Here is a 72,089-nt window from a genome sequence, read left to right as displayed (position 1 = left end):
CCAAAAGTGGGAAGAAATGTGACGTTAGAGAAGATATATACTAACCATTAAACAATGACGGAAAAGCGACGTAAATGTGTGATAAATACATAAATTTGCCATATATATATATATATATATATATATATATATTAACTGAAGAAAACTGTCGTTTACTGGTCCTGAAATTCAGCCCACCAATCTCTTCCGGGAAGGAGAGTTTTTGTTTTAACAAGAAACATAAACAATTAATTTGCAACTCGAATATATTTGACTGAAATAATATCGAAAACGTAGAAAAAGAACGGACAACAAAGAGCCTCATCTCTAAGGACACTGGACACAGCTATCCCCAGAACACAGAAAAAAGACCGACGTGTTATTTCTTCTCCATTTCTCATCGGCTTTCGTTAGCAACCGCGAAGTATATAAATATATTAATAAAACACTTATTAGCATTTATATGTGGATTTTATACAGCAAACTATAATCATCTCTTAATGTCTCTTAATTTTTGTCCCTCCCTCCTTAGGCAAGTCATTGTTCATAGCATCAGTAGTAGCTACATTAAAATCTTCAATTTGCAATTGCATTTAGAATGAAAGACTGACGATATAATATATTGTATATTTTATAATTTAATTTCATTATTTAATAATTGACACATATTTAATGACATTATATATTCGTGTGTGTATGGGTGTGTGTGTATGTGTGTGTGTGTGTGTGTGTGTGTGTGTGTGGGTGTGTGTGTGTGTGTGTGTGTGTGTGTGTGAGTGACTGTCTGCTGCTTCCCCCACCAATCTGCAGTGATTTCGACCCTGTCTAAACGTATTGTTATTTTAAAAATTGCGAAGAAAATATGACGAAAGTAATAGAAAAGACATTTTTGTAACAATAATTTCTTACCAGTCAGAACTTATGTATTGGCAATGAACAAGGCTGTTCACGTGTTCAGCCATTAACTGTTACCCTACCAGTATTGCTTTCTCAGCCTAATGAAAAACCCTGTACCGAGTGGCTGAATTATAGTAAATACTGCTATACTGTTAAGGTATAATTCATATCCAAGAAATGGAGCACACATTACTTTTGCACTGGAAGTTGTAACAAGATACTTGTTTTACGCAGTAAAGAAATGACTGTCGCTTGCACGGCCCATGCTAGTTTACGGGACGAGCAGAAGCCCTACCTGCACGCATTTTTAAAGGATGACCTCAGGCATGTCTAGTCTGTGCAGAGGACGTTTTCAAATCTGTGACGTAGGAGGTGAATTTCAGCACTGTTTGAAGGCGTGTATCTCGAGAACCAAAACAAATATCGCCGAGATATTTTGCACATTTCAGTTTGGTATCATTATCAATAAAATGAATAGATTTAAAACGTTTTTCATGTCATAGTGGAAATGTCCATTAATGAAATGACACATATAGATTTAACACAAATGCTAGTAATGTGCTTTCAATGTCGCCTTTCCGCCTGATGGATTTAGGGAAAACCTATGATATGGCATGTCACTTTCACGTGCAGGAATTTATTTCAAAAAACAAGGGAGTTTTCAGACTGAAGGGACAAGCGATATCGAGATTTCGCAGAGAAGCATTCGATCTAAAGCAAACCATTCACCAGTCACGCTTGCGCAAATAACAGGCCCGGTGCAACACAATGCACGGCATTGATAAGACGGCTCATTCCGAGCGGCACCTGCAATTTGTCGTGTCTCTTTAATTCGGAAGGCGTTGTTCATTTTTGAATGTTGGTTTGAAAGAGAGACGTATCGCTGCAGCCTGAAAGCTTCCTTTCGAACCAATTCACCACGAGAAAATGCACGTGTCGCTTGGGCTGGACTGTTGTTTTCTCAGTACCATGCATCGTGTCGCCTCGGTCTGTTGTACTCGTATGCAAGGTGAATTGTTTCCTTTAGAGTAAAGGGACTGTTGCTTGTCGCTGCGATGTGTAATCTCCGTGCCACTTAACCCATTAATGCATAAAGTTTATAAACCCCTTTCATGAAATTTTTTTCATGGTTTTGGTATCAGTACAATTCAAATAAGACACTATATACGATACATTTTTATTTTTACAATGTGTGTAAGAGATACAGTGCGTCCGATAAATCGGACACTGTGCACTACGATCACTTCCGTGTGTCCAATAAATCGCACACTGTGCACAATGATCACTTTCATGTTTTATCTATAAATAGCTGTCCCAAGGAAAAAGTATTGCTGTGGAAAATATGTAACCAAAAGAAAATAAAACCCTTAAGATCAGTCATGTGCAGTGGCGGATATTGGGTTCAAAAACGTGGGGGGAGGGTGGCAAGGTGCCAATGCCAAATGTAGGGGGGAAATGACAGTATATTTCCCTTTGTAGAAAAGGTCTATCATAGTGCGGGTGCAAAAGTGACGAAAAATGGGGAGGCAACTGCTCCCCTAATCGCCGCCTCTGGTCATGTGTATGTTTACATAATTACATACATAAATACATACACATATTTCAAAGAAACAATACAAAAGGAAACATTTGGAATAAAAATCGACAAATATACATAAAATTATTATTATTACAGTACAGAACAGTCCGATATCACTTTTTATCTGTGAACAACTGGAAATCTATCATGTAACCACTACCAGAGCTTTTTTGCCCAGTTCTTGAACCCAAAACGGATCAGCTTTCCTCTAATGAACTGTTTTGCGTAGTGCCTCCTGTAGTAAGGAATCGTACTCTTGTCGATGGAAAGCATTTCGTCCACACCCCCATGCTGTTTGAAAGATGAGGAAAGTTTCTCCAAATATGGCCGTATCCTGTACAGACTATCGGACTCATCTATTTGTATATTGTCATTCAAATGAATATTATGCAGACCACAACGAATGCTTTCAGAAAGTATCGAAGTAGTATCTTTTTCTTTTGACCAAAACATGCGTTTGTTTGAATATTTTGCATAACCTGACAACAAGAGACCACCAAGAACAACAAGAAGTTCTTCTTTCGTCAAATCAAGATTTTTTGCGAAGCATACAATTTGGATTCATTTGGTATAACATTTAGCATGTCCTCATCAAAAAATAAATTATAAAAGTCTAATTGCGATTCACAGTTTCGTGCTTCTTCAGATGGTTCAATACTGCAGCACTCAATTTGTAATTAGAATGAAGGTAGACTTTTCTTCCACAAAGGTCTTGATTTTGTCTGAAGACGTATTCTTTTTTTGAAGCACCAGTGTCATGTGTAGTGGTAGATGTAGACTCTACATTACTGGATGAACCTTCACAATCAACACAACTTCATATCTTAGTTTGCACCTCACAAACGCTCATTAGCGAATTTTGCCAAAAATTGTTTAGATTGGCCGCTTGCTCATCATCAGATTTATCACTGTCTTCGTCTGTATCCTTGCCATCCACTGGTGGTGTAACATAAATGAGTTGTTCCTCCTCCTCCTCCACATCTTCATTCTCCAAAGTAGTGAAAATTTGATCACACACACATACACGCACGCACAGATACACACACATATGCACACATACACACACTAACGCATAAACACGAACACATTCACACACTAATGCATAAACACGCACACATTCACACACTAATGCATAAACACTCACACACTATTGCATAAAGACGCACACACACACGCATATATGCATACACACGCACACATGCATACACTAATGCACACACACATACAAACATATATGCACACATACATACACATATATACATTGACAATGTCTAAAAATCAAAGGTATCGAAAATTTTACAGGAAATGGGAAATCTGCATAAAGTGCTCAATATGCATAGTGTCCGATATATCGGACACTATATTTTCTCTCGCAATAGCAGCTCAGGGATGAAACTAATGCAAAAATTATTGTTACATATTTGATTACTAATGTTTCTTACGCATATTTGTCAAAATACATCTCGGATAAATGTCAACTACTATATATGAATTGAAATTAGCTTTCCCGTTACGCAGAAACACAGTGCAGCTCTCTCTCCATGTTTCACTCCCTTACAATTTGGCGGGAAATTTACAATGTTGCCAAGCCTGTGGGGTGACATATGCATCACAGAGGTACCAAAGAACTATATTTGATAAATATAACCAATTAAAGTAAAACAGTGTTACAGAAAATGCAAATATGTGAACGTCCGATTAATCGGACACCATGCATTAATGGGTTAAAAGTGAATCCTCAGTGATCAATGAAATTTTTCGAACCGAAGCGACACGACAAGCTGCACGTGTCACTCAGATTTCCAATTGCGTGTATTGTGCCGCCTGAGACTTGATTTCCCATAAGTGGTAAATGCTTATTTATAGACTAAATGGGCCTGTGTCGCTTGTCACTTCGGTACGAAGCACTGCTGTCGCGTGTCGCTTCGGTTTGAAACTTCACTAAGAGGCGTGCTTTTCACTTCAACACAATACGCAGATATATGATCAACATGTTTGTAACAAAATACAAGTCGTACAAATCCTTTCCGGGTACCAATCCTTTCTTCGTTCTGCTTATATCAATAGGTTTCGTCTCTCTACGACCTTCGGAAACCTACGAAGTGATACTTGACTCAATAAATTTGTTCCCGATCGAACTGTACAAACATATGCTACACAGCTGACACACTATTTCCTTGTAAAATAATCTCCACTTTGCCCTTTATTATTAACGCCCATAGCACCGTAAGCGTAACCGGATGTTCGAAGGGGGCCACACGAGTGCGCATGAGTAGTGTGATTTGTGATATTATAAACCCAGGAAAGGATGAGCCCCTCTCAGGCAGATTTGGCTACACTTAAAACAGGCTCAACATGCCCATATGAGCTTTTTGCTCAAGTGTGGAACCCTGCCTAATCAAAGATTTTTGTAAAAATGCCCTCGGGAAGTTCCCGTGAAATGATGAGCCCCCTCAGATTGATTTGCCTACACTTATAAAAGGCACTTCTGTGAGATTGTTGTCCATAATCCTGTCAAAAAATATGCCCCTCTTCATATTTTTTTTGACCACACCTAAAACTACGCCAAACGTATTAACACACACACACACACACACACACACACATTGACTTTGACCTTGACCCTGACCTTGACCATGACCTTGACCGTGACCTTGACCGTGACCTTGACCTTGACCACACACACACACCCACACCCACCCACCCACACCCACCTACACACACACACACACACACACCCACACCCACACACACACACCCACACCCACACACACCCACACCCACCCACACCCACCCACACACACACACACATATTTACTTCCGGTCCACTTGTGGCCTATTTCTGCTTTATTTCTGTTGCATTATGTTTTGCAACAAATTATTACCCAATATTATGCATTAGACACGTGTTGTTTTCTGATTGGTTGCTTATAACATAATGTGATGACGTGTTAAATTCTGATTGGCTTATTGTTTCAGATGTTTTCAATGCGGTCCGTGCTTAGGGTATATAAAGAGATTTTGCATTGCATATCAGCCAGTATTGAAAAAGTTGTTGAAGAGTACAGATGTGTTGTTGCAGTGCTGCTCATATTTTTTAAACACAAAAATATTGCAGATTTGTATAAATTGAATTACAAATCTATTTGATTTAATATATAGAATTTTTAACAACCTGTCATAGGTTTATTAAGTATAAAGTTTTGATTTGGACCCCAAGAAATTTTATATAAATACCAAAGCCAAAAATATTCACACACACACACACACACACACACACACACACACACACACAAAATATACAAATCACACTGCTGAACCCAACTGATATTTTTTATTAAGCATAGAATTTTGATTTGGACCCCAGGAAATTGTATATAATAAACAACAACAAAAATGCCGAATCAAAAATATTGTAATCAATGCAAAAAGAATATATCCAGCCCCAATTGGGCCAGGCATCAAAGGAATTGTAATCCAGACAAATGCAGAACTCCCACAAAAATATGCCCTAAATGCCATAGAGAATATAGCATGCAATACTTCACATATACACATAAAGGTACTTGCTCTGCACAGTTATCAACATTGCCCCCTCAACCATCTACATCTGGTCTGAAAAGGAAGCATGAAACACCTGTTAATGCTTCACCGGCAAAGCAGCCACGCTATGAACCCATCCATAGCAGTTTTGCTGGCCAATTAAGGGATTATCGGTTTGTATCAGAGCCAAGATGTGGAATTAAGAATTTTTTGAACAGTGTAAATCCTGATGTGCAGGCAATTCTAAATGCACAAAATGGCTCTTATAAGCTGTCCCTCAAATTGTTTGCACAATATAAGAAACCAAATGGCACAAAATTTACACAGCCCCACATAACAGAAACTGTACCTGTATATTCAAATGCAAATTCAGACAAAATAATAAGCAGTTTGATAGATCAATTGAATATTAAACACTCTGAATTTGCAGCAAAAGAGTCTGGATGGAGCCTATGCGGATCTCCACACAAGTTATATGTTAATATTTCTGAATTCAACCCATTACAAGGATCTACATATCTGCCATTACCTGCCAATATTAAAAACAAAAGAGCCGTGGTTAATATTGAAAATAATGATGAGAAATGCTTTTTGTGGTGTATTTTAGCTGCTTTGTATCCAGTTTCAAGGCATCCTGAGCGAATAAGTTATTATAAACAACATGAAAATGATTTTGATGAGGCAATGGAGGGTTTAGAATATCCAATGTCTGTCCAGAATATTGATAAATTTGAAAAAAAGGCCAGGCACATCAATGGCAAACAATTATCTATTAATGTATTTACTTGTTCTAGTGGCCGTGACAATTGCTTGATAGATCCTCTCAGAATCAGTACACTTGATGATGAATCTGCTGTTCCGATTGATCTGCTCTTATTTGAAAAGGATGGCACAAATCATTACACTCTGATACATAATCTTGAAGCTTTAGTCAGAACACAACTAGACAAATTTAATAGAATATTTAAGTTGTGCAGAAGATGTTTAACTGTTTTTGATGGTAGAAAAATGGTGAATGGGGTTCGGGAAGAAAATGCAGAAATTGCTAAAAACAAGTTAATTGAGCATCTGAAATACTGTGGGAATCATAAACCTGTTCATATGCTTATGCCTAAGCCAAGTGAAAAAGCAAAATTCAAAAAGTTTGAAGCCTTGTTGGAACACCCAGCATATATTGTCTGTGATTTTGAATCAAACCTCAAACCTCTTGCATTCTGCAATCCAGATCCTGAAGAATCTTCAATTACACCATACCAGTTACATGAACCTTCCAGTTTTTATTATGTGGTTGTACAGGATGGTGTTGTTAGTAAAGAAAATTTATACATGGGAGCAGATGCCATCAAAGAATTTGCACTTAGAATAGAAAATGAGTGCCATGACATAGCATCTAATATTTTATTAAAATCAAAACCCATGTTGCCTTTAACAGAGAAACAGATTGAAGATTTCAACAATGCAGAAAAATGCCCGGTATGTGATTCTGAATTTTCAGATATAAATATCAAGGTGAAACACCATTCTCATACAGATGGTAAATTCTTAATGGCCCTGTGTAATAGCTGTAATATTAAGATCAAGAGACCAAAATTTATCCCTATATTTTGCCATGGAGCATCCAATTATGATTTCCATCATCTGATCAGGTACGAGGGGTTTGAGAAGCATAATTTAAATATTTTAGCTGAAAATGATGAAAAATATATTGCCATTAACAAAATAATTAAAGTTAATGGTGTTCCTATTCACATAAGATTTCTTGATTCTTACAGAATTTTATCGGCTAGCCTGGCTACACTGGCCACTCAATTATCTGATGATCAATTCAAAATCACATGTGCTTTGTTTCCAAATCAAGACCTGAAATTAATTAGGCGGAAGGGTGTATATCCATATGATTATGTTACAGATTTTTCTAAATTTGATGAGTGTTCTCTGCCACCACAACAAGAGTTTTACAGCAAAATCAGAGCATCTGGAATCACTGATGATGATTATCACCATGCCCAATTGATGTGGAACAATTTAAAATGCAAGACATTTGGTGATTATCACAAGGCATATTTAAAACTTGATGTGACCCTCTTAGCTGATATACTGCAAGCATTCAGAAAATCTTCCATGCAAAATTATGAACTAGATCCAATATATTTTTACAGTGCCCCGGGCCTAGGATGGTCTGCAATGTTTTTAAACACTAAAATGCAATTGGATCTGATCCAAGATCAAGATATGTATCTGTTTATGGAACAATGTATAAGAGGAGGCATGGTGCAATGTTCTCAGAGATATGCCAGAGCAAATAACAAATATATTCCTGATTATGATCCAGTACTGCCATCAAATTATATACTGTATGTAGATGCAAACAGCCTGTATGGTTATGCCATGATGGATAAACTGCCATATGCAGGGCTTGAGTGGGTCGAAAATTTCAATATTGAAGATCTTAAGGATTTTGATGACAGTGACTATGGCCTCTTCTTAGAGGTTGATCTGACAATTCCAGATAATTTACACAACAAATTTTCTGATCTGCCCCCAATTCTCGAGGTTCAGTGCTCACCTGGCTCTAAACAGAAGAAGCTCATGATGACACTGGAGCCAAAACAGGGTTATATTATATATTACAAAAACCTCCAGTTCCTGATGCATCATGGTGTTCAAGTGACCAAAGTTGGAAAAGTTTTGAGGTTCAGGCACTTAAAATGGTTGAAGCCATATATTAATACAAACACAGAGCTTCGAACATCTGCATTGAGCCAATTTGATAAATCTTTGTTTAAATTGATGGTCAATTCTGTTTATGGCAAAACTATTGAAAATGTCAGAAAACATACCGATGTTAAAATAATTACTGACCCCAGCCTGAGCAAAAAATTGGTTGCAAAGCCTAATTTCAATTATAGAAGAATTTATGATGAAAATATGGCACTTTTCAACATGAAAAAAACAAAAATTAAGTTTGATAAACCTATTTATGTAGGGGCTGTAATATTGGAATTGGCCAAATTACACATGTTAAAATTGTATTATGATGTGTTGAAACCTTTTTATGGTGATTGTGTAAAATTGATGTACATGGATACGGATAGTTTTGTTCTTGATATTCAAACAGAAGATGTTTATAAAGATATGGCACAGCCTGCATTGCTTGAATATTTTGATACCAGTGAACATACAGAGATTCAACACCACAACAAAAAGGTGCCTGGCAAGTTAAAAGATGAGACACTTGGTGATGTTATTGTGGCATTTGCTGGGTTAAGAGCCAAGATGTACAGTTTTGAAACATGTAGTGGTGCTGTTGCCAAAAAAGCCAAGGGCATTGGCAGAGTAACTGTTGAAAAAGAGCTCCAATTTGAAGATTATAAAAATTGTCTCAAATCATGTAGCACAATCAAAACATCAGAATCCAGAATTCAGAGTGTGGATCACTTATTGACTAGCAATATTGTAAGAAAAGTGGCTCTGGACCCACATGATGATAAGAGATGCATTTTATCATGTGGCATACATACTCTACCATGGGGGCATTGTGATTTGAAAAATGGCAATCAATGCCCAAACACAGAGCATGATTTGAAATAAATAAACATGCCTATGAACTTATTTGGGTTTAAAAAACAAGGTATTATGGACCTGCCAACACCACAACCCTCTTCTGATATGATATCTAAACTGAGTGGTTTCTTAATTATTCATCTGAACAGCATACTTACAGATGTTGATGATGAAACAGGCAAAACATTGTACATATTTAACAATAATTTAAATCATTACCAATTACCTGTAGGTGGTCAATTGCAATTTATTACAACCCCTGAGGGTAATGTCAAGATTTCAGTAGGGAGAAATATTTATAGAATTAAGCACTCAAACATGATTTCAGGCACTGTATATACTGTTTCTGCTGGTGACTGCTTATATATTGAGGTCCCGGGATCATATGACAAGCTTATACCCTTTTTTATAGAATTAAGAATCAGATACTCTATAATAAATAACCACTAAAACAAAAATGCCTAATGATATATTTGGCCATACAAGGCATGAAGATCACAGTGATGAGATTCTGATGCTTGATGTCAGAGTCAAGAAATTAAGAAGTGATTTACAAGCTTTACAAACCACACTCAATGCCAGTCTTCAATTAGAAATTACAAATTTACAATCACAATGCATGGACCCTCTTCTTAAAATTGATTCTGAACTCAAATTGTTGCTTCAAAAATATACTGATCTGGCAACATTAGATAATTTTCAAAGTTTAGAAGAAGCTGTAGCAGCTCTTCAAGCCAAATTTAAGACCCAGGCCACCAATTCTGACCAATTGAAACAACAATTGGAAGAGCAAATAAATAATGTCCAGACACAGCTCCAAACAATTGTCAAAAGCATAAAATCACAAGAAGATTTTGATCTAGTGATTTCCACTCTAAAAGAACAGATTCAATCACTCCAAATACCTAATCTGGATCCTCTGCACAATGCCATAGCCGAGGTTAAAGAAAAAATTGAGACACTTGAAAATTTTATGAACAATTTGCCATCTTCTGATGCTTTGAGTGCAATAACTCGGAGTGTTGCCAACATTAAGCTGCAACTTGAAACATATGAAGATTTTGGAAAAATTCAAAGTACCGTAACCCATCTTGAAGGTACAATAGCAGCAGTGCAAAGTGATTTGGCAAATGTACAAGAAACTCTAGAATCTCGCCTGCCCGGTATTGTAGATACTCTTGTTAGTGTCCAGCACCAAATCACAAAGCTTGAAAACCTCAACACTGAATCTGAGCTATCTCATTTTCATCATTTGATTGATGATATTCAAACAAAACTTGAAATTTTACAACAATCCACACCCACTCAGGCAGATATAGCCCTGCTCCAAAATGCTATGCAAAATGTGGCTGATGCTTCTGAATTAAACAATGTAAAATTGGCACTTGAATCTTTGCAAAATACAGTATCAAATCTGCCTACATCACAGGAACTTAAAAATATTAAGAGGGCAGTGAATAGGATATTGAAATCAGAAGATATCAAGTATATCCGAGCAGAGATCAAACATCTCACTCAGACAGTGGCCACTCTACCAACCAATCAACATATTAATGAACTGCATGCCCTGTTTGAGGATATCAGAAGACAGGTCCATGATCTTACTGCTCAAAATTCAAAATTGGCAGTTGTTGAAAATTTGCAACAAATTGTAGCTAATATCAAGCAACAGCTAGGAACCATGGAATCCAATCAAGCAAATGCTCTGTCTGTTTTTGCCACCCAGCTTCAAGAGATTGTGCAACAATACAAGAAACTTGTTGTGGACATAAAAATCAAGCCAGGCCATGATGATGTTGTTAGGACCATCAATGAGCACCTTGAATCTGTAACAAGCAGATTGCTTACAGCAGAAAAGGAAATAACAGGCATAATTGAGAATCCAAAACATACAGTAATTCTTGAATTGTACAGCATCCCCAACAAAGAATATGATTCACCATTTACACCAGGTGGCAAAATATATATGCTGTCCCCTGCACAATTTTATTACCAGTTTTTTGTTGGGGGCACATTGAGACCAATCAAGATCAAATATTGGCTTCAACCACAGGCACACCACTACCCCACCTTATCAATAACAAATGCTGATAACAAAGCAAAAATCACCAGTGTAGAATTGGAGGATTTTACAGATCCCAATACATTAGAAACATCTTTTGCTGAAGATGATGGCTCTCTGTAATTTAAAATACAAATAGGGGACAAATTATATTTAGAAAATCATGCAGTATCAGCTGCTGAACACCCCATAGTTGCAATATTCTTGTTTTCATATTATGTCTAGACAAATTATTGTTGATGAATTACACAGACAAGCCAGACATAATTTTAAGAGACTGCCAGTAGTCACAAAAGGCATAGATGATTTATGGCAAGGGGACTTGATTGAAATGGCAAGTGGACAGTTGAAAAACTTAGACAAAATCAACAAGGGCTACAAGTATCTACTCACTGTAATAGATACATTTTCAAAATTTGCCTGGGCTGTGCCACTCAAATCCAAGACTGGAACATGTGTTACAGAAGCCATCAGAACAATCATCAATCAGAGTGGAAGATCACCGCGCTATTTGCAAACAGATAATGGCAAAGAATTTTATAATTCAGTGTTTCAACAATTTATTAAAAGCCAGGCAATACAACATTATTCGAGTTACAGTGATCTCAAGGCCTCAATTGTAGAGAGATTCAACAGAACCCTAAAAAATCTTATGTATAAACAATTTACCCTCCAAGGTAATTATAAATGGATTAATATTCTTCCAGAACTTCTACATAAATATAACAACTCGGTCCATTCCACAATCAACATGAAACCCTCTGAAGTAACTTCATCTGATGAGCAAAAATTGATCAGCACGGTTTATTATCCTAAATACCAGCCAACAACAAGAAAGGCCAAATACAGGGTGGGTGATCAAGTAGGAATCAGCAAATATAAGCACTTATTCAAAAGAGGCTTTACAAGAAACTGGAGCACTGAATTATTTACAGTGGTTCAAATTAAACCTGGGACCCTTAACACATATATAATAAAAGACCACCGAGGAGAAATTCTCAAAGGGAGATTCTATGAAGAAGAACTCACCAAAACTAAACAGCCTGACACATATCTCATAGAAAAAATCATCCGCAGAAAAGGCAACAAGTTATTTGTCAAATGGCTAGGACTTCCAGAACACAGCTGGATCGATGCAAACAAAATAATAATATGAGCACCTGGGATGTTATAAAAAGGCTGCCAGAACCTGAACAACAGAATAAGAGAAATGGCAACTTGCTGCCTGAAAATATTAGATGTCTTATTGTTGGGCCATCAGCTTGTGGTAAAACTACACTAATGGTTGATAATTTTTTATTGGCACCCAACTGGTTAGACTGGAAAAACAGGCACTTGTATGTCTTCTCTAAGAGCTTGGAACAATTAAAATATCAGCAGCTGATGAAGCTATATAATGGATTGGATATTGCCACTTTTGAATCAGATGTTAAGCCACTTCATGAATGTCTCGATAATTCTGTTGTTGTGTTTGATGACATTATACTGGATAATCAAAACAAGGTTAGAAATTTCTTTACACAGGGCCGACACAAAAACATTGATTGTTTCTACCTGGCACAGACTTTTTCTAAAATTCCGAAGCAGCTGATCCGAGACAACAGCAATTTTATATGTGTGTTTCATCAAGATCATACCAACCTCAAACACATACATGATGAATATGTAGGTGGGGACTTGAGCTACAATGATTTTTCCAAGTTTTGCAGTAGGTGCTGGAACCAAGACAGTTATGGGTTTGTCACAATTGATATGACAAGAAAACCCAATAGTGGCAAATACAGAAATAAAATCAACAATTTTCTAGACATTGAAACATAAATAAATAACCATGAAAAGGCCAATCATTGATGATCTTAAATTAAGAGATTATCTTGTAAAAAGATTTAAGGGATGGAAATCACAGAACCGAGGAATTTATGAACAACACAAACAAACAGAACAGCCTATTATTGATGCTATTAGTGAATTAGGTAAAAATATCAAAACTGTTACAGAGCAAAATCAAAATTTGATCACAGAGCTTGTACCTGTAGCTGCAAGGAACATATTAGATTATCCAATTACCCCACTTTCCAGTATTCATACACCTAGTCCTGTTGCTCCTCGAAGAATTGAAGCTACACAGGATCCTATTGAATTGGGTCTTCTTGTTCAAAAATATTTAAGCACACCTAAAGTCAACAAAGATGAGGTTTTTGGCTTATATGCTGACACAGAGCGTGATGGTAGCATCATACATAGAATTGGCAATTTCAGAGTAACATTTATGGGAGATGATATAATTGTTTATTCAGAATCTCATCTTGGACAAAGAGGTGGTTTTGTTAAATATCCCGGCACACCTGGGTTGTGGGAACTGATGACTAGGAAAAGGCCTGGCAGCTATATAGATCAAGATTATGAACATTACAAAGGAATATTAATAAAATCAGATGCTCTATACCAGAACAATGATCCCACACAAAAAAGAGTCAAGTCTAGCAGTGGGGCAAAATACAATAATTTAATCAAGCCCATATGGTCACAGATCAAGACTGGCAGTGGAATCAAACAATACAACACCCTGCCTAAAGAATTTGTGTGGGTTGATGATGTCAGGAAACTTGTAGATAGGTTATTGGTGATAGCTGGGGAGGAAAATGCTGGCAACCACAATTTTTACAATGAAAAGGTTGGAATTATGGACATGATAAGCACAAAATTGTCTAATTTTATAGTGAATGACACTAAGGGGATTGGATATCTCATAAAAATTATTAATACTCTACCACCTAAATTTTGGAATATTTCTGAGGGTCGGGGCCTGGTTAATGACATTATAAACAAGCTGTCATTTGAACTACATATTCCAGGCTATCAGTATTGTGGTCCAGGCACAAAACTGGATCATAGATTAAACAGAGGTGATCCTGGTGTTAATCCCCTAGATGCTGCTTGTAGAGACCATGACATAGCATACAACACACATTCTGATCTTGACAAGAGACATGTTGCAGACAAAAAATTAGAAGAGGCTGCATTTGGTAGATTTGTAAGCAAAGATGCTTCTTTGAGTGAAAAAATAGCAGCATTGGGAACCACCATAGCTATGAACACCAAACAAAAACTGGGGTGGGGGCTGTGAATATGTATATAATAAACCTACAATGAAGGCCAAGGGTGTTATGTATCAAATACCTTATGCAGGTCTCAAATCTCTTGGGCCTATTGATAGCCTTTTGACCAAAAAGCAGCGCAAGAAAAAAATTCTTGTATTGCAAAGGGACATGGTATGAAATTATTACTTAGTACCCCCCAATTAAAAAAATTACAACAATCCAGGAAAAAATCACATGTGGGGGGTTTCATATTTACTATCCCGGCCATCTTAGCAGCACTTGGGGCTGTTGGGAGCTTGGCTGGGGGATCAGCTGCCATAGCAAAAACAGTAATAGATGCCAAGAAAAATTGGGCAGAATTAGATGAATTGAAGCGCCATAACCTGGCCATGGAGAAACAAGGCAAAGGTGTTAAGAGAGCCATGAATAAGTTTAAAAAAAACAAGAGCCGCTTACAAACCAAGATATTGAAGCTTTAATCAAGCCACTGGGCATCAAAAATTTTAGAGGTGTGTACATGTCTGATTCTTTGCCAGAACAACCACTCAACAAAGAGTGTGGCATTGTTAATTTGGATAAGTACAAAAATCAGGGCACTCACTGGATCTGTTATCTTAAATATTTAAAAAATGAGGCATTTGTGTTTGATTCATTTGGAGGTGTTCCACCTGAAAATTTAATAAAATATCTAAATTCAGCTAATCTTTATTACAATAATGCCCGTGTTCAAAATTTCAAAGATGTTAATTGCGGACATTTGTGTTTATCTGTTCTTAGATATATGTCTCAAATAAATAAACCATCAATTGAAAATTTTCAAAAAGCCCTGTTGTATCTGAAACATCATGGGGGTATTCCATCTCACCAGCCAAAATTCAATACTGAAACTCAAATTGCATGATGACATAGTGTATCCCAAAACAATAGCTCTCAGAGCATTTTATGGCATGTACTTGATCCCTAATATTACACACCACAACAACAAAATTGCAGTAGGGGATCAAAAAATTGTCATCACTCCAGGGCAATATAATCTATCCACGCTAAATGCTCAATTACCCAGAGGTGTAGTGTTAAGTCAAAATTCTGTCACTCACAGAGTAGAGATTGTATCTGCTACAGAGACAGTAGATCTGGGTACTATAGGAGAGCTGTTAGGCTTTGAGAACAACACAAAACTTGAACCAGCCATCAAACACACTGCTATTAATATACCTAAATTCTTAGCCATAGAGACTCTGAATATTCACTGTAATGTGGCCGAGGATATGATCACCAAATCAAATGGCATAGGCACTCACAAACAAACTGGCATCATTGCAACATTTAAACCTAATTCTGAATTTATGGAGCACATCATCTACACTCCATCCCCAACATTATATTTTCCTGTGTGCCATAATAGAATAGATAACATTGAATTGATGGTCACTAATGAAAAAGAAGAATTAGTTGATTTTGCTGGAGCCACAACAACTGCAATCATAGAGCTTAATATTTAAATAAAAATACATACAAAAAAAATGGAAAATATTGAGAGTTATGAGCTACAATCATTCCCCCCAAACAGGAGGACATTTGCAAATTTAAATCAACCCAACACAGAAATTGAGGTTGATCTTGATGTAGGGGATGGCTTTATACACCCCCACAGAGCTGATCTATACATCAAATTTGATGTTGTAAAGCTCGATGGAACAGATTATCCGGCAAATTCAAATATAAGATTGGTGGATAATTTTGTGCCGCATCTGTTCTCTGAAATTGAGATCAGAAAGCATGGTGTTGTTATAAACAGAGTGGATTATCCCGGCATTACCTCCACAGCTTTGGCCACACTAAAATTATCCAAAACCGAGGCTTCTTACTACAAAATAGGTGGATTTGAGGCTGGTGATAAAATTATATCTAAGAGCCACACAGTGCTGTTCCCCATGCGCCTCTTGCCAGGATTCTTCTCAGATTACAAAGATATTATGTGGAAGGGTGGTTTAAGAATCACATTTAGAAGAGCTGCCAATGATAATAATGCTTTGATGAGGTACAGCACATTAAACTCTACAGGGGAAGCTCTGCCCAATACCCTGCCTGATGAAGGCAAATGCATTATTCAGACTATGGAGCTAAGAATCCCAGTTGTTGAATATGAAGCCAGTTATGCTCTTAAATACAAAGCAGATATAATAAAAAATCCACATATTCCTTTACAATTTTATACATATCAATGTGTACAGAAGCCCGCAACTGGTACTTATTATGAGTTTGATGCTACAAATTCATTCTCCAGTATACAATATGACATGCCGGATTTTGTGGTGGTATTGTTTCAGAATGGAAGACACAATAATCAGGAAAAAAATTCAAGTAGATTTGATAACTGCAACATCAAGAACATATATCTTAAAAATGGCAGAAATGAGGTATTTCCTAGAGAAAATTATAATTTAGACATTTCCAAGGATGATTTCCTTAAATTATATGAAGCATTTACAGCATACAAAAGGGTCACTACTGGCAATACTGATATGTATTACACACCAGATGAATTCAAAGCACAGAGACCCATGTTTGTAATCAACACTTCAAAAAGAAAACAAGTTGTGGTGAATGACAGGACAAACATTAAAATTATCTGTGAATTCCATGAGGCATTACCTGATGACACCATATGTAGTGTTATTCTCATAGGTGAAAAATCATATGTTTATGATGTAAGAAATGAGAGAGTCACAGAACAATTCTAGAAAAATTATATTATCTTAATACTAGATATACAAGTTGAGCCTGGTGCCCAATTGAACTTAAACCGGAAGTAAATATGTGTGTGTGTGTGTGTGGGTGTGGGTGTATGTGTGTGTGTGTGTGTGTGTGTGTGTGTGTGTGTGTGTGTGTGTGTTAATACGTTTGGCGAAGTTTTAGGTGTGGTCAAAAAAAATATGAAGAGGGGCATATTTTTGACAGGTTTATGGACAACAATCTCACAGAAGTGCCTTTTTTAAGTGTAGGCAAATCAATCTGAGAGGGGTCATCATTTCTCAGGAACTTTCCGAGGGCATTTTTACAAAAATCTTGGATTAGACGGGGTTCCACACTTGAGCAAAAAGCTCATATGGGGCATGTTGAGCCTGTTTTAAGTGTAGCCAAATCTGCCTGATGGGGGTTCATCATTTCTCGGGTTTATTGTAGCATAAATTACACTACTCGCATGCTCCGCAGTAGCTCCGCCTTTAACACTGATGTCTATGAACACCGTCTATACGCGCGTTCTTATTCGCAAATTTCGTGTGTTTGTTCGATATGGGCTCGTGGCTGCTAGTGCCGGGTCTGCACATGCTCCCTATCTCCGGAATGAACGAAATGTCTTTTCAGAGCACCTGGTCTGGTCGGGCGTTCTTCTTAGAACGTTCGGCGCCATCTTGGAAAGAGCAATAGTCTACGGCAACTGTCTTAACGAGATCGTTGTCTAGGGAACATGACTGAACGAGTACCAGACTTCAACGGCGTAGCGGAACGAACTCAACCCTCTTCACCAGGCCCGTGGGATGTATGCAAGATGTACGCAGCGAGCATCGCATGGGTTGGATGGCAGACGGGCGAGCTCAGCGACAGACCGGCGACCCCTGGAGACGAGACCGAGCACGACGACACACCGAGACCACCTTCCGCTACACCAGACGCGGCGGCGAGCAGAGACGGCGGAGGAAGGAAACGGCTAGACCTTCGAGAAGCGGCTACCTGAACCTCTCCACGGGGGGAGCTCCTGACAGAGACTTCGGAATGACCCCCGGGGCCCGGGGGGGAGATACCCATCCCAACGGCTGAACGGAACGAGGTGGGGACACCACGCAAAGGGTTTTCTTGGTCGTCTTTTTCCTGCGCCGGGTTATGACCACCTCCGAACGGAAAGCCAACGGGATGGGGAAGGCCTCTCAGGACCCCGGGATTCGGACCGGGGAATTAGGATGGAGCCCCGCAGCCCGCAAGGGGACGCTACGGGGCCCGGTTGCGGATAAACATGCAGGTGGATACCTTGCGGTGTTACACCAAGCCTGCATGCCAGCGACCGTGCCCCGGCATTCTGTCGGCACGCCGGGTCGTGCTCCCCGCCCGAATGACCACTCCCGACTAGTGACGCTAAAGAGTGGAGGAACCATCCAAGGCTGGCCTTGGATTCGCGTATGACCCACTCCGAAGCTGAACGAAACCGGGAAGATGGGGATCGAGGGGAGTACGGCCCGTCGCTCCGGCGGAGAGCGTTTGTGGCCCTCAAAAGGGCCTTTTTTGACCCAATTGAGAGCTACACGGAGGGAAATCGGCCGAAATGTCTGCCTGCGGGAGACGAAAGGGGGGGAGGATCCTACGTTCGCGATCCTGCTGAGACCATACTGAGGGGCCTGGTACTGGTCACGATCGGGCTGTAATAAGTCGTGAGCACTAGGAGGTTTTCAATGGGGGTTGACCTACTAGGTGCAATATAGCAAACAGCTCGTAAGCCAGGGTTATGTTATTATCAGGCTCCAATGTTGGTCAAGGTAGAGGAGCGTGCGTGGGGGAGCCCTCCCTGGCTGTTGAACGTTGGTAGGTATGGAGGCCGGGACACCTCTGCGGACCCCCTGCCTGAGAGGGGAGGGCGAAGGGGATCGGAGTGTCTGGTCGGGAACGGAACCCGGGGTCCCTCTTGCTGTCGCCTAACGGGGTACGCATACCCAGACAGACTCCGACCCAGACTCCTCTTGCTTCGACGCAGACGTCTTTTCTAATTCATACCATTTTTTTTTAAATTAATTAACTTAGAGTCACACTAAAATTCAAAAATTAAAAATTTGCAAATGGACATTTCCACTCAATTTTTTTTACAGCAGTTTTAAAAACTACACCCTGGAAAAATAACCCCTGCAAGTTCTCGCGTTTCTCTGCGTCCAGTTTAAGGCAGAAACGAGACTTCCAAAGTTGCGAGGCTAGCGTTGCGCTGAAAACACGCCGCCGCCATGTTACTACGTCACTCCTTAGGGAGAGTTCGTTTGTCGTCTGCTTCGAGCGTCCAGTTCCGGATGGGTAGCCCACGGTGAGCGAACACGTGCAGCAGTTTTACAAATCTGTCCCGATTTAAATAATGGAAGGAGGAGCGATAGGAGAAAGGAAAGCTATGCTTTGTAATGATCATTCTTCTATGGAATATCCGTGCTGCTCACGTGCAAGGTAAATGGAAGGGTTCAGTTGCGTGTGTGTTCTCAGGCCATACGAAAAATATTGCTTATAAAATTGGTTTGCTGACCAGACACTCAAAAATAATTTTTAAACTTATATTTATCGATACTTACCGTAATCTATGTAGTGCAAGATAGGAATTTTCACATTCTTCACTTTATTTATAAAGCCTATTTAACTTTCTTTTCCATAAAGCAATTTCAGTTTGTGTTCAAAGGGCTGCATTGTGTGCCTTTTACCTACCCACGCCCGCTTGCCCGTGAGGACAGGTATACCTGCTCGCCTGCCCACGGCAACGAGTCGACTTGCGTCTTTACCCGGGTTCTTGGTCTTCAAGGCGCTCTGCGCTTACAAGGTAACTGGGCATTTAACAAGACCCGGGCGCCTGCAAAACCTGCTGGAAGAAAACAGCCCTCCGGCAGCGTGTCGCTCCAGGTGTTTCATCACCACGTGGACGGCTGCAGCCAGTGTTGCCTACTTACGTAGCTCCTAAATCCTACGAAGTCCTAGGAGGAGCTCTCTGTTTTAAGGAGAATTTACAGTATATACTTAGTGATTTCAGTTCATTGTAAGCAGTTTTTATCTTATTGCCAGGAAATGCACGCAATATTACAGCTTCATTTATTTAAATGAATGATCGAGCAAACAAAAATCTTTTCACTGAAAACTAATTGTTTTTTATTGCATGGTGCCTTAACCAGGCACGCAGTGGCGCAACCAGAGGGGGGGCAGGGGGCATTGCTCACAACCTTGGACGGAAATTAAGTCTAGCGGAGGGGTCAGGGTGGGGGTCAAACATTAAAGCACAAGAAAAAACAGGCTAGCAGAATTAAAGAGTAGCAGGGCTAAAGGGTACTCAAGATGGAATTAAATTTCATATTTTTCTTGCATTTTCCTTCCAGACTGCCAAGGGCACCTGCAGAGGGGGAATGGAGAGGTAATTGCAACCCCTTGATTTCAAATTTTATGAAAGTAGAAATATAGGTATTATAAAATATTATACAGTCTCATCAAGTTCAATGCCGTAGCAAAGGGGTAGCGGGAGACGGTCCTGAGCGCCGAACGATCTAAGTGAGAAAAGTTTTAAAACAGAATGCTATGGCGGCCCGTGATATTATTTGCTATTAATGTTGGTTTGTTACGAGTTGGATGAATTGATTATGTAATACGTCGCTCCATGTGAAAAGAAAATATTGTAGATGGAAATTTTACATGCCATATGTATGTACATTCGGAATGCATTTATCATGCACTTTCTTTCTTTCAAAAACAGTTTGTGTGCTTGTTTTCCATTATTAACTAACAATCCTCTGTTTCAACACAAATGCGTGAGAACCGACTTCTACCCCCTTTTTGAATGATTTATGAAGATAATAATGCCTTTCATGCTACTTTATTACTATTATTGTGATTGTTGTGGTTGGCACGTTTATCCAAGTACTTGCCCCCGCCCCCCACCCCAAACGAGGGTAACGGCAATGCCCCTGGCTGGCTACTACCCTGGTGTTCGCAGTAGAAGAGTGTGTTGTTCGACTCGCGACCTCAGCGTCGAACGTGACATGTTTCAGTCCTGCCCTATATCACTATATACACGTATATTGGTTGTTTACGACATATACTTATGGATCCTGTGCCACGGAAAACCTATTTCAATGTGTGTGTGTTGGGGGGGGGGTAGCAACAATCGTCGTAAATCTCATTTCATTGGTGATGTGGCTTACGAAGCTTTGAGTTCCCTTTTTTAAGTAGTGAAAATCTATTGCAGTTGGCAACACTGCAGAACGGTGTGGGTCCGGTGCAGTTTCTACTCGAAGTAACTACGTCACGCAGAGGGAGGGGCCTGCAGTTGATGGAAAGAACTAACTGAGACCTACTAGGTATCGTAAGACTGCGGGTACCCGGCGGGTCTACAATGCCTGCCAGGAACGATCTGGGCAGGTGGCCAGACAAGCTGCTCAAGCGAGGGTGTTGCGCAGGTTGCATGGTATTTTAGGAGCGATGTCTCGCGAACGGGTCTGCTCCAGGTCTTGTGCAGGCCTCTGTTTGTGTTCCATTTCTGTTGCGCAAATTATGGTCAAATATTTTTGTGCAGATAAGAGAAAATACACTGAGAAGATTACATTAGTTGCACAGTACATATCTATACTTAGTTTATGTATAATTATTACAAGGAAATAATGTGTATAACCATGGGCGTATTTAAGGGGGATTCAACGGGTCCAACCCCTCTTTTTTTGGTTCACTAAAATTACCAGTTTCCTTGTTCTATCCGCTTGTTCATGAAAAATTCCTTCGGACTTATTTCATTCTCTTAAATTAGAGACGTATAGGACAGGATACGGATGGGAAGGAAATTTCGTAATTCCACACACCAGATGGGACTGCAGACCAATATCTGCAATTTCCTGATAGTTTCGGAATTTCTGCGATAAGAAACTACATTGAGACTGTCAAATCAGTTATTCCCTCCCCTCGAATCATATTAAAGAAATTTGGTTCTTAAAAACGTAGTGACACAAGATGAACAGAAAAGTATCAATACTAATAAGTAGTGTGACTACATACACAAAACTTTGTCGGGTCCAGCACCCCTTCCCCCCCGCCCCGCTCCCCAACAAGCTTCCGGCCAGCAGTGTCCTGGATTTTCACTTACGAAATAAAGCAACCCTAATCATACCAAAAGTTGATCCATCCCTCTCCCCCGTGAACTACATATATATACGCCCATGTGTATAACAATATCCCATACTTAAATGGTACGATATAATTATTTTGAATTTTGTACTGCGAAAAAAGCCGCCTCATCTCGTTATCTCTAACGCATTAATTGGTTGGTTCACAACTTCACCACTAAGGATCCTATCGAGACGAGACATGGCAGCCTTGGTCTAGTTCTTGTTGAGAGTTGTAAATGTCCCGTGTTTATTTGTAAATGTCTCATTGACAGTCTCGTCTCAATTTATAAACATCCGTCTCGGTTTGGGAAGCAATTCTCGTTCTCGTCTCAAGTCTAGAAAAAATATAGAATTAACAACGTATGCAAAAGCTTATCATTATAAATACAAAAAACCTTTTATATATATATATATATATATATATATATATATATATATATATATATATTGACTCCTCGTTTCGACGGTGCAGCCTTCGAAAACTAAATATTATCCTGCTCATATATGCAAACCAAACTGCAGATTCAGAATTACCAGGAATGAACTGGCGTTGTAATTATTATACACAAAATTCATGCCTATCTGAGGAAGTCGCATGTTCCAGGTTTGACTCGACCTGGGCATGACTGTTTCCTTGTGAGTGACATTTCATTGAACTGGAAATTGTTACATGGGAGGATGTTTGCTCGAGACTTTGGGGACAGCTTCTTTAATGTTAGTGTTGATCACCAGACGAGGCATGTTCCGTCTCGTCTCATAAAAGGAGATGGGACAGTGAATGATTTCGAAATGAGATGGGACAGAAGAAAAAGTTCGTCTCTTATCGTGGCAGGTTGGGTGATACTTAGATTGTGCAGTTGGTGGTAGTGTGTGTGTGTGTGGGGGTGTACTCCTGCACCCCGACTTCGAATACTGCTTGTAGGTATTCATCTTCATTGTAGCGATTAGCAAAAAGTGGGAAGAAATGTGATGTTAGAGATGATACATAATAAATTAACCATGCGTTCTCATCGTTGCGGTTAAACAAAGTGAATGGAAAAGCGACGTAAAAGTAGGCTAAATACAAAAATTTGCAACATACATTAAGTGAAGAAAACTGTCATTTACTGCAGGAAATTTAAAAACTCACGTACCTTTTTATACCGTATCACCTCTTATATTGCAGAAATTGGCGTGTAAACCAGTGTGTTCTAAAAGTATTATCTTAAAATTTGCGAAGAAAATATTATGACGAAAATAATTGTAATTCCAGAAAAGGCATTCCTATAACATTAAGTTCTTGTCAGTCAGAACTAACCTATGTATTCGCAATGAACAAGGCTGTTCACGTGTTCAGCCACTGACTGTTACAAGGTTTGTTTTGTCACCCTAATGGGATAACCCTCTACCGAGTGGCTGAATTATAGTAAATACTACTATACTGCTAGGTCATAATTCATCTCCCAGAAATGGACCACAGATTTTTGCACTGGAAGTTGTAAGATACTTGTTTTACACAGTAACAAGTTCATTTTCTGTCGCTTCCGCGGCTCATGCTAAGTTGACGGGACGAGCAGAAGCCCCGCCGCCACGCATTTCTAAGTGATGACGTCAGAGGACCTCCTGTCTGTGGAGAGAACGTTTTCAAATCTGTGACGTAGGAGGTGAATTTCAGCGGTGTTTGAAGGCGTGTTTCTCGAGAACCGAAACAAATATCGCCGAGATATTTTGCACATCTCATGATTGTGTCATTATCTGTAAAATGAATGGATTTAAAACGTTTTTCATGTCAAAGTGGAAATGTCCATTACCACTCCCCACTAACATCCCCTAGTTTGACCAAAATTTTTAACTCTCTTCTTAGGTTCCAAATTCCTCCAAATTTATTAAAAATCTTACACTTGTTGTCCCATAACATCCCATACCCTGTCACAAAATTAAAATACACATTCATACCTTAATCTAAAATTGATTGGTTGGTTTTTTACTGCCCCTCAGGCAGGTTTTTTCTCCATCATACGTTAAAAACTTTTTCTTCGTTTTTCTTCGCATTTGTTGCAACTTCCTTCCGTTTCCTTCTTCTCATTTATTATACTTCCAGAAAAGTGCCGAAAGGCAGAAGTCGGAGATACAATTCACACCTGCTGTGCTTTTATGTAGTTTACACTCTAACCGCATGAAGCATGCTACACACAATGAGGGCGCTCTAGAGCTCTACTATACCCGCCTCACGGGTGGTTCAAGAGTGGCTGCCATTATATCGCAGTGCCGTTAGATAAGGCTGGGCCCCACTTAATGCGGCGGAGAACTTTGGGGGCCGTATTAATAAGAATAAGAGATCATTCGCACGAATCGGCTTCTTCACTGTCAGGTTGTTGGTTACGTTGTCTGGCCGATAACTCTTCCACGTGTAGGTCCCTGGCACAGATTAGGTCCCTGGGTTCTCTCGTTGGTTCTCCCATGGGTCTCCCTTATCGCACAACACATCTGTAACGTTGTGTTCAGATGAGGAATGACTACCTTGTTAGTTTAGGTCTGTTACGTTTGGTTCCATTAACAAAAATACACTGCAAATTTATTATTTATGTTAAAAAACTAAACCTAGCTAGCCTAACGTAACAACATGGACATTTAGTCTAAAAATAAAATAAGTGTCCAGTGATGTCAGAACGCGAGCGATATTGCAGAAGTGTTGTACAATAACGGAGAACCTCTTTGCTCTGTATGGTGTCGTTCGTCTGTCAAGTCTGATATAGTATACGAACTATACTGTGGTATTTGTGTTTGTAAATAATTTATGTAATTTATTTAAAACACAAAATTTGGAGCAAAACTTAAGGAGTAGTATGGATAGGTTTATTGTGCTGCATTTTCCGAACTGGATTGTATGATATTTAAAGTCGGCGGCTGTTTCTCCTCAAGAAGGTTGACCTCGTTCAATTTTTACATTTGACGAAAAAAGTAAGTAATTGTGTTAAGTCATTTGAAACCTAAGGTAACATATCGTCCAATGAAAATGTAAATTTTGTGTGTCCAATTTTTCATTTTTCCAGGAGAGCCCTTTAAAGTTTGACATGATATATTTGTTGGACCTTTGTCACCATTAAGTTGAGAGTTTATATCATTTGATATATTGAAGCCTCTCTAAAAAGAAGTTATTGTTTGGTTAGGTATTTATGCTGTAATTAATAATTGAAACTTCAGATAGAACAATTGTACACAACCCTAGCTATGATTTGAGAGTACCATTTGCATTCTGGAAACCGACAAGGGGATGAAACAATTTCATTGTAAATTTGGTAGCAAAGTAAAATAAATTTTAACGGTTCCGATTGTTTTATGATTTTTTTTCAAATTCTCCTAGCAGAAAGACTAATTATAGTAGAATTTTGGGAAATAATTGTCACACGAAATTTGAACTTTCCTTAACGTAATGAGCACTGTTTGGATTTCGAAAAAAAAAATATTTGTGTTGAAAAACAAAAACTTAAAAAATACCTTACGCAAACGTGTACGCTTGCCATGGACAATATATTTTCCGGGTAGAATTTTGTTATCCGCGAAACTTATTTCTTCAATTTTACAGGAGAAAGTATGGTACTTCTCTGATATTCCCAGGTCAGATTTCTTCATTTTTACAGAAGAAACTACTTACGGTAACTGTAGCATTGTCTAACATCTGGAAGGTGTTTTGTGTGATGTAACGGATTTCTTCAACTTTAAAAGTTTGGGACTCATTTGGGGGCAGGTGACTCTGGCGAATTTCTAACATGCCTTTAAGAGGGACTCTATAGATAAAGCCGGGGAGCCATAGCGGAGCCACGTTAGCAGTTGAGGGCGGTAGGTCAATTACCCCAGGGGCGGAGCCTGGAATCGGTGGGAAATTTGGACTCAAAAATTTCAAACAAATAATTTTTTAGTTTAAATTTCCCACCGATTCCGGGACGAAAAACGTGAATACACCTTAAAGAATGTTCCGCAAAGCAGATAGATAAGTACAAATGTCAAAAATTGACAAAACAAAGAAGTTATAGGTGTCCGGGGATTATCAGATTTTTACCAAAAGTACTTACCGAACTGACTTTCCGTACACTTTTGAAAGGTCGTGGAAGTGTTTTGTCGGTAAATTTCTCGTATAGGACAAACGGATGAAATTTGCTAGTTCATTTAATTTGAATATTCGTACTTACGTATTCTGCATTGAGAAACATTGCTAAAGGTGGCATTTCGCTTATTTCACGGGAAATAAGCTCTATTTACGACATATCGAGTAAATTTTCTTCGTTTCTTTTTGCCTTCGGTAACACGCAAAATGGCGGTCACAGTTTCACTACTGTACTCGGCATGCAGTGTTTCCACCCCACTGCACCCAAAAATACCTACGTAGCCCCACAAACCATTGATGCATAGCCCCACGAACCATTTATACATAGCCCCAGAAACCATTTCTGGTAAGGTTAGGTAAGGTAGGGTCACGTATAGGTTACAATAGTTAAAATTTGGTTTCGAAAAAATATGCGTAGCCCCACACGCCCCACGAACCATTGACACATACATTCTTCAGTTACAAAAACGCGTGTTTGGAAACATTGACTGGGATTACATCATCACACACAGGCTACATCCACCCGGAAGTAAATGGATGCAAGAGCTTTTGTGCATCTGTCACACATTTATATCGAAAAATAGATGATTTACCGGCAAAATTCAATGAATGATGTGAGAATACACTTCCCCGTACTTCCACAAGTATAAAGAAACTGCATTCGGTAAGTAATTTCTCCTGTAAATTTGAAGAAATCAGTTTGTCCTATACGAGAAATTTACCGTTTTTTCCCCTCGCTTAATTTATTTCGCCGGTAAATCATGTATTTTTGAAGATTAATATCTCTCCAATGCACGAAAGCTGTTGCCTCTATGTCCTTCCCCTACGTGAACCAAATGTTGTGCGCGTTTGATGATGTAAGCCGCGGTCAGTGTTTCCAACCACACCGTTGTTTTGCAAGAACATGACAATTTTGAAGATGACAATTTTAACTATGTTTGCCTAACCTTGCCATGCATGGTTCGTGGGGTTTTCGAGCACGGAAGAAAATACAAAATCAGTTAAATGAAAGTAGGTATTTTTCGGTGAAGAATGTTGGAAACACCGTACACGCACTGATCATAGACAATGCTAGTCACGATTTGCCCACCATATTGTGTGTAACGCAACCGAAAAACCAACGAACAATAATTATTCAATGTGTGGAAAATTAAAATTATTGTCGTTAAAAAACTAAATCCCACCTTCAAGAATCCTTCACAATGCAGAATACGTAAGTACCAATGTGAAGAAGAAGAAAATAAAGGAATTTCAGATGTTTGGTGGATACTGAAATTTTAATATTTTCCGTTAACAAGCGACTGTAAGTATCGTAGGCTAGTGCAAATTAATGTAGAAGTAAAGCGGAAGCTTAGTAGAATGCATTTAGGGACTTTCTTTTAATGCTAAGAGAACCAAACCTGACCTGCCTAACCTAACCTAACCACGAAAGCATATATTGACCAAATCTTAAGTAATCGCTAAAACTCCACAGTGTGTGTTAACAGACGTAGGGTGGAGGCACTAGTTATGGCCATCTTAACCCATTACTGCCCACTGTCGACATTTGTCGACATAAAATTTAATAATTTAGTATAATTTTTTTCTCATGGGTTTTGTGATATTTGTTTACAACGATAACTTTCGTGGATGAGTTGGCAACTACTTCAGCGACTGCAGCAGAGTGACCTTCAGTTTCCCTCCACAGAGCTTGGTGAGTCATTGTTGTTCACACGTGTTTGCATCGTGCGCTATGGCTGCTAGCAATAGGTATGTTTTTTCGTATTATCCTAAATCTTAATTAGGTTATTTTTATGTGTGCATAAATAGCACATGTTGGTTATATTTACGCTATGTTCACTTTCGTTGAATGGTTGTTGTCATCTTCTATGTACGTCGTTATAATTTAGTGTCGACATTTGTCGACAGTGAGCACGGACGGGTCCAGTGTTTTCATCACCGGCCCTGTTACGATATCAGTTGTATAATTTTTCCAGGTTGACTGTAGAGCAGATCGCTTGTATATTAGAAGAGACAGACGACCTCTTAGATGCAATTGTATACACCGAGCCTCCTGAGAATGTTCTTCTAAGCGATGGTGATAGTGATGAAGATGAACCCGTTGGAGATATGAACAAACTTTCTGGTAATCAACTTCGGACAGGTGCAGTGCTGGTTTGCTCCAAAATCACCAATAAGGGAATAGTGCATTTGAGACAGGGTGAACCAGATGATGATGCGTGCGATAATGTTGCAGCTGTTTCAGTGTCCGGTGTGCCTCAGTTTGATTTTGGAAGTCCTCCGCAGAAGCGACCAAAATCTGAAGCGTCAACAAGCAAAGATCCCGGTAGTTGTGTTCAAATCGAGAGTAAACAAATCAATACTGGAGTAAAAGTTATACTTTCACATCAGAGAATAAAGTCTCAAGTTCGTAAGTGGGAAAAGAGTGACATCGGAGACAAACCTTCGATCGAGTTCACACAACCAGACTTTCTTCAAAATGATTTCACACCGGTACAATTGTTCGAAATGTTTTTGGACGATGAAGTTATTGAATTTATAGTTCAATCCACAATTGAGTATGCTGTACAGAAGGGAAAACCTGCATTTACATTGTGCAAGGATGAACTCAAACTTTTCTTTGCAATATTATTCCTTTCTGGATACAATGTAATGGCTAGAACCAGAATGTATTGGGAATTATCTGAAGATGTACATCACGCAGGTGTTTCGAAAGCAATGTCAAGGAATAGGTTTGAAGAAATACTGCGATACATACATTTTTGTGACAATTCAAAACTAGACGCTGTTGATCGTTTTGGGAAGATAAGGCCAGTTTGGTCTATGATAAATGAGCGTTGGCTTCAATTTTATCCAGGTGATACATATCTCTCAATTGACGAGTCAATGGTGCCATATTATGGGAGACATGGCGCCAAACAGCACATCCACGGGAAACCCATTCGCTTTGGTTTCAAAGTATGGGCATTGTCGACGCGTCTTGGATATCTCATTCAAGGAGAGCCGTATCAAGGTGCTGCGACGGGAAATACAATACCAGAATTGGGAGTAGGTGGCTCTGTAGTCATGGATTTGATATCCGAACTTTCGGTTCGTTCACGGCTCTCTTTGTTTTTTGACAACTATTTTACTTCCATTCGTCTGCTGGAACATTTACAAGCAAACGGTCACGATGGAACTGGTACGGTTCGCCCAAATCGTGTAGAAAATGCTCCACTTCCGGATGTTAGTTCGTGCAGGAAACAAGAGCGGGGAAGTTACCATCAACTAACAGACAAAAGTACTGGCATTACTCTTGTACGCTACCATGATAACAACATCGTTACAGTAGCATCAACTGTCTCGGGTGTGTCACCTCTGGGACATGCAAGGCGATGGAGTAATGCGGACAAAAAATACATTTCAGTTCCTCAACCTTCGTGTGTTGCTCTATACGATACTTACATGGGTGGTGTTGACCGCATGGACCAAAACATTGCATGCTACAGGATTAGTATCGGGAACAAGAAGTGGTATTGGCCAATGATAAGTTATCTGCTTAACGTTTCCATGAACAACGCATGGCAACTTTACCGCCTGACTGCTAAAGGAAAAGAAGATGGGCTTGATCTGCTCTCATTTACGAGGTATGTAGTACGGAATTATATGCAGTCGTACGTGAAAAACCGTCCACTAGCAGGAAGGCCAAGCGTTAAAGTCTCATCCAGAGTATTGCCTGAAGTGCGATTTGATGGCACATCACATCATTTGGAAACTGTTTTCAAGCAAGTACGTTGTGGACATTGTGGAAAGGCTACAAGGAAGAAATGTAAGAAGTACAATGTCGGATGCCATATACAGTGTTCAGAGGCATTTCACACACAGAAATAGATCAGCAACACTTACACAAAGTATGCATTGTTTTCTATTTCCAAAATTTAATTATGTTTCTATTTAGTTAGGTTCGAAAGTAGCAACTCAATTCAGAAATATTTGATAGAATTTTATTATGTACCGCTGCAAATGTAAAAATATGAATGACCATTGTAATTTCTTGTAAATATGTTCATGTATCAATATAATCTGAATGTCAAACAATAAAAATATAAAATATGTGGAATTTCGTTGTAATAACTGCCCATATATTTATTAAAATAATCATGTTTATTAAGGTTTTGTTATTCAGTATTGATGGTGCCATCCGTGCTCACTGTCGACATGCTAAAACTAAAAGACTATTGGTCGAAAAAAATAAAAATCATTATTTTGGCATTATTTTAGACAAACTGCAAAAGGGTTTCAAAGGATACAAGAAATTTCGAAAAATAAATAATTTGGGCAGTAATGGGTTAAGGAAAATGTACAATAGTATACAACTTTTAACATGATAATAATTTTACTGATGGCTTACAAAAATTATGATCACTGGTACAGAGTCTGTACATGATGACTAAGTATTAACAAATACAAACAAGTTAGTCAGATAAAAGTTTTAAAAATATTAACCAAATGTGACACTATTCTTCAGTTATGGCCACTTAAATTCACTTATGGCCACCTTGTCTATGAACAAATAATGAATTAGTACAGGCAAAACACAATTTGTTAAAGGTAAATAACATAGTGTAAATGTAGTTGAACAACATAAGTTAACATTTCCAGACTTCTCAGGTCACTCCGCAGTAAACTAAACAACAAAATGTCAGTTCCAAAAATAAAAATAATAAGAAAAAAAAAGTTTTCACACATTAGATAGTGGCTTCATATCACAAGGAAATTATATGTCTAATGCAAGTTCACTGGCAATAATGTTATACAGAAAATTACTTTTTTTCCAGTGTGTTAACAGGACCAGGAAATTTTGTTATCAAGTGTCGCCCTTCTTGCATTAGGATAGGCTCCGGCAGTTTTCCCATAATGTCATTCACATTTATTGTTGAAATATCATTGTCTGTATAATCAAAGCAATCATTTTCTGCAGTGGCCATAATCAAAGAATATTTACAAACCTGCATCTAGTAATGGTCATGTGGTCTAGACATACTGTTTTGTGGTTATTTCTATTTCAGGATATAAATACTGCAATTCTAACATTTAAACTTACCTCTGAACAAATTATATGTTCCTGATATATATAACAACTGTGGAAAACATTATTGTAGCTCTCTCTTTTGTTACAAAAATGCATAAGAAATGCTACTGTAACAAGCAGCTTCTTCCTTACAACAAGCTTACTTCCTACAGGAAGTGCAAAGAAGAAGCATGGATATCCAATTGGAAAGCTTATTTTACACTGATTTATGTAAGCTGTTCTCTGATTGGCTTTAGATCACCTGGTTAGCTACCAATTAAATATAAACAGCAAATAGGACATAAGAGGGGTAGCGGCCAAAACTAATGCCTCCACCCTAACTAAAATCGAACAATGCGAAAATTGCATTCGTAGCATGATGCTATCTGAATAAAACAAAAGGAACTTGGGCCATATAAATAATTCATATTTTGGGAAATCAATCAACTACTTTGATTCCACTATTATTCAGCTCCCACAAGTGACTGAGGTTATAATGCAAGTGGTTTATCTCATACTCGGATGGCACTTTTGGTTGGTTAGGAAATTGTCGAAAGGCCAATGAAGGCTGTTGGAGTTTGCATTCTCGTGGCTTCTTTCAAATTCTGTACATGGACCAAAGAGACTCAATGTGTCAATATTGGTTGTATGAAGGCATCAGACAATGTCAGACATGAAACAATTACATCCTAGATAGACCACAGCCAAAATATCTCTATTTGTATTCTCAATAGACGAAATAGAAAATGTTGCTGACTAGTAAATTATCATGTTTCTTTTTTTTGTAACCGAAATAAAGTAGGAAAAATCACATAACTAGGAAACTGACTTCCTATGTTTTTTTTTAAGAATAGGAATCTGTATTATTATTATTAATTGTCGGTGTTATTTTCCCAGAAATTCGTGTATTCTAAAAGAAAAAAACTAATTGTATTCAGTATAAAATTAAAAAAGGTAAAGTGCTCCCCTGTGCTTTGCACAATGCCATGAAGGTGTATAGGCGGTGTGGAGTCAGCACCATGCTCCTGGCTGCCTTTACCCCCCCCCCCCCCAGAGTTTCCTCCAGGTTCCCACTTTATACGATGCTGGGTGGGCGTCAGAGCCGCTTGAACAGGTGGAAAAAAATCCCGGTTCTCCCCTGCCGGGTCTCCTGCATGGTAGTCAGATGCCCTAACGACTGAGCTACCGTGGCTCAGTATTAAATATATATTATATAATATAGTATTCAGTATCAAATGCTAGTTTTAAATTCGTAACTGATTCTTAGCCTTTAGGGCCACGGTTCTGATTATGTAACGATTTTTCCAAATTAACCCTAGAATACAAGACCTTGTGTGAGAAACGTAAACAAAACCCTCTTAAATTTCACAAGTAAGTTTTATATTTTTTAGAATCTACTTAATTAAAAATCTTTCTTTTTAGTGTTTGGTGCTATTAGTTTACATTCTTATCATTTTAAAAATATATGTTTTTTATAATTTTTAAGGCCATTTTTTAGAAAAAAGATAAAAATAGGATTTTTTTAAAAAAAAGAGACACATTTTTTACTTGTTTGATAGCTATAGTTAGTTAAATGTTGTAAAACATATATAATATCATACTAATCCAAAACCAGTTTTACAAGTAGAAATCAGTTAAAAATACAGTGCTCCCCTGTGCTTTGCACCATACCATGCAGGCGTATAGGAGGTGTGGAGTTAACACTTTCTTGATCACGACCAAAGGTGGGGGGTGATGTGGTCACCACCACAACCCTGGCCGCCTTTATCCCCCAGAGTTTCCTCCAGATATCCACTCTATGGGATGCTGGGTGAGCACTGGAGCCACTTGAACAGGTGGAAAGAATCCCGGTTTTCCCCTGCCAGAGATCGAACCCTGGTCTCTTACATGGTAGTCAGACACAGTTAGGTGTGATACATTTGGAAAAAAAAATGCTCTTTCTAGCTGGAGAAGAAACGTTCACAGATGGTTACTTTTAGAAACTTCCCTTTCTTGTATTAAGATAAAATATGGATCTATATCTATTGGATTTGTGTGATTATCATCAGTCTGGACAGCAACATGTGCATCAGCAATGGGTGGGATTGCTGGGCACTGTTGCATCGGGTTGGATGGCAAAGTATAGATCTGTGATGGGAGGAATGTCAGCTTCACTTGACACTATCTTCCTTTTTGGGGGGAGGGGGGTAGCGAATCACTTTCAGACTCGCTGTTGGATTTTTCTTCATAATCACAGTCAGCATCTGTTTTGTCAGTGTATTTAATGATGTTTTCTTCAACACAATCAAGTTGGCCATTACTTCTTGTCACATCAGTATGGTTCTTCTAGTCATTTTCTAATTATATCATTTTTCGTTCTTCATCTTCATCTGTCTCAGGCTCGATACTGCACGGAGTCACTTACTGGTTAGGATTCCGCTCTATACTTTAGGTCCAGTCCCGAGTAACATTTCTGTGCATAAAGTGGACTTAGAAACTAACTTATTTTTATATCTGCCATGATTTTCTATTATCTTCCTTTCAGCAAACACACAAAAATATTAGTTAGAACAAAAACATACAAAAAATATAAGTTCACATCTCACGATAGAAACTTACGTTGTCACGAAATACTTGTAGAAATTAGGTGCACATGAACAGGTTAGACAATTGTCCGACTGTTACAAACCTCATTTTAGAAAACTAGGGCAGGGGATGTGTCAGCAAGCGTGATTCACTCTGGACAACTACATTTTCTGCATTGTTTTGTAAAATTTATGAAGTTTTTGTGATCTAGGATTAAACAGGAGATTGAAGAATGCTTGCTGGAAATAAATTTGGAAGGTCTTATTGATAGTTTTGGAGATGCAGAAAGTATTAATTTGTGAGGAATTGTATTGGTTAGTGGCGGCTCATGGTGAATCAAACTGGAGGAGTGATATTGTGTCGACTAAACTGTGATTTTAGATAATGAATTTCTAATTCATTTAACAGCCAACATTATAAGAAATTGTGATATTCCTTTTTATCGAATAGCACCTAATATTTACAGTAATACAAAGATTATGAAAGATGGAAGAAGAAATATGATGGTAGCAGATTTAGACGTAGTGTTGCCTAACTTAGCAGATGGAAAGAAATACAGAAGGGAAGTTGCCAGACAACTTTGCCCCATTTTCAGGAATTTTAATCTAAACATGTACTAGATCTACATGATAGAAATAGAAAGTAAAAAGAATCTGTAGCTGACCTCTGTGACAGAGTGGTTAGCACAGTACATTATGACACCAGGTGTCACAGGTTTAAATTCCAGCCTGTAAGTGAGAGTTCTTTCTGAGTGTCCATTCATCTTGATCTTTGCAAATATCCAAAAGCGGCAGAGACAAGAAGTAAAATAAATTCAATCAATCAATCATTCTCATCATCACGATTAGCCAAAATTGGTAGAAAAGTGACGCTAATAACCAGGGCTGTATCAAGGTTGGTGGAGGCCCCTGGGCAAAATGTTCGGTGGGGGGCCCCATTTTTTAAAATTTTTTATATATATATATATATATATATCAACATGTTAACCACCAATTTTGAGCAGTTGAAATGGTAGACCTGATTTTAGAATCAGTATTCATTCACAATCGAACATATCGCAGATAGGTTTGAGGGAGAATAGTGCAGTAAAATAAAGCTATAGCAGCAGTAAAATTCTGCATCTAAATGTGGCTGTTTGTCGTTCTTGTGCTTCAAGCCAACTCTTCCTTTCGAGCCCTTATACTCATATCTACTGAGCGATAGGTACATCCAAAATTGTAATACTGATTTCTTTCCTAGAACTTCCCCATAAAACACTTTAAAATAGTGTCAAAATCTCTTACCGAACTACTAGAGCAAGAGGTATCAATGTTTACACAATATTTCCATGCACCATTTCAACATATACCCTGAAGCTAAGTGAATATCAAGTAAAACGTTCACACATCGCCACTGACAATCCACGACAATTCAACAGCAAGGGAACTAAAATGCAATAACCAAAATATTTAATTGATAGAGTAGCAGTATGTTTCATTATTGTTAGGAACTGGAACAGCATTGCCAACTTTTTACGATTATTCGTTATTCAACGTCACTGTTCTAAATATTGAAGTTAATTGCGATGATGAGAATGAAAAGATGATAAAGCGCTGCTTAAAGTTAGGTGTCCCGTAGTTCACTGATACACTGAGAGAGACCTCTAGTATCTCCACAATTTTTTCCCCTAGAAAAACTCATAGTTCTAATACGATGTTATTAACGAAAGATAGTTATGTATTTTGTACGATTATTTATTATCTTAATCATATCTGAGAATTGATTGTTTGAATAAGTTTGCCTTATTTCCACATCAGAGCCAAATCATTCCATGGTATAAAGTATACTGAGCTTCAGATATCTACAAACAGATCGACTGACAGCTGTGTTACAATTGGATCCAGAAGAGTGTAGAGATACGACAATATTGAAGTTTTTTTTTTACTTTTAAAATACAACTTCTTATGTAATTTTTCACAAGCATAGCCAGCTGGTTAAAAGATTTTTTGGTGGAGGCCCTTCACAGCTATCTTTTGGTGGGGGCCCCGGGGCAATTGCCCCAGTTGCCCATAGGTTAATCTGGCCCTGCTAATAACGAAAATCAAACAAGAGTCCATATTTTTTCACTTACCGATAATTTATTTTTCCCTCATTGGAAATTACATTATTTATTGCTCTACACTTATGTCATAAGTGAATATGATTATGGAATACAGATTTTTTTTTTATGATAAGGTCCTTGGCAGCTCTTCATTCATTACAGTTCTTTGGAAAAAGAGTCCAGTTTTTGCTAGGGGATTGGGTTTGAGACAATGAAACAGTTGTCCTTCTATGTGTGTTATTCTCCCCATCTGCCTTGCCTGGCCTCGACAGAGAATGCTGGCAGTCAAAGAGTATATGCTCGTAAAGTACATGTGTGGTGGGAGTGTGGCACCCTGCCAATTTCTCTCACTGTAAAAGCCAAGTTTCATATTCTTGCACAGTGGCCTTCAAACTTTACAACTGTCATGGAAGGAAAGAAAACAAAAACAAGAACCGACTAACCAATGATCTGTAAGCAATGAAATATTTGCAATTCAGACAATGTGAAAACTACATGTAGATGTTAGTGTAATGTTTATTTACTTGTGGTTACACAACAGTGCAGCCAGCACCTGTATTGTCCTTATGAGCAGCTACCTTTGATATTGATTATAAGTCACTGCTGTTTGAAGCATCCTTGTCACATGAAAAAATGTATTGTATACATGTGCAAGATGTAAACAATTGGAACTGTTACCTTACAATGTTAAGACCTAACCTTACCCACATAAACATATAGGAGCAGGTTATCAGAAAAAAATGATTGATGTGATTATAGAAATGTATATAATTCGCATCGTGTAGAAAACACTTGTGTATCATGATAATGTCGGAATGACACAGTTGGAACCTTGGCTACTTTTCATGCTCTGGATGAGAGAAATTCTGTATATGGTGGGTATAAAAGGTATTCGTAATATAACTAGAATTATTTATTTGGAAACCTGATAGTGAACACTGCATTATTCCTAGTCAAATTTGATGAAACATGCATCCTAGAACCTAGTTGCTGCCCACCCAATTGGTGTAATATGCTGAAAATTTACATTTGTCATAAGAAATAAACTAACTTCCTACAAAACAAACAATAAAATAAAGTTTTGCACCCCTAAGTTCTCACATGTCAATTCATACTATTCATGGAATGAATTACATTTCAAATGTACTCTTAACGCATTAACTGCCATATGTATGGAATTGGAATTTCATAGTCCCAACTCCGTCTTACAGAACCGCATGTGTGATTTTGCATACAGAAACAATATCTATTGTTGATGATGAAATGAATGTACATGGAACTTTATACATATGTGTAGAAGCAAACATTTAATTTAGACGTCGTGTGTGTGGAAATTTATACACACCACAAAAACAATATCCAGCTAACAACAGGCATAAACCAAAATTATTACTGTCATACATTGGTTTCAGACACAACAGAGAGAAAGCCCAAGATGTTAAACTACTGAGTTTTTAAGCTCAGTAAATTTGATATTTGATTTTCGAGCAAGTTGGTTTTGATTGTGGTTGCTTTACTTTTATTTCCAGAATCCAGTGAAATCATATATTGTTCAAGTTGTTGGAAGTTATGAAAGTGGAGGTTCATCCACTGACCAAAAACCCTACAGCAGCATGGAGGGAATTGGCTAGAACCCAGAAAGTGTTCCGACTTCAAGTGAAACCACCAACAACTCCTGTAGGACAAGACAAGGTATATAAGATAAATTTTCAATAATGTAGACTAGATGGTGAATTCATGAGATGTTATGTTATGCAGTGCATTCAGTCAGTAGGCTTGCCAACCCTCTGGGAGTCTCCTGGAATCGAACTCTCTCTCCTGATCTCCCAGACAAAGACAAACTTTGTTATCTCCCGGAGTAATGAGATTTACTATTGTGTTTATTTTCTTTTGGTATACATTTGCCAAGCAAGCAAATTTGTTATTGAAACCAAACAATGAAACTTCACAATATCATTTTAAAGACTTGTGATAAACGAGTAATTGTTTAAGTAAGTGGGAGGAGGGAGAATACAAAGTTTAAACACATTGTTGGGTTAAAGCATAGTCGCAAAGTCACAGAAAATGAAAGTAGGGGCATTGTTTCATCAAAATCTCGAGACTTCTTTATTTCTCCCAACCAGTTATTGCTTCATAGCAATTCCATACATATGTCTCAAGACATAATGAAAGCATTACTGTACGTTCAATGCCACGTGGAAAAATTCTTCTTATTGGTTACAGAAAAAGAGTGAGTTTGAAGCAGAATGTAGACACTGTCACCAAGTATTTTCCGTAAAGCTAGAAAGTATTGGTGCAGTAAGTGTACATGCAAATTCTGTTAAGCACTAACGTTTAGGAAAACAAGGACAAAATGCTGTTCTCATGCTCTTTTTTAGGAACCAAACACAGATAACTGCTGATATTCAGGACATTAGTTCTGCAAAATATTTTTTTTCTTTAAAGTTGGCAAAGTCTGTCTGTCAGTCACTGTATATTTGATAGATTCTCATATATCATATTTATGGTTGATATTATAATGTCCACTAATAGCCCAGTCAAATTAGACAAAAACATGGCAATCAAGGAAAAAAATCCAATAGTTTGAAAATTGGATTGGATTGGATTGATTTGTTGTTTTAAGTCCACTTTATGCACAGTAAGGCTAATCGGGACTGGACCTACAGTTTAAAGTGGGATCCGAACCACTTATGCCTCCACCGGGTATCGAACCCGGGACCCCTTGATTACAAGGCGATGACCACTGCGCCATCGGGGAGGTCCTGTTTTGAAAATTGGTATGGTTGTTCGTTGGTACCTGCAGTACAACATACTAAAAGTCCTGGAGGGTGGGGGCGAGCAGGGGTGGGAAGCTGTTTGAAGTTGACTTTTCCTCGTTTTTTGCTTATATCTCCGTAACTATCAACCCTACGGAAAATTTATCCATATACAAAATTCAAGTAGACAAAATTTCCTACCAAAAAGGTCCTATTCATTTTACTTGTAGGAGGGATACTTTCAAAGTTGTAGGGTAGACAATACATGAGCATTTTTAAAAAAAAGCCTTTATTGGCACTTCATAAGTAAATTTACAGAAAATGTGTATTTGAATGAAATTATGACAATTACCGAGCACCATATTTATATTATACATTAACTTTAAGTAAAATCAAATTGTTTTTGTGGAAACTCATTGGTCTGGGTCTTCGGCTACATCTTCATTGAACTCTTCTTCTGGTGGAGGGCCATTCGTGCAGCTTCCCTCACAATTGCCACAGACTGAAGTGCTTGTTATCCCAGCCTTAGGACATCCGCATCATACCCCACAACCAGCTGTACATTTGCAAAACATGGTTTTCTTGATTGAGTCAGGAGCTGCAGGATCATTGGTCATGATAGTTTCGAGGGTTCCATCCACGCCTCGTTTCCATCCCCAGGCCTCAGGTGTCAGCTGGTTGCCCAACCATATTTGCACTTGCAGAAAGACTCTGTACTGTACGAGGGGTGACTGAAAAGTTCTCGGCCTACCCATGAAGGGTTGCCAGGAGCTCAATCGTTCATGGCTATTTTTCAACATAGTCCCCTTTCATCGCCACACACTTTTGCCACCGGTGCTGCAGGCCCATGATACCTTACTTGTAGAACGTTTCATCCCGCACTGCAAAAAAGTCCTCCACCAGAGCCATGACGTCATCATCTGATGGAAAATGGATTCCACCGAGGTGTTGCTCGAGTTTAGGGAACAGCTGAAAGTCTGAGGGAGCCAAGTCTGGCAAATAGGGGAGTTTTGAAGCTGCAGGACTCGATGGCAGACATTGCAATGTGGACGTGTGGGCGGGTGCATTGTCTTGGTGGAAAAGGATGCGCTTCTTCAACATTCCACGACGTTTCACCTTGACGGCCTCCCTCAAACGCTTCAGTTGAGCAGCATAATACGTTTCACCTTTTTTTAGATACTCAGACAGGATGACACCCCTCGCATCCCAAAAAACAGAGACCATCACCTTGCCAGCTGATTTCACTGACGAACTTTTTTTTTTGGAGGGGGGGGAGGAAGGGTGTTTCCACTGTTTTGATTGCACCTTGGACTCTGGCTGAAAGTGGTGGATGCATGCTTCATCCATGGTTACAAAACGTTGGAGAATGTCTCAGGATCAGCCTGAAGGAGGGTCAAGTTTGCTGCAGACAAGAGGTGTCTCGGACGTTTGTTCTCAGCACTCAACATTTTCGGGACCCATCGAAATGACACTTTGTTCATGTCCAGCACAACTGTTAGTATGTGTCCAACGCGTTCCTGGGACATCCCCACTTTCTCTGCAATGTAACGTTCTGTCACTCTCCGGTCTGTCATAACAAGATCCTGTATTGCTGTGATGTTTTCTTCAGTACAGGCCGTTGCTGGCCTTCCACTGCAAGGTGCATCTTGGACAGAGGTGCTCCCCCTGTTGAATTCCACCACCCACTTTTTCACAGTAGAATACGATGGGGCATCCTCCCCCAATGTTTCCATCATGTCCTTGTGGATGTCCTGTCCACTCATGCCTTTTTTCAGGAGGTATTGGATAACCGCACGAATGCTCACTTTATCCATTTTTCAGAAAATGCTCACAGTCTTCACTTCAAACATGAAAATCTGAAAAACAAAAAAAGATAGTACTATGAAATTTGGTATGGGGCTTTGCAAAGGCATATATTATGATTAGCTAAAGTAACATTCAGCTACGATAATGCATCATGGGTAGGCCGAGAACTTTTCAGTCACCCCTCGTATACATGCTGTTGGGCAGAGCCTCTTGTTGGTGGCAGAGACACAAGGTCTGGCTTCAGCTTGTTAGCAGATCTTAAGAAAGCGGAGTGCCTGTGGTTGATCAAGTCTGTTTGACGAGCATTGTACATTTTTAGAAACATCCGCTCACCTGCTTGTGAAACCACCTCAGGTGTTTATGTGTGGTTGTAAAAAACATCTCCAATGGCTGTGAGGCTTCCATCTTTCTCAAACAATTTAACGATCATTGCTTTACCTTTTCTGTAGATGGATGAGGTGGTGTCTTACCCAATGAACCCATGAATGAAGAGAATGCTTTTGGCAAATCCCAGCTTCTGTAACTCCAAGGAGAAATATGTTGTAGTCTCCATTTTCCCTCTTTCTGGTTTAACGAAGAGTATATTACTTTGTGGTGGAGCTAATGCAATCAATAAGACACCAGCAAATCAATGTCTTCACCTATTATTGCTACCTTGTCCTCAGATGATGCTTTGTCAACTCCACATCGCACAATGGTAGTATCAGCATCCCCTCAGCTGTTGTTGTTTTAATATCCTCCCTATTTAATTTCTGAGACAGCATATTAATGAACTTAGTCTTGTTTCTCTCATTAGCAAGGAAGTGTTCTTGCTGACTGTTCATCATCATATCTTCGCTGAAATCAATGTCAACTGAGGTCTTTGTCGTACCTCTACGTTTTTGCTCAGCACATTTTGTGCTGTTCATGTTATCTGTGTATCCATCAAACACAACAGTGCACTGATTACCATAGTGTGTTTTAATATAAGCCACGTACTGGTTGAATATGAAGGAGAATGTGGAGCCTGCATTCCACTTAACGCAATGAAGGAGAAAGCCACCACCAACCATATTTACGCTGAGCTTGAGATCTGCTGCTATCTCATCAACAGGGAAAACATCATACAATGCAGACTTCTTTGTCTTTCTCATGCCACATTCGTTCCTACTTCTAGGGCTTGGTGGCAATTCACGTTGCTGTTTCCAACAATACCAGTTGCAAGGGATACCAGTGAAGGAAGTTGTGGAAACGGGGGATGCTGAGTGAACCAATCAAACAGCTTCTTCCTGTCTTCTGCATTTTTAGTTTGCCGTGATGTACGATAGTCTACATGCTGCTTCTCTGTTGAGAACTGCAGGCCAGCAAAATCCTCCAATGCCGAGCAGCTTGTGATTGATACGGATGCCCCACCAACCCACTTTGCCAGCACAGAATTAGTGATCCCTCTGCCACTTGTCAGCCCTCCATGGGTCTTCATGCCATGCATAAGAACTTGCTCTGTTGTCATATCAGACCAGTTTCCTGACCCAGGAGAATCTGATCTGGCTACAGTGAAGTAACTGCTGTGGGCAAATTCTTGGACATGAGAGGGGTGAGCAGTCGGAAGACCGTGCATATCTTGCAGATATAAATGGGCACATTTGGAATACTGCAAGTGGCCACTTGCATGGAAAAAAGGGATCATTTGCTGGACAGAGCAGAGATGCGACTCCCAATCACCAGAGTGTTCTGCTTCAATAAACTGTTTGATGAGAGAGACCATGTGAAAATATTGAACCCATAGTGCAACAGTGGGACCATTACTTTTTAAGGAGTTCACGTCATGCATTTTTTCTTGGAGACGGGCCAGTACGACGTTTTGCTTCATTTCATCTAAGGTCAGTGTCTCGCTTTTGAACTGTGCCAACAATTTGATTATTTCATTATTCTCTTCATCTGAGACGTCGATACTGTTAAGAATAATTTCGGCACAGTCCTCGTACAGCTCTGCTGAAGTCATGGCCAGTCAGCTTTTATCAACTGAATTAGCGGCAAACACAGTGGTCAAAACTTCTTAAGATCGCTACCAGCCATTATATGGCCAATACATCTGCCTAATCTTACAATGACGGACCTCAGCAAAGAGTCGTTTTGACATGAAGCCACAATTTCTTGGCCTTTTATATACAGTGGCTAGTCAAAAGTCACGTAAGACTTTTTTTTTTTTTAAGTAAGACACTTTATAATTAATCATGTTTAAATCGTTCATTAGAGTAAAGAAATACATATCTGCCTTACAAATAGCGAATTTCGAATTTGTTATTATTTCCAACATGTGTCAGTAACAATAAAATACAGTGGTATTGAATCAATATTCTTGCGTGTTTGCAAATGAAATCTAACAGTAACCATTTCTGTTTATATTTGGTCTAGGAATTAATTCGTGCGGTTGTTACGCACACATTGAAGCTGTAGTTCAAACACAAAATACATAAATACCTTAAGAAAAATATTGTCCATCGTGAGCCACCACTTTCGCCCATCTGTCAGGCAAGTTACGGATTCCGTGGCGAAAGAAGTCCTCATCCTTTGAAGCGATCCAGTCAGAGACCCATTTTTCGATATCTTCTGAAGAAGTGAACTGCTGTCCAATCAAATCGTTATTCATGCAATCGAACAAGTAGTAGTCCGAAGGAGCAACGTCTGGTGAATATGGCAGGTGGGGTAAAACTTCCCATCCGACATTTTCTAAATAGGTTTTGACCGGTTTTGCAACATGTGGGCGAGCGTTATCATGTTGAAAAATAAGTTTATCATGTCTGTTCTCCCATTCTGGTCGTTTCCTGGCCAGAGCTTGCTTCAAACGCATTAATTGTCATCGATAACGTTCTCCATTAATAGTTTCACCCGGTTGCAGCAGCTCATAGTACACCACACCTTTCATATCCCACCATATGCACAGCATAACCTTTGCACAGTGAATATCTCGTTTCGGTTGTGATGTACCTGGTTCACCTGGCTTCACCCAGGCCTTTTTTCGTTTCGGGTTCTCGTAATGGATCCACTTCTCATCACCAGTAACAATGCAATGCAAAAACCCCTTTCTTTTCTGTCTTTGAAGCAGCAATTCGAAATGTTTTTTGTCTTTCAACGTCTCTGTCTTTCAATTCATGTGGAACCCAATGTGACATCTTTTGAATCATTCCTATGGCTTTGAGGTGTTTGGAAACTGTCGTTTGATCAATGCCTAATGCTTCTGCAAGTTCTTCCTGCGTTTGACACGAATCCTGACCGAGCAATGCTCTCAATTCTTCGCCTTCAAATTTTTTTGGCTGTCCAGGTCGCTCTTGGTCTTCCAGGCCGAAATCACCACTTCTAAACCGTGCAAACCACTTCTGACACGTTCGCTCAGCTAGCGCATGGTCACCATACACTTCCACCAAAATACGATGACTTTCGGTAATGCACTTTATCTGGCACGAACTGCGCCATGTTCAGTTGACTACAAAATGCTGTTGTTGACGCGTCAATCAACTGCCCTATACCTAGTCGTATCATAAATACTGACAGAAAGTTTGAGGCAGTGTGTACAACCGGTTTTCAAGGTCGCGGCCAACCTTTCTGTGCAAGAGGCTGGAGTGGGCCATTGTGAGTTCCAACAGGATTCCGCACCAGCCCATAAGGCACACACTACCCAGGAGTGGCTCAAGAGCAATGTCCCGGACTTCATTGCTCCAGCTGATTGGCCTGCTAGCAGCCCTGACCTCAACCTGTTAGACTACAAATTGTGCTCAGTGCTTGAGGGCATGGTCTGTACGAGGAGGCATGCCAATATTGACAGTCTGAAACGGTCCCTGGTGAAGGCAGTGGCAACTTTCCCTATGGAGACAGTGCGTAATGCTGTAGATGAATGGCCGCAGAGACTTCAGGCCTGTGTGAAGGACAAAGGTGGCCATTTTGAAAAATGATTGGTGTTACGTGTTCGTTAGACCTGTAAGTAACCTATACAATCAGGACATTAAAGTATCTTTAACACTTTCGTCATAATTCACTTTCAATGTTGTGTCAGTATTTATGATACGACTAGGTACTATGAACGATGCGTGCTGACAGGAGTTTTCAACACATGTGTGGATACACGGAACTGTGGGACGATACGCTCGTTACGCCATCTCTTGTCCAGGTGCACGAATTAATTCCTAGACCAAATACTTTTGGCAAGTTGTATTAACTTTTCCACATCAGTGATGATATAAGTGATCTGTGTCCTTGCATTGCAGGTTCGCTTTGTATGTATGAGTGACACCCATTCCTTGACCACACACCTAAAGTTTGATATCCCAGAAGGAGATGTATTTGTTCATGCTGGAGATTTCACAAGATGTGGAAGCCTGGAGGACGTTACTGAATTCAATGCCTGGTTAGGTACGTGCATGGATGTTCTTTTACGGCAATGTACTTCATATAAAAAAGTAAAATACGGTGGAACCTCAATTTTACGTTCCCGGAATTTTACATTTTTCTACATTATACATTCAGTTTTGATGGTCCCAACATAGCAAAGTGTTATAAAATATTCCCCGATTTTACATTTTCCACATTTTAAGTTTTTTAAGCTTGGTTCCCTGAAAAAGTAAAATCGACGTTCCACTGCATTTCTATATTTTAAGTCAACTTGATGCAGTTGTTCTCAACAATAAAATAGATTAATGAAACAAGATTTGTCTATTTTGAAACAAGAATTTGCATTATGCCTTGTTCATGACAATACATTATCATTAACTGTATTTATAAACAGCACATTTGGGTTTGATATTTGGTGGAGGCACATTGTGGTTCGGATCCCACTTTAATCCAGTCCCGATTAGCTTATCTGTGCAACATATCTATCAATCAATCAGTAAACAGCACATTGATTATTTTAGTAACTTGTAACATTTCACAGATTTCTTGTTTTGTGTTGTCAGACCTAATGGAGTAGCAAGAAAAAAAATGTGTTGTGAATTACGTAGTGAATATGTTTTTGACCAATATGAAAAGTTTACAAATAATCAACTGAGCAATTACTTCCAGTTGAGAACAATGCATATGTACGTAATCATTCTTAGGAAGCTAACAGTTTAAATATAACTAAGCTACTTTATAAGTTGCTTTAATCTAGATAATATATAACTCCTGTAACATGTTTCATGTGTTAACTACAAGCTGGTTGAAAATATAGATATAAAAAATTCAAAGCAATCCAAAATATCCTTCTGTCCAAAACCCTAAGTAGAACTGTTAAGTTTGTTACTCATTACTGAATGAAACTAATCATGTTATAGTTGTGATTACTTGAAAAATGTGTCTTAGTGACCAAGCAGTTAGTGTAATGGTGATAGCCCATAAGTCCACTTTATGCTCAGATAGGCTAACCAGGACTCAATTCCTCGTGGGAGCCTAAAAAATGTTGGTGTTGATAAGAGCATTGTGAGGGCAATTGGGAAATTAGTTGCAGAACAATCAAACAAGCATCACCCAATGAAATACTTCTTTACATAGCTTGGACACCTGTTTGGTGTCCCCTATGAAGGATTGGTAACACTGTCACTTTGTAACCAAAGGTCCCAGGTTCGATATCTATTGCAGGCACATTGTGCAGTGTTATATTCCTACTTTAAATTGTAGGTACAGTCATGCTTAGCCTATCTGAGCATAATGTGGACTTGAAACTAACTTTTTTCTTGTCAAAGGCATGTTGTGCCGTGAAGCATTTTTTGTGATGACAAATGAAGAATGCAGGGTCCTTACCTGAAAATCCTGGAGAAAAGTCATGAAAATGAGCTTAGGGTGTGATAGACCAGGGAATTTGTAAAAACATACAAAAGCCTAGAAACGTTATGTGACATTTTGAAAACTGAAAACACATTTAAACTTCCTCTCAACTGCTTTTTTTTTGGGGTGTGGACGATATGTCATATAAAATTTCCTTTTATTTTATTTTTCATAATTTATTTGCAACAGTGTTGAATAACATTGATTCTTCTAATTAACATGCAAAGTTTAAGACTTAACACTTATTGATTAGTATCTTAAATCAATATAGAGTGGTCTGGAAAGTTATTTTGAAGTACTGTGAAAAGTCAGGCAACTTTGTTTTGCAAAATAAGTCAGAATCCTGAAAGAGCCTTCACTGAAATTAACTGTAAATGTATTTAACATAGCCTAACTTATGCAGTGTTTGTTGCTATCTATTTCAGGAAGACTGCCTCACAAACACAAAGTTGTGATTGCAGGGAATCATGAGTTGAGTTTTGACGCAACCTTCTCCAGTGACTTCAGTGTTCAGAATAACAAAGTTACCCACACAGGGAATAGCCTGATTGATGAAATCCCAGATTTGGGCATTCCACGGGAAGAACTGTCACAGGCTGTGAAGGCTAGAAATATTAAAGACCATTTGACCAATTGTGTTTACTTGGAGGATTCCGAGATTACTCTCTGCGGAGTTAAAATTTATGGTACACCCTGGTAAGTATTGAAAAAGTTGTACTTTTTTCTTCGGTGTACATGGTGTGAGATGTTATGCTCAAGCTTCTGCTGGTAGCCTGCTATATTTTATTATTTTTGAGCAGGGAAGGAGAAGTCTTGTACAAAAAAGGCACAATTTGCATTGTATAGGTTTTTACATATTCAAAACCACATATTTTATAGTACATTGTGTGCATACATGTTGCCAAATATAGCAAAAAATTTAATATGAGGTTGTTGGTATTTCAGTGTAGATATGTCAATATTATTCAGTGCTAGAAATATATCTAGTAGTCTATAACATCCATCTCAAACCATCTGCATAATCATAGTTAAAATTTACTCAAATTTAAAAAAAAATCTGTATTGCCTGTGGAATAACATTTTGATCACCTTAGTCTGTCAATTTTGGATAACTCCGACACAATTCACATCATTCTTACCTTTCACTATAAATTGTATCTGGGTCAATCCATATGAAGTGGTACAACATGGTTGCTTGACCATTTTTAAAAAAAGTTTATTTTCTGTGTGGTGTGAGCTTCATATGTTGACAGTTCAGAACCACTTATTTTATTTTTACTATCAACAATTTGAAGATGGCGGGCATTTTTTTTATCATGGCGCACGTCATTTTCTCCATTTGTAAGCATCAGCGGCAACTTTTTTATCTCATCTCTGGTAAGTCCTACGACAATGAGACAAAATCTGTGATGTTAATCACATTATATGCTACAATTATATTTGTGTGTAATTTTCTAAATATTATTCCTTCATAATAAATTTTAAGGTCTAAATTGTGTATTTTAATCGCTCAAAATGAATATTTTTTCTAGGGGGAAGGCAGTTTGTTTGACACTTGATTTTTTTTGTGCAAGTGCCTGTGTACCAACAGTGAGTGTGTGTCAAAATTATTTGAAGCTTGAGACTGTAATTCTTTTTTTTTTCTACAGCGTCAAATTCAGGGTTAAATATCTCTGGTGGGCAGTTGTTTAAAAATCTGAAATTTGTGCACAATACAGTAAGTACTCCATGATAAGTAACTTCAGTAAAAAATTTAAGTTTGATATTCAATTGGTTTAAGAGATACAAAACTCGTGAAAAATTCAATATTTTGCATTAAGTATGGTATACCTAATTTCATTTCTTATTAACATTTTGTGTTAAAATTCTGCAAACTGTAATTTGGACTGTCAATCAACAACATTACAATCCTGAAATGACTCTGCAATAAAGTAGGGGGAGAACCGGGACTTCTTCATGCGGCTCCGGCGCCCACCCAGCATCATATAAAGTGGGTACCTGGAGGAAAGTGGGGGGGGAGGGTAAAGGCAGCCAGGGGCATGCCCACACAGTGCACAGGGGAGCACTTTAGTTTACTTTTATTTTATGCACTTTGTTTCAATTTTGTGGACACATTTTGCTGAGAAACATTAATTCAGGTGAGTACTACAATTGAAGAAAACATACCAGAATCCGTAGTGGTATATAAAATGAATTTTATGAAGGTTATGCTTCCTAGTGTTACTGGAAGTGATTCCATTCCCCAAACAGGATAAGTCTATTCATACATGTCTTGTAGGCACCACTGTCGAACATTCTAGAAGCATAAGCAATGAACTTTGAGCATGAGTGATATGGGCACTTTAGGCAATGCTTCTGTAAAAACATACTCTGATGACTTTTCTTTCCTTGTTTCCACAGGCAGCCAGAATTTTGTAACTGGGCATTCAACTTGCCGAGAGGAGAGGCATGCTTGCAGAAATGGGACAATATTCCTGAGGGCACGGACGTTCTGGTTACTCACTCTCCACCCATAGGGCATGGGGATCTCTGCTGTACAGGGGTGAGAGCCGGTTGTGTTGAGTTGTTGACAACAGTACAACAGCGTGTAAAGCCAAAATACCATGTATTCGGACACATACATGAAGGTAAGGATTTGACTTCTAGATTTCGAAATAGTTGAGCCGTAGAGATACATTATATTACAAATAATGACCGAACACCTGTACGAATGTGCTCACCTGGAACTGGTCCAGTGTCAGTGTGGGTAGGTCCGCGATTTGCTACTATGACAGCCTCTGCCCATCGAGGAAGACTTTCCACTAGTTTGCGATAAATGTTGGCTAGTAGTCAGTTCCATTCCTCCTGCAAAATGATGAGCAGCTTGATGGTGGTGTTTAGGCAGTTTGACCTAGATCGCAACCGGCACTTTACCTCATTTCACAGATGTTCAGTGGGGTTGAAATCAGGGCTCTGAGGTGGCCAGTTGATTTCATTCCCTCCCATGTTGTCAGGCCATTTGGGTTATGGCCCTTGGTTTATGGATGGGCTCGTTGCGATGCTGGAAATGAAAAGGGCCACTTCTGAACTGTTGTCACAAGGTGTGGGTGCACAGAGTTGTCTATTATTGCAGGATAGGCATCAGCATTCAGGGTTCCAGGCACCAAAACCAACAAACCAATAGCATACCATGAGAAATAGCCCCATGCCATGATTCCACTCATGCTGAATTTCATGGTGGGGACAATACAATCTGGAAAGAACCGCTCCCTGGGCACTTGCCACATCCATCAGATCTCCACATGTAGCATGATTCGTCACTCTATAGGATATTTTTCCATTATTCTATAGGCCACAGCCACTGTCAACGTGCTGCATTCCGGATAGTAATCATTGACTTATGTGCTGCAGCTCTTCAATGGACTCCCCAGTGCCACCACCTCTTGCTGGATGTATGAGTACTGTGTGGCCGTACAGGCTAGCTCTTTTCCCCTGGGCTGCTTGGTTGAAGCCACACAATAGGTGGTTGGGGACCAAGCCGTCCAGGATTCGATGCCTGGCCACACCTGCACGGTGCATATAAACAAATAGAAAATACTATTGAAATGATGGAAAAGGAGGGGGTTGTATGTGAAATTATAGGGATTCTGATTGTTGAACTGCTGTAATTATGTGATTATGATTGTATCTACACAAAGATTCTCTACATATGTCTTCCTATTGTGAGTGTGTTAAGTCCACCACTTAATTTTGATTTCGGTCACTTACTCCGATGTACTGGTACTGTCCACTGATGAAATCCATTGTCGGCCGTTATGGAATCTGGATGTCCCAAGTGTTTGTGGTGTCTGTCACTGCAGTATGGAACTCGGACCGACGTTCATCTTCTCCCACTGGCTCCGTTACACAGTTTGCTGCTTCCTGGAGTGTCAAACGCACTGCCCTTGGATGACATGGGAACACACTTCCTTCTCACCAAAGTTCTGGACACTGACTAGTTACATATATACTTTTATATGTAAAAAGATATATATTTGTTTCGTAACGAAAACTATCCCGTTCATCATAACTCAAATGTTATATTGCTATTGTTCAGACACTGACCCTTTTTTCACAAGTTCTTAACACCGACTGTTCGCCACAACTTCTTGACACAGCCTTCCAGCATAACTCCTTGGCATAGACATGTCCCCGCAAATTCTGAACATAGACTCTTCAGTACCACTTTTTAACACACACTTCCAGCGCAACTTCTCAACAACAGACTTTCCGGTACAACTTCTAGGCTTGACCACCAGAATTCACACTGAATTCACTAAACTGCCAAAATTCACAGTTTGGTTTGGGTTTTGTACATGTCCAGTTTCTATTGGCTGACGTGGAGGAGGGGTTGGTTGCAGGGAAGAATGGAACATTTTTGGACATTTGGAGGACCAAGGGCTTTGTAGGAGAGAAAGTAGACAAATATAGCCATCCCTTTTGGTGGGCTCTCAAAAGGGGACAAGGCAAATGACCTTTGTTTGGCTTCACTGGAACTGATGGGGACTTGAAGTCACTTCCTGATGTTTCTAATCCCTTTCGGTCAATTTGTTTAGCTTACCACATCGTGGTTGTGGTTTTTTTCATACCCGCACCATTTCCGATGAGGCACGACCATGACATTCTACCTGGTAATACTGCCCAAATATCCTTTGCACTGCAGTCACACTATCACCATTCTTATAAAACACTTTCACAGGGAACGCACGTTCCGCTCCACTCCAATGCACCATCATTACTAAATGCAAAGCCTTCTTTGCTGATGTCACATCAGTCCGGAGCAAATGCCGGTGCTACAGTGTTGCTAATCCTAGATTCAAAATGTCTTGTTTCCCTCCGCCACCTTGTACAAACAGTAATATATACTTTGCATTTTCGGTAAACTGACTTCTGCTTACCCCTGTACATGTACCATATGTAAAGATCATAGAGAAAATTGTTCTAGCTTCTCACACTGTTAGAAATATTCATTGTTGAGATATACTTATCTGGCAATTTGTTTATTGCAACAGGCTCTTGTTCATGATATGAATTTATGGTTACAGGTTATGGTATATCATCGGATGGAAAAATAATTTTTGTTAATGCTTCAACGTGTGATATTAAGTACCGACCAACAAATCCACCTGTGGTGTTTGATGTTGCGTTGCCACCTGATGTTGGGAAGGAGTAAGCTTTGGAAATTGTTTCTCATGTAATATCACTTTTGATAATTTCCATTGTCCGTAAGTGATATTGATAAGTCATGCAGACTTAGTTGTCTGTTGAGGTAGGTCACAACTCCATTATTATAACAAAAACACAGGAACTATGGGAATTTTTCAGTGAACTTTGAGAACATTGGGTAAGTTTCATAAGAAACATACAGGCTTCATTTGTACATATAAGACATTTGAGTATGGTTATATGCTCATGTTACATTGACAGATGTGTTGGTGCTTTCATGTTTCATAAGAATTGTAGAATAATTTATGTTTTTTATGTTGTCGATAATTTTTATTGTTTAGAAGTTATATTTTTGTTAATGTATGTTTTAAAATGTAGAATGTGCAATTAATCTCAGGAATATGTTATGTATTCTATTGAGAGAATGATCACAAGTAGGTCTGAACTGATATTTGGTTAACAATTTCTATCATATTTTCGAGATAAATGTTAAAAACATGAAAATTGCATATCTCTGTAGCTGTACTTTGCATTCAGAATTTTGCCATAAATATTAATATAATTTGAGTTTTTCAAAAAAAATATTAATTTCAAGCAGGGGTGCCCACAGGCCTGAGGGGAGGGGTTCAACTTTTGTAGGGGTATTTTAATGAAAATTCGATTGGATAAACGATACAGCATTAGATAAAAGTTGAAGCATTTAAAGCATCAGTTTGAGGTTAATAGCAATTATTCGAGCTGCCAATTGAATTATAACAGATAAGTGTACGCTTGGGGGAGGGGATGACAAATATGTTGTTCATGCATACCAATACTAAATTGTACATCACCACATGAATTCTAATGGCAGATCGAGCATAAAAATTGGGGGCAGAGGTGTATTATTTAGCAATATGCCATAAAATTGTTGTTCGTCAGTATTTGTCCCTCTTCTTTATCAACAGTAATTTGTATACTGTCGGATGCAGGGACGTCGTTAGGGGGGGGGCACTTGGGGGCACTGGCCCCAGTAAACGTCCACGTGGCCCCGGCAAACTGTTCTGTATTTGCTGGAAATTTTATTTTGTTTGATAACGAATATTGCAAAATAATTCTTCAGTAAATTCTGCTTGCACTTTGAAACATGCAACGTCCCACCACACTCTAAACACTTCAATTAGGAGGATGGCAAAAGTCTACCCATAAATGCTAACTTCTTACCAGTCGTTGAACACAGATTCTAGATATCTCAGGGCTAGGCATCATAGTTAAATTCCTATTTTTAAAATTAGAAAGGAATGCACACATAGCTCCACGAACCATTCACGACAAGGTTAGGTTAGTTTGAGTTACGTTAGGCAACATAGTTAAATTCGTTTTTAAAAATTAGAAAAATGCACGGAAAGCCCCACGAACCATTCACGGCGAGGTCAGGTTAGGTTATTCCTCGCAGTGAGGCGCCAGGGGGAGTATAGGGACCTAATTTTATTTAGGGCGCTGTTCGCTGCTGACGTCACGGACTCCCCTGTAAGAGAAAGTAGTATGTGCGCGGTGCCCCCAACCAAAGCTAGGAACTGGCCGTAGCCAGCCGGCACCTCCGACAAGCGGGCGCTGGGTAAAGGATTAAAGGATGCCGCGACACCCCCGGCGTTAGCTAGGAATCGGCAAGCCGACCGGTGTCTCCTGTACAAGGGCGGCAGGTTAGGAAGGAGGTCTAGGTGCTCCTAGACAAGCCAGGCAGGTAGAACCTGGCACCTAGACCGGGTAGTTAGGTTGCTGCTAGGCTCTTCTTCTTCTTTATTCCTCCTTCCTTCCTTCTGGGATGGCTGCTAGGCTTCTGGCTGGATGGCCGGTTTTTCCCAAGATGTTTGCCAGTTGACATCCGGGAGCCAACTGAGCTCCGGCCTCGCTGCGCTGGGTTTTATACTCGCGGTGGCGCATGGGTGGTGAAAATTTTTACTACAAGTACGCGTTGCTAACTCATTTTTTTACATATTGCAACCTTCGTACTGAGAAATATCAAGGTTTTGACATTGTGAAATCACTAGTGGGAAAATCACTAGATGCACGTGACAATATAAACTAAAACTGTGTGCATTCAGATAATACAATTAATAATGAGCCTCGCAGGACTCTGCTATTCTAAACAACACGTTGAACAATGTAAATGACAATAATTGATAACATTAAAGAGAATATAGCGACCACGCAGGGTCTAATAATGAGTGAAGCTCGTAAACGTAGAGGTGGAACCGTTAACGTTTTCAGAATACATTTAAACTAGAAGCGTACGCCTCGCAGGGACATTTCGCTTAACTCTTTCATCAGATTAAAAAAAATATAGTGACCACGCAAGGTCTAATGATAATTAAATGGCGACCAAACAGGGTCGTTACATATGCCCCTTCCTCGGGCGAAAATTTTGATGAAATTTAAATCTTACAATTTATGAAAAATTTTCATGAAACATTGATTTCAAATTCAATAGAAAAAAAAATGACAGTAATAAGAGTCTGTTTTTCCTACACATTAGTCACTAGGTCATCTTCTTCCCCTATCACTTCTCTTCTTCGCTCCGATGAACACCTGTAGAGGCGAAGGTTGTCGAAGTTGACTCGGTCGACGGGTTGCCTGGTCCTGGGGTGAACTAACATTGCTGTGTTGTTCCGAAGATCAGTGGCTAAATAAGGTCCAATATACACTTCGAAGAGCTTAGCTATTGTTTTATTCTTCCTCGAACTAAGCTTATGATTTCGAACAAGAACCAAGTCGTCTTCGTGCAGCTCGAGCGCATGGCCTTTACTCTTAAATTTTCGTTTGATATTTCTAGTGCGCTCGTTGGACTTGGCTAGAAACAGCTTTTGATTCCAGTTGGAGATTTGCGGTCTGCTTCGTTGAAAGACCAGTTGTAATGATGAAGGACTTCGTTAGGCATGAATACATGGATTAATGACCCAAGAATAACACATTGTAATATCTGACACAGAATGTAGAACAAAGTAACTAGCCAGCTGATAACCAATACACTCACAAATAGATACCGTGATGGTCGAATGATGTTCCAAGTCTTCCACAGATATAGTTCATTCTCCAGAACTTCCATCAGGAAAAGTGGCTCAGAATACGGCGTGTAAAGAACAGTTTCGGTACACTGCAACATCTCACACTTATCTTCCTTCACTGGCACGAGCTTCTCAGGGATTCTCTTCAGAGTACAGTCCAGCACACTTCTCGACTCCTGTGTTTGGGAACCAGTCAAAATATCTACTGACTCTACTTTCCGTCGTAGGTCCGCGGATTTATACATCTCAACATCCTCTTCCTGGGCCATGTGGATGTACCGCACTGCTTCAATATTCAGAGGATTCCCTTCCTCATGATCAGGAGTTCTCCCGAAAAATAACTTCACTGAGCTTCTTCTGAATCGCATCTCTACATCGTGCTGCTCGATGAATTTCTTGACTAAAAGAAGATCTATAACAATATATTTCACAATTCCGATCTCCAGTCCAACACGTCTACTTCCGATGACACGCTTCTTATGACTTCCAGAGAAATCTACCAATCGCACCTCTGGAACTTTCTGGATCTGTATGCCTGGTATCTTATCAACTAACTTAGTCCAGATTGAATAATTAAGGATCGAGCATTCACTTCCAGTATCAATCACACAGGTCACTGTAAAGTCCATTAATTTAGCTTGCACCACTGGAGATTTGTATCTAATTTTGGATTCCCTTGCAGACTTCAATTCCTTTTGTAAAATAGTCTCTTCAGTTTCTGTTAGCTGGAAATTTACTAGTAACTATTGGACATCTTTATCTATTAATTTGGGCCGCTCCATCGAAGTCCCTTGCCTAAACAGGAACGAAGCATTTAGACAAGGTCCTAGTTTGTCTGGCTAGACTGGGACCTTTGATTTTGATGAAACTCCCGCGCTGTTTCTACCGCCTCCTCCTGCTCTGATGTAATGTTTTGTCTAGGAGATGGAGGTCCGCGAATCTCATTCTGCTCACCCGAAAATTGTCGTCTCGGAGGACTAGGGCTACTTCTACCCTCACGGATCCTTCTTGGGTCAGGAGATCTACGTCTTTGGTTTTGGTAAGGTCGGAAAGAGTTTCTTCTAAAATCACGCCTACCTCCTCTTTCATTAGTGAAACGTTGAGAGCGCTGATAATTACCGTCTGACCTCGTTTCTATGTTCCGGACTTTATAGTTCCTTGAGGGATTCTGTTCTTTTCCCTTCGGTTCATCTTTGTTCCTCCATGCATCTGGCTCATCATAGATTTCAAAATCCTTCAGGAAATGAGTTAGATCATCTACCGTTCTAGGCGCATGTGCTAAACAAAGGTTTCGCATTCTATAAGGAAGTTGTCCGATGATCAAATTAAGTACTTCTCCCTCATTAAAGTTATCACTCAAGTTTCTATAGGCCGCATAAACGCTCCAGGCAAAGCTCTCCATACTTTCGTGGACCAGTCTGGAATATCTCCTGTTCCTCACAGCTGTTAGCTGCCGTTGTCTAGCCTTCTCAGAAGCGAATTCTTCTTTGAACCTGGCGCAAAAGTCAGCATAATTCACGAAACTGTCAATATTTCCTGCAAGCCAGTGTTCAGCTTTATCAGTGAAGACTCTAGGAAGCAACTCTAGCCTATAATGCTCGGGTACCTGCATAAGTTCAAAGCTGACGTTGAGCTCCCGAAGATATTTTTCAGCTGACTGAGCCTCAATGTCGCCTTTAAATTTAGGAATGTGGGCGATATCCGCCATTCTAGGCATCTTAAAATCTGGCCTTTTTCTAGGTGGCGATCCATCTGAAGTATCATCGTATCGAGGCCTCTTTCTTCCGTCAGCCTTCATTCTGTTGGCAGTGAATAGAGGTTTCTCAGCTAACCTGGGCGGCTCATAAGGAGTAGCATCCGGATTCAGATCTCTATCCGGAGTTAGTGGGCTGGAATGAACATCTGGAGTGGGTTCTGGCTGCACAATCAATCTTCGGAACTGAACCTGAAGTTCGCTTACCCTCTGAACAAATGTTCCTGTCTGATCTTGCATTTCTCTTCGCAGAGATACTTCAAGCTTCCTTGTCTCTACCCTAAGAGAATTCACCTTCTCTTCAGCTGCCTGCTCTACGTCCTTCCGCAGAGTTGCGGTCATTGACTTCATCACTTCCTTCTGTTCCTGCACGACTTTCTCGATGGATTCGGTCTTGTCACCCAAGTTTTGGACAGCTTTCTCAATGGACTCCACTGTAATCTCTACTTGTCCGCGCCACTGAGATAATGGTTCCAGTCTTTCCTGAAGTACCTCTTTTACTCTCTCCTCAACCTTTGCTATATCTTGCTGAGAAATAATTTGAATATTTTCTACTCCGGCCTTAAGACCTTCTATGTCAGTCCTCTGCTGGGCAAAAAGGGCTTGCAATTCATTCCTACGCTTCTCTTCTTCTTCCTCTTTTTCTCTCCGTCTTTTGGCTTCCTCTTCCTCTTTTTCTCTTTGTCTTTTGGCTTCTTCTTCCTCTTTTTCTTTCTTTCTTATTTCCTCTAGGCTCTCAATTAAAGCTCGGAGAGTTTCAAAGTCTTTTTCCCTCTTCTCCTCAATTTCTCTTCTTTCTAGCTCTCTCTTCTCTTCAATCTCTCGTTTCTCTAGCTGTCTTTTCTCTTCAATCTCTCGTTTCTCTAGCTCTCTTTTCTCTTCATGAAACTCTATTAGGGATCTAAGTTCTATCAGTTCCTTTTTTCTCAGCTTTTCAGCCTGAACTGCCTCTCTTTTGCGCACTTTCTCTTCCTCCTGTTTCTCTTTCTTTCTGCGCTCTTCGTCTTCAAGTCTCTCTTTCTCTCGGCGTATTTCTTCTTCAAGTCTCTCCTTCTTTCTGTCTTCCCTATCTTTCGTCAGCCATTCCAATAACCAATGGTCTGATGGAGGCTGGGTCAGCGCACTTGGTTCTTGTATTGCGGTCTCTGCTACCTGGGTCTGCGGAGCAGATTCACACGTCTGGCATTTAACTCCTACAGCAGGGAAGGTAGCCACATCTTTTCCATCACAGCTCCAGTGAATTTGGCGTTGGCACTGGCAACACTGGAAATGTGCTGCCTCTTCTCCCAGTTCTTCACAGCAACCATATCCAGACTCTGAATCCATGGTCTTCCTCCCTCTACTTCTCAGGTTCATACCACTAAATTCTTGGTCCATGTTTAATACAGTCCACACTTTCACTTTCACTGGACAGTCCTTTTAATGCACGGTTCGGTTAGCTTCACTTAATTGCACTGTTATGTCGGGCCCCACGTTATGGCGCCAAATTATTTTGCAACGTCCCACCACACTCTAAACACTTCAATTAGGAGGACGGCAAAAGTCTACCCATAAATGCTAACTTCTTACCAGTCGTTGAACACAGATTCTAGATATCTCAGGGCTTGCTGGGTAAAACGTGAACAACAGCTTTTTATATATATATATATATATGTTTATTATAAACTTATCGTAAGAAAGTCTGTTAGCACACTAGTCTTTAACCTTTATCACTTAAGTGCATTTACATTTACCGTACACGTGCATTCACCACTTCTGGATTCAAAAGGGGGGGAAGGGACCATTCAATTTATTCCTCGCAGTGAGGCGCCAGGGGGAGTATAGGGACCTAATTTTATTTAGGGCGCTGTTCGCTGCTGACGTCACGGACTCCCCTGTAAGAGAAAGTAGTATGTGCGCGGTGCCCCCAACCAAAGCTAGGAACTGGCCGTAGCCAGCCGGCACCTCCGACAAGCGGGCGCTGGGTAAAGGATTAAAGGATGCCGCGACACCCCCGGCGTTAGCTAGGAATCGGCAAGCCGACCGGTGTCTCCTGTACAAGGGCGGCAGGTTAGGAAGGAGGTCTAGGTGCTCCTAGACAAGCCAGGCAGGTAGAACCTGGCACCTAGACCGGGTAGTTAGGTTGCTGCTAGGCTCTTCTTCTTCTTTATTCCTCCTTCCTTCCTTCTGGGATGGCTGCTAGGCTTCTGGCTGGATGGCCGGTTTTTCCCAAGATGTTTGCCAGTTGACATCCGGGAGCCAACTGAGCTCCGGCCTCGCTGCGCTGGGTTTTATACTCGCGGTGGCGCATGGGTGGTGAAAATTTTTACTACAAGTACGCGTTGCTAACTCATTTTTTTACATATTGCAACCTTCGTACTGAGAAATATCAAGGTTTTGACATTGTGAAATCACTAGTGGGAAAATCACTAGATGCACGTGACAATATAAACTAAAACTGTGTGCATTCAGATAATACAATTAATAATGAGCCTCGCAGGACTCTGCTATTCTAAACAACACGTTGAACAATGTAAATGACAATAATTGATAACATTAAAGAGAATATAGCGACCACGCAGGGTCTAATAATGAGTGAAGCTCGTAAACGTAGAGGTGGAACCGTTAACGTTTTCAGAATACATTTAAACTAGAAGCGTACGCCTCGCAGGGACATTTCGCTTAACTCTTTCATCAGATTAAAAAAAATATAGTGACCACGCAAGGTCTAATGATAATTAAATGGCGACCAAACAGGGTCGTTACAAACACTTCTTCAATTTTCAGTAGCACGAACCCCAAGCTAGGCATTTCTTTCTTATTTCCCTGTTTCTTGCTTGTTGAACACAAACAGATGTATTGAGAGGGGATGCAGTTAATGGTTTTGTGGTCCGCCCCGGTCAGGGAAGTCTGAGACCTATTGAAAATGCACTTTTCCTCCCTGCTGCACGCCAGATCCAGGATCCCCCCAAAACCCGCACGTTCTCTTCATCTGGCTCCATTTTTCGGCGTGGGAATGAATTACATAACGGTTCTTCTCACATGCACTCAACCCTCCTGCTAATGACCTGCCCTGAAAGGAGGGAAAGGCCACTTTATGAAAATTTGGAGGAACATCGAAGCTGTCGGTTCATCTATTGATTTGGTGGACCGTTCATATCAGTTAGTTTGAAGTAGGATTTGTTGTCCGAACGGTGGTAAACTTCTGTAAACGCGAGAAGTTAGCATCACGAAGTGTTTGTGATCTCGTTTTCCTACATCGCGAGTAAAATGTCGAGTGATAAGCTGCCAGATTGTCTTCCTCTGGAAACAATGGATCAAGATCGACTGATCGACCAAATATCCAACATATTGGCATTCGAAAAGAGAGTCTGACTACCACACAAGATCCTGGGTTCGAATCCCAGGGTGGTTGATCTCATGTATAATGAAGAATGAACCACGTTTCAATTAAGGAAGGAAACTAGGTATATAGCAATTGTTTTTACAGCCGTCTGCATGCTCTATAAGTGTCATGTTACAACATTTGTATATCATTCTGACTTTCTGTGATTTTTCTTCATTTAGCCTCCACCTGCAAATGCGGAAGCTGCTGCTGCTTAGGTGGCTAGGTTTGCTAGACATACAAATATAATTAATCCCTAGTCATACAGCGAATAATACTTATAATATAATCATGAGTTATGGAGAAACAAATAACTTATCAAGCATTTTCTGTTTCTATTTGTTGTGCAGTGGTTAACAAGGTGCATTACGATGCCAGGGGTCCTGGGTTCGAATCCCAGTCTGGGCGTGTGTGTTCATTATGATGGTCCTCTCATCAATTTCACATCACTCATTTTCATCTTCATCTTCACGATTAGCCAAAAAGTGTCAGAAAAGCGAAGTAAAATAAACCAAATCAATCATTTATATATTTCTACATTACGCCACTTTTCTACCTCTTGGGTTAAAGGCGACGATGAGGATGAATGATGAGCCGAAGGAATGGCGATGGGACAGACATGATACAACCATACCTGTCAAATGTCTGAACCTTGGACCTCTGGTTTCGTAGCGTGTTATACTCTTAGGAAGAAAAACTGTAAAAGTGGGGTGAAAAGATGCAAAGTTGTACGATGCATAAAAAGCCATGTTTAGTTCTTCTAAAACCTTCCAATTATCGAGTTCGTGTTTTAAGTCCACCTTATGCACAGTAAGGCTAATCGGGGATCCGAACCACTATGTGCCTCCACCGGGTATCGAACCCGGGACCCCTTGATTGCAAGGCAATGATGCTACCACTGCGCCATCGAGGAGGCCGATAAAAACTTACAATTAGTCAAGGCTTGCGAAGAGTTCTTTCATTCGGTTGCGCGTGGTCATCACATCGAGTCCCATAGTTTCGAGAGCAGAATTTGCTTCCATATCGCTTTCAAGTACTTCCCAAATTGTCCTCACGATGTTGGAACAGCACAGAAATTTTGGAACTAATACAAGCAGGCACATACACAGGGAAGGGGCTCGGGGGCTGCAGTCCTTTCCCGAAATCCTACAAATATCTGATTTTAATAATGTGTAGTAGTAATTAAATTTACTTCATTAACAGGATTAAACATCTTGTATATGGTAAGTTGCAATATACCAAGAAATTCATCTTCAGCACATTTACCCCTCCCCCCAACCTTTTCGTCTTTAGATGGCGGCTGCCGATAAGGAATAATCCCCTTCCGAAATCATATTCTGGCTACCGGCCTGACCACCAGCGATCGAACCTTGAACCTTTCGATTGATTGATTAATTGAACTGGTGTTTTAGGTCCACTTTATGCACAGTAAGGCTAATCGGGACTGGACATACAGTTTAAAGTGAGATCCGAACAACTATGTGCCTCCATCGGGAATTGAACCCAACCAGGTTGTTGAACCTGCCGAACCAAAGACGAGAGCATAATGATTTGAGCATGTGGGAACTTTGTTTTATCCAGTGCCATCATATATTCAGTTTTCCACACACAAATAAGATCAATTTTAAGAAATTAGACGTGTGCATATAATTTCTTATCGTCATCATTTTGCAAGTGAACAATCAGATGCCATAGAACACTCGGGCCCGCCCTTGAACTAAGAGATACCAGATTCGATTCCGGTATGAACTGTATACATGAGATGCCTAGCTTGAACTCATTACGCACAATACTTGTTGCCAATACTTGTAAACCTGGTTCCAGCACTTTATATCTAAAACAACGGAAAAGAGTTTTATCTACTTCTCAATTTTTTTCCAGCAAATTTACAAATCTAAAGACTAATAATATTGTTCTTGGTGTATAAGCCATTAAGCTAATGAGTTCATTCTGCATTTATTTTCCCGAATAATGGCTGTGTATTTCACTAGAGTATATCCGTAGACTGTTGGGGGCTGCAGAAGAAAATGATGTTCCTTTCCAATTTATTGATTGATTGAGTTGGTGTTTTAAGTCCACTTTATACACAGTAAGGCTAATCGGGACTGGTTCTACAGTGTAAAGTGGGATCCGAACCACTATGAGCATCCACCTGGTATCGAACCCAGAACCCCTTGATTACAAGGCGACAATGCTTCCATGCGCCACCGAGGAGGCCCTTGATCCTTTTCTTTCCAAGACTATATATATATATACACACACACATGCATATATAATGTGTGTATACAGCATAGACCTATATGGTGTATAAATAGTTTGTTAATTCATAATAGTTTGATACAAAAAATCTTACGTTTGGGCCCCCCCAAACTTAGCAACCTAGCTACGTCCCTGGTTGGATGATGGACAAAACAAAGGGGGATCATTTGACAGGCCAATTTTTCCAGATCTCATGAAATTATGTGAACATAACATAATTATTTTTATATCCTTCAACTTTACAATATCTTTCACACTGAATAAAAGGTAAATATTATGAGAAAGCATAGTCTGTTAAAGAATTTCTATACTCATATGCAATATATGCAACCTTAAAATTTTGAATCTGATGTTTCGGAACTCTAAACCAAAAATTAGTACTTCTCATGATATATAGCTCATCAGAGGTCATCTGGAGATGCAGCGATGACAAAGTAAAATAATAAAAATATTGCATTTTAAATATTTTAGAGAATACGTAAAAAATAAGTCAGAACATTCCCATATTTGAGCGAAATTAGTGAAGTGACATCATGAAGCAGCTAAAAATATGCAAGAGATTCGCTAAAGTTTAGTGCATTGAAAGGAGAGCTCAGTCCTACCTCCCGTTCCCAACCATCCCGCTATGTTTCCTGTTGAGTGCAATGGTGTCAGGTGGCTCAACTCATCCCAGAATTCTGTGAATCCAAGGTCAATCGACGGCTAGTTTTCCCCACTCTTGAAGGAGACCTTTTTTTTCAGCCCCCATATTTACAAACCCGGCAGAGTTTCTGTGACGTCATGAAGATGAAACTTCTCAGAGTGTCTGCTATTTCCAGCACTGTAGAGCATTCAACACTCTTGTTTTAAAGAGGAAAAACATATTGAAGAACATCGCAACACAACTTACATAGAAGTAATAGTGCATGGAAAAAATTATAAGTAAGCAAAAGCATAAATTTACCCACAGTTAGTGCTGGAAAAAGAGCAACTCTTCATGCATTGTATTTCCTTCATAGTATTTCTCATGTTCATTTTTTGGATCCTGCTGTTCAAATCAGACAGAACCTTTTTCCTAGCACATCTTATCTTAACACTAGGGATGGCCAAAAGTATCAGAATTCCGAAAAATTTAAAATCTCGATTCAGAAATTTTACTATCCAGATTTCGGAGGCAATCTGATTTTCGGATAGAAAGGTGTAACAATTTTTCCATTTTTGATGTAAACATTTATTAACAAAGTTTCATCTTCCTCATCTTACGATTATATACTCCGTAGAAGAAAAAAATCTGGATTTGACCATCCCTACTTCACATGTCATGTACGAACACTGTTATCGTCATCAATGTAGGAATGGCACCTTTTTTCAGTATCTTGTTTGGTGTAATTTCTAGTAATTCGGATTTTAAATCACTTTCGTACTACAAGTTAAAAAATGTTAGCAACCTGAAATTTTGTATTTTCGATAGGATTTGCTATCCCAATTTTTCAGAACTTCTCATCGGATAATAATATATGGTAAAGAAACTCAGAATTTTCTTCAGATAATGTGGACACGCGTTTATGGCACTGTGAGAGAATACCACTCGGATACTAGAATATAAGTCGCAATACATAACTCATGACCTTGGCATTTAAAGATTGACCCCGACATTTGGCAAGCCTTGCGATGACTACGTAAAAATGTCATGACATTTCTTCACAAGTTCTTGCAATTATGAAAAATATCCTTTTGTTTGTTCAGATTTTTCACACGTATATTAGAACCCTCAGCAGCTCAAGTTTATAATAATACACTACCACTGTTCATACTTGCACCTTTATATCCAGTTTATGTATGTTAGACTCTATTACAAAAATACAGCATTATTTACCACTAATTGATTTTGAAGATCTGTCTGTCTGAACTTTAATGCAATTTACTCCACAAGTCATTTGAGTACTGTTGGTTTGACTTCAAATTATCCAACTGACTTCATAGGTTATTTTCTCATTTATATATATATTATACTGTGGTTCCTTTTATTTATTCCTGTGAAATGTTAAGAGTTAATTTTTGAAATGATAATAATGGTAGACCAAAACATGGCCTATAATATAGAACCAAATTATTATAAATGCCATTATTGGTTATATTACTATTATATAGAACCCCAGTGTTTATGATTGATGTAGTTAAATTTCTTGCATTGATTTTGCCAGTCTTAAAGTTCTTGTCCTTTCACAGATTGCAGTTTATAACTGTGGTCCTTTAATGTTGTTAGCCACTATTCAGAAGTTTAAATTATACGTATTGATCACTAACATACTATTACATTCAAACAGAAATTTGTCTTGGATGCTGATGGGCACCCCTAATTTCAAGTACCCCCTCCCCATTCTCACCATGATGCTGGGTAACACTGAAATTTTGTTACCTTCCAACAGGGATTGTACCTGGGACTACTTGTATCAAAGACTACACAGCAGGTCATTTTGCCATTGAATGTCCCTCAGGGTGTTTGGACTACAATGATTGTGACAAGGCTTACTGAGTAAATTTACGAGGTGTGGCAATAAAGAAACCGGACTCATGCTCTAACCCTTTAATGAAAAATGTCAGGCAATTGAAACGTTGTCCCCTCCCTGATCCCTACACTGCTCCATACAAATTTTCCACTGTTGGAAGCAGTGCTGCAGATCATCTTGTGTTATGTTGTTTAAGAGTTGTGTCGCTTTTGCTTTCACTGCATCCACAGACTGGAACCTCGTTCCTTTGAGGGCAGACTTGACTTTCGGGAAGAGAAAAAAGTCACACGGTGCTAGGTTTGGCAAGAACGGTGGATGTTCCATCACTGGAATGTTGTTTTGCGCCAAATACCTCTTCACAGATATCGCGTTGTGTGCTGTGACGTTGTCCTGATGAAAAATCCATGAGGCATTCTTCCACATGCCTGGTTTCCTTCATCGCACATGTTCATGGAGGGTCTTCAAAACATTTGTATAATAAACCTGATTGACAGTCTGACCTTAAGGCACCCCAGATATCAAAAAAAGACAATCATCATTGCTTTGAATTTGGACTTGCTCATGTGCGCTTTCTTCTTTCTAGGGGATTGGGGGCTCTTCCAATGCATGGATTGTCGCTTAGTCTCTGGATCATCCAAGTTTCACCACACATAATTACGTTTTGGAGGAAATCAGTATCATTTGCAATGTTTTCAAGAATGTCAGCACAGCAATTCACTCGATGCTGCTTTTGCTTGGGTGTGAGGATTTTTGGCACCACTTTAGCAGACAGCTTTGTCATGCTCAGTTCATCGTGCAAAATCTGTCTAATGGTTTCCTTATTGATGCTGGTAAGTTCATAAATTGCTCAAATGCTCAGGCAGTGGTCTCTTCAAACAACTCTACCGAATTTCTCCACATTCTCTTACATTTTCCGTGGAAGGACGGTCCGATTTTGGATCATCCCCTACTTCTTCCCTCCCTTCGTTAAACTTCTTACACCACTCAGACACTTGCGTGCGAGATAGACACTGATCACCGTAAACTTCTGTCAATAAATTGTAAGTTTCTGTGGCAGATTTTCCCAGTTTTGTGAGGAAGTTGATATGTACACATTTTTCCACTTTAGCACTTAGCATGATTCTGACGGAGCTCGCACACACATGATCCTCATCTAACAATGGTTACGGCCAGACTACGTGCCTGCGTGAAACTTTGTGTGCAGGTAGAGGCGAGTCCCCAAGTCAATGTCCTGCCCTTCTCTTTGTCATCGATGTGACCTGAACCAAGAAAAAATATCAGTCTGGTTTCTTTATTGCCACACCTCGTACACCAACTCTTCTTGATATATAGGTATCAGTTCAGTTCTAGATGTAAGTTTTTTAGGGTAATAATTTAAGTACTTGAAAATGCCATGGATTCAGGGATCGCCATTAAAGTGTTTGCTAGGCTTCCCTCTTCCCATAGAAACCACAGTGCATGCTAGCTTGGCTTACAGATCAGCCTGTGTCTAAGTTGAGTCACAAAATAATCCTGCTGTGTTACTGGTTCATAAACCACAAGATTTACAGTTGTTTTTTTTTAAACTGGAGGGGTTTATAAAAAGATAAGCGTATTCCACATGAAACACAGCTGAAGTCTCTTCACATCTAGAGATGTTCACCAGATGCACTGCAGTTTATTTTGTCGTGAAGTGACCCGCTAATTCGTAAAGCATCCCATTTTGATAATACTTACATCCCCTTTTTATTTGTCAGTTCCATTTAACATAGCAGAAGAAAAAAGATTAATATGTTATAGGTAGGGCTGTGCTGATACCCATGTCTGTGTACTGATCGGTATCGGAAGTATCAGTTGGAATTTATTTAGATATACAGGCTGATATTTTTCCTGAATTTTGGTCTTTCACGGGCTCATCAAAAATACCATGCAACACTTTTGCAGCGTCTAATTATCCTGGAAATTTTGCAAAATTCGAAGTTTCTTTTTATCCAGTTTTATGTGAAAAAACTATATTTTATGATAACATAACATGTAACTTAATATTCTCATGCAATTCTTGAATATTTTAAAGCAAAAATCTTGGTAAATTGAAGCATATAATTAGAGTAAAATACTTACACTAATATTAATCAATATTTTGAACAAATTTTATTAAAATTTTCAAGTATAGGTGGGAATCTGTGATAATATCAGCATCGATTCGAAGTGGTTCAGCTCAGCCCTAGTTCGTTACCATTCAAACTGTAATAGTTGAACTTTTTAATTTTTTATAAAATTTGAACAAAAATATTGAATTGATCGAAACTGATTATTTTATGGAACACATTTCAATTACTATGTTTATATAGGTAATTGCAAATTAATTGATACCATTTTGAACAAATGGCCTTCCCTCGCTAATAATGGTACTTGAACATTGAGAAGCAATTTCAAATGTTCATGACAAGCATATTCCATTCCAACTATTTCTACCAATCTACCAGTGTTTTGTTTAGGGATATTCTTTACCACTTAATGGGATAATCAAAATATATAATTTAATTCTGAAGTCCACTTTTGCTACAGAGTTAATAAAAAATACCTTGCACGTTATACAAGCTACCTGAACTCGAGATAGTATTGGGAGTGATTATCAACAAATAAATGAATACTGCTATTTTAGTATTGGCTCCATTCTGTGTATAAGTAAAAACCTTAAACTTCTGGAATTGTGATAATACCGAAAAACATTGATTGTTGCTACAAAGTGATTATAAGTAGATAAAATGATGTGCTTTGATGACATGCAAAACAATTCATATATTTGAAGTTGCGCATTCTTGAAGTTATGTCCGATTTTTTGTGAAGGTTTAGAATACAAGATGTTGTCCCAAATATTTGAAAATTGACTCAAGTCTATTTCTGGTATGACAATCTATTTCAGTTAATTGTTTACAATAAAAAAAGGATGTTTGCGATGTGATTTTAAAATTTCCCATTAACTGTCCTTTTTCACAGTCATTAACTTTGCAATGAAGGGACAAAAGGCACATTGTTTTTTTTTATCCTATCAATCAATACAATATTGGTAAATTTTATATCTGTAGTCTTTTAGTAAAAATTTCATAACTGTCGATTTCTAAAATATAATAAACAACAAATACAGTGTAACCTCAATTACATGTTCTTAGTATACCTGTAGATAGAGAAGTTAAAATACAAAAAGTATACAATGTTGTTAAAAATATATATAAAATCGAGGTTCTAGTGTATACAGTGGTACTACTACTTTTCCTGCAGTCTTCCCAAAGGTTGCAAAAACATATAACAATGCTTACTTGCATGGAACATACCCTGCATCATTAGTTTTTAGTGATGGGCTATTGGAAAATGTACTATTATAGGATATGATCATACTTGGTGCTTTTTTTCTGGACATAATGTTCCAGTACTGTTTATAAGTTCATTTAATACTCACACAAAACGACAATCATGAAAAGCTACTCATATGAACCACTAAAAAGAAAATATTTTGATGTATGATCAAATATTGCTTCATATTTATATATATTATTCTTATTTAATTGCAATGGCTATTAGATTCATTTTCAACTAAGGAAAAAAGATGCCTGTACAGCATACAGCCACCCAGAAAAAAAAGCACTGGTAATACGATCAACAGAAAGTGTCAATTTACTAAAAAATAGTAGGTTGTAAAGGATATTTTATACGGATGGTTTCATATATTTTGGTAAGTACTTTTGCTCCCCCCCACCCCCATCAATCATCTTCCCACAAAAAGGACCATAAATATGCCGCTTCCAGTTCAGTATTTTATTCCTTAGAAAATGCATGGTTTACTGCATTCTAGTGTATTAAGTTACATCAGTATTTAGGTATTTTTCAAATGCTTTTTAAAACACTATGTACTGTATTTGGACATAAAGACTGAATCAGTTTGTAAGAAATAACGAAATGAGGTGTGTACATAGTGTATCACATGTTGTCAAAATTGTCATTTGTGGTGCTATTGCTCTTGTACTGAAAACTTAGTACTTTTATAATGTTTGTACAATTTGTTAGTTTTGAAAATAGAACTTCTGCACTCAAATGTTTGTTTCTGTACATGAGAGGTGTTCAAATCATGATCTGCCAAACCTTATTACGAGTGACCAGTGTATAATTCTGTGTATAAAGTACAGTTCTTATTACATAATGTTGAACATGTTTACAAGACTTTGTTTAATGTAGTTCATAGTTTCCAACTGACCTGTGGTGTTTCCACCCTGTGGACCAAGTTCGGATTAGCCTATACGAAAATGATCAGAAAGAAGTATTTTTTCTCCTTACAATTAAATCCTGGAATCTAACAATTGTACTTTCCATTTGGTGAATTAGAATTTTTTTCTCTCCAATTAATGGTTTTAAAGTCTTAAATAGCAAAGCTGATCAAAAAACTATGCTCATGCACTGGCAATGTCTGCCCATTAGTGCCAATTATTGTGTCTCAACATTTAAGATATGATAGCCTCTCTCCTGCCTGTATGTTGCTATGGACAGGAGCTTTCCAAGTACATAATAAGAATTTTATTTCCTAAACAGTATACAAGATATGGTTACATAGAACGATTATTATTTTATGTATACGGATAAAAGTAGTCAAACTACTTTCGGAGGTATGCGCTTATGCCCTGGTACCTGAAAATTAACCCAGGGCGTCAGTTCCGTGAATTTTTTACGGATTCCCCCGCTTTTCTTTGATTCATCCTTGATTTCCATTTTTTTTATTACAATAATTCACTGTGACATTGGCAAGAATGTCCCAGTGTGAAGAACCAAATTTGTTCGGTTTTCGTGAACAAAGTTGGTTTCACATCATTCTACAAGGTAAGAAGATTAAGATAAAGGTTAGAATTAGTAGGAAGTAAATAAGTGTTAGTGTTTAACATTAATATTATTTATGATCACAGATACTAAATTACATAAGTGTGTAGTTGGGTGGGTAATGTTTTCTTAGGATAAGTTTTATTGTGTGTTGTGTGCATTAGTGTTGATGGATGAGATGAGGAATAGACATTAACACGATTCCATGAATGTTAAGCAGGGTCTATGTTCTAGCATGTTATGTTTGAGATAGTGAGAGTATTATTGGCTTTGAGATGTACGTATTAATAGTAGGAAGAGATATGAAAGAACGAGTTGTACCTGATGCAAGGAGACTTGCGGGAGACCAGCAAGAGTTGGTCGGACTGGGATGAACATCGGTACGACGGTTGGTACCCGGGACATCATCAGGAAGGGAAGAAGTAGGGAGATTTCCTGGGAAGTATCGGGTACATTAGTACGTTCGGTAGTGGAAATATAGAGAATTGTCAAGAATCAGTGAGAGAAGTTTGCAGTGTGTTTGGTAACGAGAATAAAGAAGGGGGTGTAAGATTACAGTTTAAGAAAGAAACTAAAAAGAAAAATCTGGGTTAAATTCGGTTGGTTCCTGGGTCGAGTCCTTGCAGTGTTATCCTTTGCCTTTCTCCAGGGAGGCATAACCTTTTTTTGGTTTTGGCGTATCACTGTCTTGTGTATTAGTGTCTCCTTCTTGATGTTCCTGTGGGAGGTTCTGCTTCATTATCCTCTTGGTGATCTTAGTCCTAAGGAGGGATGTCCTGTTGTTGAGTTTGTCGAAGGTGGATTCTTTGTGATCTTCTGGGGGGTATATTACATTCCGGAGGTAGGGGTTGAATGGGGAGGTGAGTGATGCCGGATTTGAAGAGGGAATGTTCCTCTTTCGACACCAGGTTTGTTAAGTCGTTTAGTAACGTAATGTACTCGGGATTTCTTATTAACTGGTACGTGTTGAAGTTTGGTAGCTTTTGTCTTAAATCTTCGATTTGTTTGTTTGATGTCTGGCAAAAGAAGGCTTTATGTTCCGGTGTGTCCGTCTCGGTTTTACATTTCAGGCATTTATCAGTCTGTCTGAGGTTGTGCTTATTTAGGTGTTGACCGTAGGGACCGTGTCCCGTTAGGAAATGTATGAGACCTCTCGTGGGATGGAAATGGTCCATCGAAAGTCGTTCTTTTATGTTTGGAAGGAAGCTGTGAAGTCTCCTTCCTTGCGTAGCTTGTGTCCATTCCTGTTGCCAGACTCTAAGCAAGTGGTTGTAAATTTCTGGTACCGTGGCAGGGCGTATTCCAATTAGTTTATAGATTTCGTCCTCTTGTCCATTTCTAAAGTAATATTTTGATGCTCTAGTTTTAATAACGATTTCAATAGGCTGTAGGCCCTCAATCATGAGAAGAGCCAGGGTTGAGGTTGTTCTGAATGCACCCGTGAGGCGAAGTATCACTTTGCGTTGTGAAGATCTCAATCTGTTTTTAATGTACTGTTTACTGGTTTCCATGGCCCACAGGGGCGAGCCATAGGAAATAATAGAATTATATATGGTAATGAGATATGTTTTTATGTGTGATAGTGGAAGGTTGTAGTTTGCAGAACTCAATGTGGCTAGACTGTTTATAGTTGTTTCGGCCTGGGTTGTTGCCAGGGCTATGTGTCTGTTAAAAAACATCTTCTCTTGAAGAGTAATACCAAGGTATTTAGCTTATCTTACTCTTTTTAAGTTTCTTTCTCTGAGTTTGATTTGAGGGTTTCTTTGTAACTTCCCCTTAAGGATAATATAATGAGTCTTTTCCGAAGCTATTTTGAGTTTAGCATGATCACACCAATCGGATAGCATATTGGTTGCAGTAGATGCTTTATCTTCGATTTCCCTTCTTGAGTTACCGGAAGTGAGCATGATAATGTCATCCGCATAAGCTATGATCTGGTCTATGTCTGGATGGTCTTGTAGTTTCATAAGCGCAGGCTCCAAGTTAGTATTCCAAAGCTCGGGTCCCAGAATGGAACCCTGAGGACAACCTTTTGACGTGATCTTACTCATTTGTAGATCCGGATATTTGATGCTAACTTTTCTGTTAGAGAAATAACTTTTCAGAAGTAGGAAGAGTGTACCTGGGCAGTTCATATTTTTAAGTGTTTGAAAAAGGCTGGGCCATCACAAGTTGTCAAATGCCCCGCCGATGTCCATCATAATTCCAACCATGTACTTGTTGGAGTGTTTTGTGTTGTAGACGATAGCAGGCGTAATGCATCGTCAGTGCATTTACCTTTCGTGAACCCAAATTGTTTCCCTGATATGGGTTTGAGCAGGCGAAATTCTTTGAGTCTTTTTAGGATAAGTTTCTCGAAGAGTTTTCCCAAAACGTTGAGAAGGCATATTGGTCTGCATGAATTGACCCTGGTTTCATCTTTATTTGGAT

At 39.1% G+C, this 72,089-nt stretch overlaps 1 protein-coding gene across 1 annotated transcript; it reads left to right on the top strand.

Annotated features, from left to right (window-relative positions):
- The first annotated feature begins 25,094 nt into the window (after positions 1 to 25,094).
- LOC145983308 (metallophosphoesterase domain-containing protein 1-like) lies at positions 25,095 to 53,026 on the top strand. The gene is made up of 6 exons (XM_083116451.1): positions 25,095 to 25,548; positions 37,917 to 38,079; positions 45,191 to 45,335; positions 47,150 to 47,420; positions 49,125 to 49,351; positions 51,788 to 53,026. The coding sequence occupies exons 2-6, from the start codon at positions 37,957 to 37,959 to the stop codon at positions 51,913 to 51,915; spliced, it is 894 nt and encodes a 297-aa protein (XP_082972577.1). The 5' UTR covers positions 25,095 to 25,548; positions 37,917 to 37,956; the 3' UTR covers positions 51,916 to 53,026.
- Positions 53,027 to 72,089: the final 19,063 nt, after the last annotated feature.

This window comes from Lepisma saccharinum, unplaced genomic scaffold (genome assembly GCF_977018435.1).
Source record: "Lepisma saccharinum unplaced genomic scaffold, izLepSacc3.1 HAP1_SCAFFOLD_765, whole genome shotgun sequence".
NCBI lineage: Eukaryota > Metazoa > Arthropoda > Insecta > Zygentoma > Lepismatidae > Lepisma > Lepisma saccharinum.
Note: the sequence above shows the minus strand (reverse complement) of the source record. Positions and strands in the feature narration are given on the sequence as shown.

Excerpts from the sequence above, each read along its gene's own strand:
- LOC145983308 (XM_083116451.1), top strand. The coding sequence starts at position 37,957 with ATGAAAGTGGAGGTTCATCCACTGACCAAAAACCCTACAGCAGCATGG. Across the intron at positions 45,336-47,149 it reads TGAATTCAATGCCTGGTTAG|GAAGACTGCCTCACAAACAC; the intron begins GTACGTGCATGG and ends TATCTATTTCAG. Across the intron at positions 47,421-49,124 it reads AAAATTTATGGTACACCCTG|GCAGCCAGAATTTTGTAACT; the intron begins GTAAGTATTGAA and ends TTGTTTCCACAG.